The sequence below is a fragment of the Schistocerca americana genome, chromosome 1, assembly GCF_021461395.2.
Source record: "Schistocerca americana isolate TAMUIC-IGC-003095 chromosome 1, iqSchAmer2.1, whole genome shotgun sequence".
NCBI classification, from domain to species: Eukaryota; Metazoa; Arthropoda; class Insecta; order Orthoptera; family Acrididae; genus Schistocerca; species Schistocerca americana.
In genome coordinates, this window is record NC_060119.1 from 550,401,607 (window position 1) to 550,473,695 (window position 72,089).

At 43.1% G+C, this 72,089-nt stretch overlaps 1 protein-coding gene across 2 annotated transcripts; it reads right to left on the reverse strand.

Annotated features, from left to right (window-relative positions):
- Nucleotides 1-533: 533 nt before the first annotated feature.
- LOC124606001 (U7 snRNA-associated Sm-like protein LSm10) lies at nucleotides 534-54,150 on the reverse strand. 2 transcript variants are annotated; one of them, XM_047137967.1, is made up of 3 exons: nucleotides 53,779-54,150; nucleotides 29,491-29,608; nucleotides 534-918 (listed from the first exon to the last, which is right to left on the reverse strand). In XM_047137967.1, exons 1-3 carry the CDS (start codon nucleotides 53,916-53,918, stop codon nucleotides 832-834), a joined length of 345 nt encoding a protein of 114 aa, XP_046993923.1. In that variant the 5' UTR covers nucleotides 53,919-54,150; the 3' UTR covers nucleotides 534-831. The 2 variants fall into 2 exon arrangements, with proteins under 2 accessions (XP_046993923.1, XP_046993929.1); XM_047137973.1 differs by lacking the exon at nucleotides 53,779-54,150 and adding an exon at nucleotides 53,327-53,465.
- Between the last annotated feature and the right edge of the window lie 17,939 nt (nucleotides 54,151-72,089).

Consider the following 72,089-nt stretch of genomic DNA (forward strand, 5'->3'; position numbering starts at 1 on the left):
ACCTCTGTGCTTTAATGATTTGGGTTGTGTATGTTCAGATAGCACAATTCACAGTGATACAGATTTAGGCACTTTGTGAGCACAGATTCTTAACTTCCAAGGTTTTTCAAAGCCGTGACAATTTAGTTTTACAAAAAGTCTATTAACGTAGTTTTGGGTATATCTTGAACTTACAGTTTTGTCCAGAATGTTGTGAAATTACTAGAAACTTCAAATAATCATCCCCTTCTATAAAACTATTTTCCAATGTGTCTGTGGATTCCACTAAGTATTGAATGGCAATTAGGAAGGAATTCAACAATGAATAATGTCAATGAAGGAGTTTGTATTCATATATTATTGGCATGGACAGAAAAAAAAAAAACATTATTTTACAAGAAATGAGTAATATTGTGGCTCTTCTTCATATTCCTTTTCACATATTTTTTTCAAAAATCACCAAAATCATTCATCTGAAATGTAAAATACTGAGAACATGGGCTTCCAAAAATATATGTTGTTATTTGGGAAAACAGGAATGAAATCACAATGTGTGCTGTACATTTTTTTTTAATTGTCATTCTTCCAAATCATTCAATACTCATATTCATCACAAATATATACAACACATAATGGTAACCAAGACAAAACAGATATTCATATATCAGTCTCTATATGCAAAGGCACAGTAAAATGAAGAACCAGTGAAAAAAATATCTGCACCAATATATTGTCGATTTCACACAATGCTTTCATTGTACTCCTATACATGCACATGAGGTGGTGAAATGTCAATCATATTAATGGAAAGTTTATAATTAACAGGATACACATATTTAAATGACTTATGTCTTATTTCTTCCGCTGAACTCTGCGATATGTATCATCTTTTTTACCAAGCTTTTCTATTTGCTTCTTAATAGCTGGGATGATATCCATCTGTAAACAAAAAACAATATTACATTTTTAACATAACAGCAAATATTCTTGTTACTTTATACAGTAATCAGCAGGGTCACAATTATTGAATTATATGAAATAAAACTGTCATAACTTCTGAACGGTTGGCACTAGGACGTTCAAACAGCACAGTTTTCTGCAGGGCGTGATGGGAATTAGTATGCGCATGATGGTTTGGTTTAGCAATGAAGCCCAGTTTCATTTGGATGGATTCATCAATAAAAAATTGGCGCATTTGGAAACTGAGAATCTGCATTTTGTGTTCGAGAAGTCTTTTCACTCTCAAACAGAATAATCGGTGTGATATTCCTTGACATCACAATGACTACCAAACAATACATGAAGGTTTTGGATGATAATGGAGATGAAATTATCTGAAGTGGATGTGGTTCATGCAAGACAAAGCTTGACCTCATCGAAGCAGGAGTGTGATGTCCGGGAGGAACACTTTGGGAACTGCTTTCTGGTTCTGGGGTACCCAGAGGCCACTGATATGGGCCTTTATTGGCTGCCATTTTCTCCAGATCTGAACACATGCGACTCCTTCTCCGGGGGCGTTATTAAAGACAAGGTGAACAGCAATAACCCCCAAAACCATTGCTGAGCTGTCAACAGCCATTCAAGAGGTCATCATGGCATCAATGTTCTGACACTTCAAAGGATCATGCAGAATTTTACCATCCATCTGCACCTCATCATCACATCAAACATGTCATAACCAAAATCCAAATATCTATATTGATATTTAAATGTTGAATTAAGTGTGTGCACACCATAGTTTGTAAGTAATTTATGTTTGTTTTTTTCATGTGGTTCAATAATTGTCACCTTGTAAAAGGTGTGACAGAGATGAAATAATAATGTTGATTTTGGGACACTCAATAGCATGGTTATAAGCAAGTGAATGTAAGAATTCAATAAAACAAACAAAATCACTACTCGCAAGAAATTTTACAGTGATGATTTTCTATGGACATGATAGCATCTTTTTAGAGAACAATTGGCTGTATCAATACTTAAACATTTAGGAAAGCAAGGAAGTCTGCCCTCAGAGCAAGATCTGTGGGTACAACCACTCCCAGGCCCCATCAATGGCAACACTGCCTGTTCTAATGATATCACAAGTTGGCATCACTCCAAAATGTTCAGACCTTTTAGTTAGCCTTGCAGAAAGGGGGGAGGGGGACAGCACCTGCTCCAGCCTCTATTCACAAACTCAATGTTCCAGCAAAAGGCATTTTCATACTTAGATCCTGAATGGTTTTTCTGTTTGTTTCCCATGTATTAACAGCCACTAAAAAGAAGGATTAGCGACTTTACTTCTGGTACTGGCAGGACCTTCGGAGCAACTCTCAACAAGAGAGAACACCATATTATTAAGATAGGTGGCTTGCCAGGCTCACTACCGGTTGCATAACTTAGGTAACAGGTGGCCTAAGCATACTTCAACTTTGCTATCATATCGCCACTCCCATTCCCTCCCAGCTTGTTGGTTGTCATGCCCACAAAGAAAGCGGCACAGTAAATGCAGCTTAGCTTGTAGATTACATGACTGCTTCCACAGGTATCCCTGCCATTGTAGGATAAGAGATAGCTGTTGACAGGACTGGAGTAGGAAGTGGAGGTGGTGCTGATAGGGTGGGAGGATGTATGGGACAGTTCTTGCATCTAGGTCTATTTCAGAGACATGAGGCAAGAAGCTGGGAGCAGGGATGGACAAGAATATTGTATAGGTTCGTGGGTGATGGAATACCATTGCGGGAGATGTGGGAAGGACAGTGGGTATGATATTGCTCATTTCACAGTACGATGAGAGGTAGTGAAAACGCTTGTGGAGATTGTGATTTAATTGCTCTGGTCCTGGGTGGTACTGAGTCAAGAGGGGAGTGTTCCTTCGTGGCCTGATGTGGGAGGTTGGTATGTGAAGGCCTCAGTGGTTGATTGACTGATTGATTAACTGAGAGGGGTTATGGGACTAAACAGCAAGGTCATCAGTCCTGCGATTCTGAAGCGAGTCACAGAAGTAAGAGTGTCTGCAAAAAGTGGAAGGATCCAGTCATGGGAGTCAAATTATAAAATACTGATCATTAAACACACACAGTAAAGGCATAAAAGGTGAGAGCAATTCCAAAAACTGGAAAAAGGTGGGGTCACAGACCGAGAAGACTGTAAAATAAGTCCCAACCACTACCAATCTGCCCCTGCTCCAAGATTAAAGTAGAACCTTATATCTGGCAATAAAAACCACTTTCAAGGATGAAACTGAGGACCAGTTCAACCATCCGTGGATCGTCTGCTAATATTAAATTTAAGGAATCGGGAAGACTATACTTAACACGAAAGGCTGAAAGAAGGGGACATTTCACCAATCTGTGAGATATCGTCAATCTGGCTCCACTACCACACTGTGGGGGTGGGTCATTACATAGGAGGAAACAATGAGTGAGTGAGTTGGGTATGACCAACACATAAACGGCATAAAACAGTGGATTCCTTCTGAGAGGAACAGAAGGAAGAGTGCCAAACTGCAGTAGACTCCTTGATTGAGTGGAAATTATTACTGTGAGCTGTAGCACTCCAGATGGCATTCCACTTTTGGGCAAAGAGAGATTTGATGTAGATCTGCATATCTGCAGCTGGAATCATGAAAAGAAATGGAGGGGGGGGGGGGTCTGCTTCTCTAGCCAAACTGTCAGCCAGTTCATTACCTGGGATGCCCTCATGACTTGGGACCCAGAGAAAGATGACTGAACAGGTGGAACGCTCAAGGGCAGAGAGGTAGTCATGGACAGCAGAGACCAAAGGGTGGCGAGAGTAGCATCAGTCGATAGCTTGCAGCCTGCTCATGGAGTCTGAACAAATTAAAACACTTTAGAGGGATGCCTGAGAAAGAAAAAGGAGGGCCCTATGAATGGCTAGAAGCTCTTCTGTGAAGACACTACATGATCATGGCAATAAATGGTGTTCGAAGCCAGTAGGAAACATAAAAGCGTATCCCACCTGCTCGATTGTCTTAGAACCATTAGTGTAAAAGATGGTGGCACCCTGGAACTCGGCAAGGATGGCACAAACAGTATTGTAAGGTGCTTAGAAATGTTGTTAGGAACACAAAGAGCATGTGGTAATGCATGTAGAATAGCTAATTCACAGAATAAAATTAAAACCATATGGTCATTTGAAAAGGAAGTGTCTGGTCGGCATCACAAGGTCGATGACAAAAGTCAGTTCGTAGTAAAAATATTTTTGTTACTGGTAAATAAGATATATGTACAGCATTTAACAATCTTTTTCTGAGCAATGCTGGTGAATTAAATAAAAATTTAGTTTCTACAAGGAATCATATAACTTTCTTGGCAAATGCCTTTCCGAAATTGATGTCTGAAATATTCCTCTGTGATATAGACAAGGGGGAGATTGAGTCAATAATTAAATCACTGAAGACTAAGGACTCTCATGGTTATGATGGAGTGCCTAGCAGAATGTTAAAGTATTCTGCTGCACATGTTAGCCCTGTATTTAGCCATATTTGTAATTTTTCCTTTAGGAATTGTCAGTTTCCTGAACGATTGAAGTACTCAGTAGTAAAGCCGCTTTATAAAAGGGAGAAAGGGATAATGTAGACAATTTTAGACCAATTTCTACGCCATCAATATTTGCTATAGTTATTGAAGAGGCTGTGTTTGAAAGGATAATTGGTCATTTTATATCATACAATTTGGTATCAAATGTACAGTTTGGCTTTAGTAGTCATTTAACAACTGAAAATGCTATATTCTCTTTTCTCTGTGAGACATTGGATGGATTAAACAAAAGGTTTCAAATGCTAGGTGTATTTTTTGATTTAACTAAGGTGTTTGATTGTGTTGGTCACAAAATATTGCTCCAGAAGTTGGACTATTACGGAATATGAGGAGTAACTCACAATTGGTTCACCTCTTACTTTAGCAACAGACAGCAAAAGGCCATCATTCACAATGTTGAAAATGGCTGTGACGTGGGGTCTGAGTGGGGTACGGTCAAGTGGGGGGGTGCCCCAAGGATCAATGTTCGGGCCACTCTGGTTCCTTATTTATACAGGGTGTCTCACCTAACTCTGCCACCTCAAATATCTCTGGAACAACAATAGATATTCGAAAACAGTTTTCACCAGCATGAACGTACAGCAGGGGATTAGGAAACCAAATACTATGCAAAACTTTAAAACTTAAACAAATATAGTTTTCAACAGAAACTTGCGTATTTTTTAACGGACAACCCCTATTATTTCATATGCAATCTATAGCATGAAAAATCACAAAAATAATGGTGTTGGTTGCATCACAATATGTCAATTATATCCTGAGAAATTGCGAAACGAAGTTGACACTTAAAATAAATGAAGTGCACACACAATGGGAAGGTATGCACAATCCACAAAAATGAACAAGTTATGTTTTTCAAATTGTAAATGTATGTTTATTCTAGCGAAATGACAACTAGAGCGACAATTAGAAATAACACACTTGAATTCACTTTGCTAAATACATTTACTAGTGCCCTGTCACCCACAGAAACTGTATTATTGTGCATTACATCCAGCATAGAAAATACAGCCACATCTTGACCAATAAAACTGTGTTACATCAACATATGTTTGAAGTGCCCTCCTTTTGCATCGATACACATTTGCAGACGGGTAACGAGAGAGAGTTGCACAGACTGTAGCATTTCTAGAGATATTGCCGCACACACTGCAGTAATACAATGTTGCATATCCTCTACTGTCACTGGGGGTTCTTGAAACAGCGTCTCTCACTGCGCCCCAGAGAATGGCGTCAAGCTGGAGGACCGTGCTGGCCATTGCACAGTTGCTCCCCACCCCATCCATCTATTTGGAAATGTCGCATCTAGAACGTCTCTGGAACTTTTGTATTGTGTGCGGGACACCCATCATGTTGGAAACACATTGATAGAAGAGTTTCCAGTCCTAGATGCGCCATGAGGAGTGCTAGTGTGTGTTGAAGAAATGACGCATATCACTGTCCATTCAATGTTCCACAGTAAAAATAGGGACCTACAATAAAGTTAGCAATCGCACCACACCAAACATCGACACTCCACTGTCACTGATCAGCAACTTGGCGAATCCAGTGGGGATTTTGCATGGACCAGTAGTGCATGTTCTGCAGATTCACAGTGATCTGTAAATGAAGCCTCGTCCGTAAACAACAAATTGCTTACGAACACTGGATTACCATGCAACTGCTGAAGTGCAAAACGACAGAATGCAATGCGGGATTCAAAGTCATTCCCATACAGTTCTTAGCGCAGTGAGATATGGAACGGATGAAACCAATGCCGATGCAATATTCTGCACACACTACTGTGGCTTATTCCTACACCTAGTGCAATTTCTCGTACACCCACCTGAGGACTGTGTACTACAGCAGCCAGAACAACAATTTCATTTCCACTGCTGGCATTGTATGTTGACATTTTGTGGGAGCCCAGCTTCCTGTTTCCGTGAGTGTCTTGCAGATGTTGCCAATATTTCAACATGACGGACACCGCCAATCTGGGTAGCATACAGCATACAGTGTCACAGCTGCAGTTGCATTTCTGTGACATTCACCATAAATTTAAATAATATCTAGTTTTTCTTCATTACTGAAGGCCGGCATATCAATTAGATGATGGCAAATGTAACAAGCCACAAGAAAACAGGTTTTAATATGGCAACGTTTGTGAATTACATTACAGTATGAGAGCAGTTCAGCAGACCCGATTAGGAGACACTTGTACTCTGAAGGTAGAGCATGCCGTGGAGATATCAGTATTTTTACGGTAGGATATAGGCGCCAGTGCAGGCAACCCCTGCTCTGAGCACAGTACTACATGCAATGCATGTGACGCCGTTGCTACCCTTTAAAAAGCCACATATTTCAGAACTTATGAGTTTTAGAAACATGAAACCAAGTGTGTTTGTACTAATTGTACCTCTAGTTGTCATTTCACAACAATAAACATTATGAACAGGACATCCACCATTTGACAAATTATAAGAGGTGGACCAGTTCAAGTAAGGTACAGCTCAAGAAGGGGCTAAACTATCCCACTTTAGGAATGCCATCAATGAAATATGGCCAATGATGTATTGTCATACAATACCACACCATACATTACCACTCCAATGACGTAGTACGTCAATCACATCACGACTACTGGCAGCGTGAGGTGCAGACTTGAGTCTCAGGACGTGCGCTAGCTGTGCACTTTATTTATTTCAAGCATCAACTTCACTTTGCAATTTCTTAGGATTTAACTGATGTATTGCGCTGCAACCAACACCATTATTTTTGTGATTTTTCATGCTATTGATTGCATATGAAATAATAGGCAGTGTCCATTTAAAAATACACAAGTCTGTGTTGAAAATAGTATTTGCTTATGTTTTAAAATTTCGCGTAGTATTTGGTTTCCTAGCCCCCTGCCGTATGTTCATGTTGGTGAAAACCATTTTTGAATATCTATTGTTGTTTCAAAGATATTTGAGGTGGCAGAGTTAGACACCCTGTATAAATGATATGCCCTCTAGTATTATGGGTAACTATAAAATATTTCTGTTTGCTGATGACTCTAGCTTGGTAGTAAAGGATGTTATGTGCAACATTAGCTTGGTTTCAAATAGTGCAGTTCATGACCTAAGTTCATGGCTTGTAGAAAATAAACTAACGCTAAATCACAGTAAGGCTCAGTTTTTACAGTTTCTAACACACAATTCAACAAAACCAGGCGTTTTAATTTCACAGAATGGGCATACGATCAGTGAAACTGAACAGTTCAAATTTCTAGGTGTTCAGATAGATAAACTGTCATGGAAACCCCACATTCAGGATCTTCAGGATTTGGATCGGACTTCCCTAACTCCTGTGCAGAAAGGTGTGCAGTATACTGCTGCATCAAGTTTCAATAAGCTACCACTCAAAATCAAAAATCTTAGCAGTAATCCACGTGCTTTCAAATCAAAACTGAAGAGTTTCCTCATGGGTCACTCCTATTCCATCGAGGAGTTCCTCGAAAAATTAAGCTGATTCTTGTTGCATTGTTGATTGCATTTACTTAAACTTATGGGCTGACTTTTTTCAGGTTCACAAACATTTTATTTTTATGTGTTATTACTTTTATGTTGTAATTTCATGTACTGACACATTCCATGACCTTGGAGACTTGCTTCTCAATTTGGTTCTACGGAACTTGAAGTGTAAATAAATAAAAATAAAGACACCGAAAAACCATAGGAGCGACACAGACCTTAGGACCCTGCAATAGATTGGTCCTAATCTATGATCTAGGCACCATCCAATTGGGAGAGGGGGGTATGGGAGAAAAGACACGGGGTGCAGTCCAGTGAGTGGAGATGGAGATCCCGACAGAGGGAAGTGAGACGCATGCCAACCGACAATCCCATGCGTAGGCAGGTGTTAGGAGTGAGACATCCCTCATTGGCGAAGAGAACAGGGTACATAGGATGCTCAGGGTGTTAGCAATTGGTGATTGCGTAAGAAACAAAGAGTTGGCTCTGTCGGATGTATAGAGGGGGAATCCCCACTTCTGTGAGGAGACTATCAACAGGACTAGTGCAGAAGGCACCAATAGCCAGATGCACCACACAATGTTGGACAGGGTCAAGGAGTTTCAAAGTTGCAGGACAAGATGATAAAGATGGAGACGAGTGGAACGGTCTGCACCCCAAGATGTGTGGGCCAGGAGGCAGATAGCATTAAGCTTCTGCACACATGTAGTCTTTAGGTGGCGAATGTGGGGCAGCCATGTCAGCTTGTTATCAAAAATAAGGCCCAAGAAATGGGACTGTGCTACAACATCGAAGAGCTGGTTGCCTAAATAAAGTTCTGGATCGGGGTGTACTGTGGGTCGACGACAAAAATGCATAACCCGCATTTTGGAGGGAGAAAACTGGAAGCCATGGGCGACGGCGCATGCAGAGGCCCGCTGGATGACACCTTGGAGCTGGCATTCGGCAGATGCTATAGAGTGGCAGCTGCACCAGATGCAAAAATCATCAACATACAATGCCAGGGTAACCAGAGGCCCAACAGAGGTCACAAGCCCAGTGACGGCAATGAGGAAGAGTGTGACACTTACCACAGAACCCTGTGGGATACCATTCTTCTGAATTTTAAGGGTGCTGAGTGAAGTGCCAAGTCGAACCCGGAAGAGCTGGTGAGATAAAAACTTGTGGATAAAAATCAGAAGGGGGCCACAGAAGCCCCAGTCATGGAGGGTAACTAAAATTTGATTGTGTCAAGCCATGTCATATGCCTTATGTAGGTCAAAGAAGACCGCGAAAAGGTGCCGGTGTTGAGTAAAAGCCTGTCGGAAGGCCGATTCCAACCAGAGTAAATGGTCATTTGGGGATCGCCCTGCCTGGAAGCCATGCTGATATGGGGACAAAAGGCCTCAAGATTCGAGTACCCAACATAATCTGAAGCTGACTATCCTTTTGAGCAAATTACAAAGTACATTCATCAGGCTAATAGGGCGGTAGCTGTCTAGAGACATTGGCTTTTTCCTGAGCTTAAGGATGGGGTAACTATACTGTCTCACGATTGTGATGGAAAAGCATCTGTGACCCAAATATGGTTGGAGACCCTGAGGAGCTGTTGCCTCTGGTGAACGTCCAAGTGTTGGATGGAATCCAGGCCTGAGGCTGTGTCTTGTGGAGAGCTAAGAGACTGCACCAATTCCCATTCAAAGAGGGGTGCATTATAGGGCTCAACGTGGTGCAGGATGAAACGGAGGGAGGTCTGTTCAACTCTGCCGGAGAAAGGTAGTAGGGTAGGAAGAGGATGACTATGCCGTCGCAAAGTGTGTCTTGAGGTGTTATACAAGGACCAATGGATCAGGGCACAGAGCACCTTGGAGGTTCACACCCTGGACAGTTGACTGTCATTGGCGGCTCAGAAGGCTACGGAGCTTGGACCAAACCTGCAATGAAGAGGCATACGTCCCCAGAGAGGAAACATAGCACTCCCAGCATTCATTTTTACTCCGCTTAATAAGGTAATGAGCCTTAGCACGGAGACGCTTAAAAGAGAGGAGGTTGGACTGTGAAGGGCGTTGCTTAAATTGCTGCAACGCCTGTCAGTGGTCCTGGACAGCGACTGCGACATCCTTGGTCCACCACAGTACTCGGCGACGATGAGGGGGACCTGTAGATAGGGGAACAGCAGTGCCAGCAGCATTCAGCTTAGTGGGAAAGATGCCTTGCACGACTACATCAATGGAATTCGAGAGGGAGGTGTCAAAGTTCACAGAAGATGTACTTAAAGGCCAACTGGCCCTGCAGAATGCCCAACGTGAGGGCCCATCTGTCTGGTGGCAGCAGGGGAATGACAGAATCACCAGAAAGTGGTCACCGTCACAAAGATCATCATAGGATGACCAATGTAGGGAAGCCACAAGGAGAGGGGAAGATATCGTGAGATTGATAGCAGAGAAGGTGCCATGAGCAGCACTGAAGTGGGTAGGGGAACCACTATTGAGGTGACACAAATCGAGGTCCGTGATAAGTTGGTCAATTAGGATACCCCTACCCGTTGAAGTGACACTCCCCCATTGTGGATGGTGGGCACGGAAGTCCCCAAGGAGGAGAAACGGGGGTGGGAGTTGCTGGATTAAGGTAGACAGTGCAACGTAAGGAAGTGGCCTACCTGGAGGGAGGTACACATTGCAAATTGTGACTGCCAGAGTCATTTGCACTCAAACCACTATTGCTCCCACGTTGGTATGTAGGGGGATCCAGTCACTACTGACATTGGAGCGAACCAGAGTGCAGACCCCACCAGATGCTACCCTGGAGCCAGCATGATTCTGACAGAATGCCCGATAACCACGAAATGTTGGAGAGTGGAGAGTCTTGAAGAACAAGACAGAACACAGAATAGTAGGAGACAAGATGTTGCATTTCTGGCAGGTGACGATAGTATCCACTGCAATTCTCCACTGGATGATCGTGTGGCAAGAGTCCAAGATAGGCATAAAGAAACTGAGGAGATCGGGTCACTCTGTCAGTAGTCATCACTGACAAGTGTGTGGTGCCATCCAAAAATAAGATGTCAGACTCACGTAGCGAGGGGGAGATGGCACCTCCAGGGGCACTGGGGGCACCTTGGCTTGGGATTTAAGTTCCTTCTTCTTCTCTTTCTGAGGTGGAGGAGGGCAGGGCATGGGGGGAGTACAGGCTTCTACAAGATCTGGAACTGAAAAAGAGAGGGTGACCTTGGGGCGCACAGATGGTGCGCCTCGTGGCCGAGTGGTGGTAAGAGTCTTTTGGCATGAGAGAGACTGCGGAGAGGGGTCCCAGGAGTGAGCCCAGTCACCGACAGATTTCAAACAAGGGGGGCACTTCTTCAACCAGGGAGGGTGAGTGGCTCCATGGCGGGAGGTCATGGGAACTGCAGAGAAGGGGAAGGGGAGAGAGGGATAGGACCGGGGTAAGGCTGAGGAGGAGGAGGAAATGAAGTAACAGAGGTGCAAGTTGATAGTGACACTGGATGGAGTCTCTCATGCTTTTAGCGAGCGTCAGCATAAGACAGGTGATCCAGGGACTTGTAGTCTTGGATCTTCTTTTCTCTATATTTGCAGAAAGTCTGCTATTCTCTACAGATGCAGGGGCCATGGGTTGTTAGGCTGCGTGGTTGGGACTTCTTAGTATGAAGTGGATGGAAGGATTGATGAGGTTGAAAGGACCAAACTGCGAGGTCATCGATCTCTTAAGCCTGTTTGTGTCAAGCCAGGAATATGCTCCAGAGAGGAAGGACAAGAGACAAATCCAAATAGACTTGATTGTTCTGAGAGTCAAGAAAACCATGAGATCGAAGCTAGTAGAAGTGAGAGAGATGTAAAAGGGTGAAGGTGAGAGACTTGCCTTGCCCAGAAAGCAGGGTGGAGGCCCATGGGGCGTGTTATGCAACCGGGGAGACTCCCTCTGCATCTGACAGGTGCTTCCACACCCTCCATTACCACAAGGAAACTATCCACATAACAACAATGACAAGTCTGTCAATAAATGACAGATCTAAAAGAATACGAAGAATTAAAAAGGAGGGAAGGGCAGGAGCCAGGTTGGACAACCAAGCAAGGGCCACCATGTGCCCCTTGGGTCGGACGAGACAAAGAAGCAACCCTGCAATCGCTCAAGTGGCTGATGAGGGTAATTAGCTCTACACCAGAGTGAGGAGTAAAAACCATTTTCACAGGTATGTCCGGTAGCACCAAGGTAGTGTGTCAGCAAGTGTATGTTTTGCCATAAGGTGGTCAAATTAGGCCAGTCCAGTAGCATATGGGCCGTCGTGAGATGGGCACCACACCAAGAGTAGGGTGGATCCTCCCGTCATACAATATGGCTATGGGTCAGCCAAATGTGATCTATGAAGCCAACAGAAAGCAGTAGATTCCCTGTGAAAAGCATGACAGGAAGACTGCAACATGGCCATGGTCTCCTTTGTAATCTGGAGAAACCAGGGCACACCAATCTCCATTCCAAGCCTCCAACAGTTGTTGGTGTAGAGTCTATCGAAGGGGCCAGTTCCAATATCGCCTTTCGCAAAGTCGGTGTCATGGTAGCCATCTTGGTCAGTCAGGACGTTTATTCCTTGGAATCCCAATGTGATCAGGTGTCCATACAAAGGTGACAGAATGCACAGTGCAGTGGTCATATTGGAGATCCTGGAGAGTCACGACAATTGGGTGTGTTCATCAGCCTGAAGACTACTCGAGGAGTCACTGCTGACTAAGAATGACTCGTCACTGCAAAAATGAAGGTGGCTGAGGGCTTGAGCAATAGCCACCAATTCTGTAATGAATACACTGCAGCAGGGACCATTGTTCACTGCATGTTGTGGTTGTGGTTGTGTGTGTGTGTGTGTGTGTGTGTGTGTGTGTGTGTGTGTGTGTGTGTGTGTGTGTAGGCAAAACCAGTTAATCCACCAACTGTAGAGCTGTCAGTATATACCATGTCTGAGCCTGGAAATGGGTCAAGGGCATCAGGAACAGACTGGGAAAAGTCACAGGGTCTACTGAGAGTTTTGGTTCAAAGGAGAGATGAGAAGAGCCAACGATGTGGTACACACCATCGGGGCGCAGGCGATTTGCTGCTGACAAGGAGCAGCAGTGAGGAAGAAATGGCAAACGAAACAAGAAACATGATTCGTTCTGCAAGAAATATGTATGCAGGATCTCGGCTGATACTTAGCGGAATAATAAACAGAAGGTCGGTGAGTGAATAATATATCGCCAAAATAAACTGTGCTCTTAAAGAACAATGTGATCGTCTTGGGGCAATTTTTGTAGACCCAAACAAATTCCTATGTGAAAACTCACTAGCGAAGGATGTCTTGCATTTAAATAGACTGGGGTCTGTAACATTCAGCAGAATGTTTGCAGATGTCTGCAAAATCATTAGAAGCAAGGGAAACTAATGTGGCCTGAAGGGGGTGAAAAATCATACACTCTAGCTGGAGAAGAAAAATATAAGCACCATACAAAAAAAGACGATACTAAAGAATTTGCCCCAGAATACAGCTCACAACATGTAAACCAACAAAAGAAAAATTGCATAAAAGTACTTCATCAAAACATTCAATACTTTGGTAACAAAAAATTAGAAGCACAAGTACTCCTGAGTGAAGTAAGACCAGACATATTATGCATAAGTGAACATGGACTAACTGAAAGTAAAATACATAATGTTGCAATAAAGGGCTACAAACTAGCTATTTACTTCTGCAGATCTAAATATAAGGGTGGTGGCGTTTGTATATATATTAAAACAGGTACTCTATCAAAGAATGTAAACAGTGAAGCTGCTACATTGCCCACAGCTAGAGAAAAAGACTTTGAAGTTACTGGTATAGTGACAGAGGATTTTAGAGTGTTTTGTGCATACAGGTCACCATGTGGCAATATTAGCATCTTTCTGAAAAAAATTGCTGGCTTATTGAGAATGAATATGAAGAAAAATCTTATTATATGTGGAGACTTCAACATTGACATGGGAAAAGACACAAAAATAAGACAGGATTTTGAAGAATTGTTAATACAGCATAACATGAAAGTAACAATAACTGTACCAAAGTGAGACAGTTATTGACAACATAATTACTAATATGTGTAACTATGAGTCACATGTAGTTCATACAGAAATATCTGATCATCATGGACAACTAATGAGCTTTTGCAGAAGTAATGACACAGTATCAGAATCAAAACAAACAACCAAATAAATTAGGATCATCAGTGAACAAAATATCAACATCTTTAGAACAATGTTAAGTAAGGAAACCTGGAATGAAACCCTACAGGCCCAGAGTGTAAATGAAAAATATGATGCATTTATTTCAACAATTAAGTACCATTTTAATGTAGCATTTCCCAAAGTAAAGAGACAAGAAAGGCAGCAAGATCAAACACAGTGGATTACCAGTGAAATACTAGAACAGCGAAGGCAGCTTCAGGATATGAGACGGATGGGCGAAGCTGAAAACTATAAAATGTTAAAAAGAAGTATAGAAAAACAATAAGAGAAGCCAAAGCAAGAGCAATTGAGACCACCATAACGAACTCAAAAAACAAGGCAAAGGCAGCTTGGAATGCAATCAATGCTGAAAGAAAGGAAAAAGATGGGTCAAACAAAGAAGAAGGTATTAGGTCAATTAAAATAGACAACACAGTGGTCACAGATGGTATGGAAATAGCAAACATACTGAATAATAACTATATCAGTGTAGTAAAAAACTTAAAATTTGAAAGAAATAGTCAAAAGCAGAAGGGTATTAAGGTACCAAAAAGATCATGCAGTACTATGTTCTTAAGACCAGTCACAGAAGATGAATTGCGGAAAACTATACAGAAACTGAAGTCCAAGAAATCAGCTGGAGATGATGAAATATCAAATCATGTAATAAAGCTGGTAAGTGAGGAGATAATAACACCACTGCTGAACATAGCAAACTGTTCTTTCAGAGATGCAATTTTTCCAGAAGAACTGAAGATAACGAAGGTAGTGCCACTGTACAAGAAAGGGTACAAGGATGATCCCAACAACTACAGACCACTTTCACTGATATCAGGTTTCTCAAAAATCCTAGAAATGCTTATGTATACCAGATTAGTTAACTATTTGGACAAACATAAGATTCTCATACCCTCACAAAATGGTTTCAGAAAGGGTAAATCTACAGAATCAGCAATTGCCAGTCTAACAGAATACATTTTACAGTCCTTAGATGAGAAAAAGGTTGTCTCTGCAATGTTTCTGGATCTTTCAAAGGCATTTGACACCATTGACCATGAAATGCTGATACAAAAATTAAGCAACTATGGCATTCAAGGGCAACCAGGTGAATGGATACAATCATACTTGTGCAACCCCAAGCAGTATGTATCATTAGGAAACTCATACCAATCAGAAAACAAACCCATCAAATATGGAGTGCCGCAGAGTTCGGTAATTGTGTTTGTTAATGATATATGTGTTGAGGAGGAAGAAAAGAAAATATTGTATGCTAATGACATGACAATATTAAATAGTGACCAAAATATGGAACAGCTTGAGAGAAGAGCATACATATCTGCAAATGTCACAGCTCAATGGCTGTTGGAAAATGAACTGGTTATAAGTCTAAAAAAGACTATGTACACAGTGTTTAAAAACAAGGAAAGGCTGTAGACATGGATTTAGAGGTTGATGGAACAAGGCTGGAAGAAGTAGAATCTGCTGGATTCTTAGGTATTCTTGTGGATAATGAACTGAAATGGAAAAAACATTAATAATGTCTGTAAGAAACTGAGCTCTGTCATATTCTTAATGATGCAGCTATCACAGTATTCAGACAAGAACCTTCTGTGTACAGTGTATCATGGACTTTTCAAACCATACTTACAGTATGGAATGACTGTGTGGGGAAACTCAAACAAACAAGAGACAAAACGAGTGTTCACATTACAAAAAAAAAGCAATTAGGACCATTTTAAGAAGAAAGACCTCTGAAACGTGCAGAAACTGTTTCAAGAATTTAGGTATCTTAACTTTTTCATCGTTGTATATATACAAAACAATAATGTACATCACAAAAGCTAGTGAGGACTGAATTACAAATGCTAGTGTACACACCCACAATACAAGAAGGAAGAATGAAGTACGGAGCATACCCCACCGATTGGCAATGCTAGAAAAAGGACCCCAGTACTCTGGTATCAGACTAAGAAGTCTGCCTAAAAACCTACAAGATGTGTGCTTCACAATGACTTTCCAAAGAAATTTAAAGACTATCTCACTGAAAGAGTTTTACAGTGTTGCAGAATACTTATGCCATTAAATTTGTATATATTGTTATTCATTATCAATTATGTAAAAATGTAAGCTAAAGGTGTAGAAAAATAAGTGATAATGAATGGTAATACTTTGACATGTCCTATATTACACGTACATTTACTGTACACAATGTAATCTTACAGGATCAAATAAAATTCAATTCAAATTCAATTCAATTCAGTGGGGAAAGATTGAATTCATAGAAGAGACTCTACATGCAAATTGCAATCGTGCCTCCAGACCTTGGCCACCATTGTGGGAGGCAGATCTCCCTACAAGGAAAAAGGACATAGTAGTTTGGATGCTCAGGGGAGCAATGAATGTGCACTGCATAGATGAGCAGCAGTTGTTTCTGTAGGGGAATGGATGCTATGCTGTTTACAGCACTGGTCAAAAAGTCAGAGCCCACAATGGCATATCGGGCTTAGCATCTGAAATGCTGAAGACAAGTCTGAACCATACACCCAGCTAAATCAAGACCCAAGGGGATCACAGCTTTGTGGTGCTACAAAAATGTTGAGTGGTCCCCCCCCCCCCTCCCTCCCTCCCAAGCTGGGACAGCAAAGAGCATTAAGGTGTGACTAGCTTGTTTGCTTAGGATGGCGAAGATGGGGAAGCCACATCAATGGGGCATCAAAGACCAATCCCAAAAAACAGACTCCACCACATTGAGCATTTGATCATTGGAGTTCTGGTTGGGGATGCACAGCAACAGATATGCATGGCATATCTTCACCTTTCATATGGCACCCTGTAGTCAGCGTTCAAAACACTCACAGTTGAGGAGCAACAGTAGATGCAAAAGTTGTCACAGCATACAGGAAGTGTGACACAGCAGTAGACCCCACAGCTGCAGCTAGTTCATTGATAGAAAAAATGGCACACTCAATACAAAGCCATCTGCGTTCCCATTCTCTTGTATATGGGGAGTACTGTGGGAAGCATCAACTTGCACCTTTAAGGTACAGAGAGGTAAGAAGTTCCAGAGAAAAATCGGAAGTTGGCGTGGAGCTTGGTACAGGCTTTTGTTGAAGTTTCGAGAACATACCTTCACCGAAGAGTCAAGCAGTATATTGCTCCCTCCTACGTATATCTCGCGAAGATACCATGAGGATAAAATCAGAGAGATTAGAGCCCACACAGAAGCATACCGACAATTCTTCTTTCCACGAACAATACGAGACTGGAATAGAAGGGAGAACTGATAGAGGTACTCAAGGTACCCTCCGCCACACACCGTCAAGGTGGCTTGCGGAGTATGGATGTAGATGTAGATGTAGATGTAGACCCCATTCATGGAGGCAACAAATATGTGACAATGCCATGTGGTGTCATAAGTCCTACGCAAGTTGAAGAAGACAGAGATAAGATGTTGACATCGAAAAAAAGCTGACTGAACAGCAGACTAAATTGTCAGCAGTTGAACGGCCTTGGTGAAAAACACCCCGAGAACCAAGAAACCAACACAGCTGTTGGCTTACTGTTCATTCAAGCAACATGCAGAGAACATTTATGAAGCCAAGTGGGCCATAACTGCCCATCTCAAGGGGATGTTTACCTGGTTTCAGTACTGGGACAACCACACATTCTCGTCACTGAGACAGGAACTCATCCTCTTTCCAGATACAATTGAAAATGGCAAGGATGTGACATTCCCAATCCACTTATGTGTGTTTGAGTGTTTGGCTGGGGATGCAGTCTGGTCATGGACCCTTGTCAGGGCAAAGGGCTAGGACACTAAGGAATTCCCACTCACTGCACGGAGCATTACAAGGTTCCAGGTGATGCACAGTAAATGGTAAAGGAAGTCTCTCTTTCTGATGTGAGAGGGCACAAAATGCAGGCTGATAATTCTCAGTTGCAGAGGCTTAAGTGTAACGAAAAGCAAAATGTTCAGCAACAATGTCTGGATCAGTATAGACATCACTCTTCACACAGATATCAGGTATACATGCGGGTTACTGGTGTCCACAGAGGTGTTACATCTTTGCTCAAACCTGCTGAAGAGGAGTACGTGGACCAATGGTAGCAGCATATCACTCCCAGCATTCTTGTTTCTCTCATTTTATGAGGTAACAGACCTGGGCATGGAACCATTTAAAGGCATGAGGTACTTCATCAACAGATGTTGCTTATGGTGTTGAAGAGCCTGCCTGTGATATCTAATACCCAAAGCGATTTCAGGGGTCCACCAAGGTACTGACTGGAGGATCCCAAGGACGAGAAGATCACTGAATCAGCTGCCAACAGAATGTCTGCAGTTGTGCTCTGGCAAACCGTATCGATACCTCAATGCCGCAAGATGCAAAGGCCAATGGCAGTGGTGAAAGCATCCCAATCAGCTTTGGAAAGAGCCCATGCAGGTCGATGCCCAGCTAAGCAATGCCAAATGAGAGTCAAAATGATCAGAAAATGATCACTGTTACACATGGACTCTCCAATGGATGGACAGAAGAGCTGGACTGTAAATGGAAATATCAATGGGCAAATTAGGCCAATATGCTACATTGAAGTGTGAGGGAACCATCAGTATTCAAGTGTCAGAGGTCAAGCTCTGCAAGCAAGTTTTTGACAGCTTTACCATAGCCAGAAGTCATAGTTCCACCCCACAAAACATTGCAGGCATTGAAGTTACCCAGTGTTAGGGAGGGTGAAGGGAGCTGAGAAAACACTACAGACAAAGTGTTCTGGGACATTTCATTGTTGGGTGGGAGATACACATTACACACAGCACACTTCAGAGCTGTCTTCACACAAACAGTCACAGCCTGCAAAGTCATATTGAGTGGCACATGTTTGGTGTGGACAGAGTCCAGAACATACGTGCAAACATCACCCGATGCTCTTTCACAGTCAGTGATTTTTCAAATAGCCCCAATAGCTGTGGAGGGCAGGGGTCTACAAGTTTCCTGGAGGGCGATGCAAAGCAGGAGAAATGCACAAAAGACGTTATAGCTCAGCCAAATGGCAGAAAAAACTGCTAACTTCCTCAGGAGGATCATCCTATCAATATCTTGTGGGACACAAAGGGACTAAGGAGGCAGGTCATACTTCGAGGCCACCTTCTGCCACTGGTTGTGAAGATACACCATCAATATACATTTGTTCTGAATCATGGTGAGTGGGGGGGGGGGGGGGGTCATCCGGGCCATAGGGGCCACCAGAAACATTGTCTCAGGTACAGAAGCAGAACATGCAGTTTCTTTCAGAGCAGGGACCACTATAAACTCCCTCTTTTTGGAAAACTACTTCTTGTTCTTGGATGGTTTAGATTTCTGTGAGGGCTTGTCTGCTCCAGATTCTGGGACAGAGGAGGAATGTGAAGTTCTACAACCTGCAACCAGTGGCTCCTTCAACCACTGGCTGGCATCTGGTTGAAGGTCAGCTGAGTCCTGGGACGGCAGTGTCACATGGGACCCCTTCCTGGTAAGGGGTGCTGGAGTGTGTTGATGGGGGTTTGGGACTGATATCCCCCAGTGGACAGGGAGGTGATGTTCCCAAAAGGGGCAAAGGATGTAAAAGGCGTAAAAGGAAATTTACTTTGAAAGTAACACTTCTTAAACATCATTTGCTACATTTTCTCGTGTTGTTGTTGTTGTGGTCTTCAGTCCTGAGACTGGTTTGATGCAGTTCTCCATGCTACACTATCCTGTGCAAGCTGCTTCATCTCCCAGTACCTACTGCAACCTACATCCTTCTGAATCTGCTTGGTGTATTCATCTCTTGGTCTCCCTCTACAATTTTTACCCTCCACGCTGCCCTCCAATACTAAATTGGTGATCCCTTGATGCCTCAGAACATGTTCTACCAACCGATCCCTTCTTCTAATCAAGTTGTGCCACAAACTTCTCTTCTCCCCAATCCTATTCAACACCTCCTCATTAGTTATGTGATCTACCCATCTAATCTTCAGCATTCTTCTGTAGCACCACATTTCGAAAGCTTCTATTCTCTTCTTGTCGAAACTATTTATCGTCCATGTTCACTTCCATACATGGCTACACTCCATACAAATACTTTCAGAAACGACTTCCTGACACTTAAATCTATACTCAATGTTAACAAATTTCTCTTCTTCAGAAACACTTTCCTTGCCATTGCCAGTCTACATTTTATATCCTCTCTACTTCGACCATCATCAGTTATTTTGCTCCCCAAATAGCAAAACTCCTTTACTACTTTAAGTGACTCATTTCCTAATCTAATTCCCTCAGCATCACCCGATTTAATTCGACTACATTCCATTATCCTTGTTTTGCTTTTGTTGATGTTCATCTTATATCCTCCTTTCAAGACACTGTCCACTCCGTTCAACTGCTCTTCCAAGTCCTTTGCTGTCTCTGACAGAATTACAATGTCATCGGCGAACCTCAAAGTTTTTATTTCTTCTCCATGGATTTTAATACCTACTCCGAATCTTTCTTTTGCTTCCTTTACTGCTTGTTCAATATACAGATTGAATAACATCGGGGAGAGGCTACAACCCTGTCTCACTTCCTTCCCAACCACTGCTTCACTTTCACGCCCCTCAACTCTTATAACTGCCATTTGGTTTCTATATAAATTGTAAATAGCCTTTCGCTCCCTATATTTTACCCCTGCCACCTTCAGAATTTGAAAGAGAGTATTCCAGTCAACATTGTCAAAAGCTTTCTCTAAGTCTACAAATGCTAGAAACGTAGGTTTGCCTTACCTTAATCTAGCTTCTAAGATAAGTCGGTCAGTATTGCCTCACGTGTTCCAACATTTCTACGGAATCCAAACTGATCTTCCCCAAGGTCGGCTTCTACCAGTTTTTCCATTCGTCTGTAAAGAATTCGCATTAGTATTTTGCAGCTGTGACTTATTAAACTGATAGTTCGGTAATTTTCACATCTGTCAACACCTGCTTTCTTTTGGATTGGAATTATTATATTCTTCTTGAAGTCTGCGGGAATTTCGGCTGTCTCATACATCTTGCTCACCAGATGGTAGAGTTTTGTCAGGACTGGCTCTCCCAAGGGTGTCAGTAGTTCTAATGGAATGTTGCCTACTCCCGGGGCCTTGTTTCAACTTAGATCTTTCAGTGCTCTGTCAAACTCTTCACGCAGTGTCATATCTCCCATTTCATCTTCATCTACATTCTCTTCCATTTCCATAATATTGTCCTCAAGTACATTGCCCTTGTATAGACCCTCTATATACTCCTTCCACCTTTCTGCTTTCCCTTCTTTGATTAGAACTGGGTTTCCATCTGAGCTCTTGATATTCATACAAGTGGTTCTCTTTTCTCCAAAGGTCTCTTTAATTTTCCTGTAGGCAGTATCTATCTTACCCCTAGTGAGATAAGACTCTACATCCTTACATTTGTCCTCTAGCCATCCCTGCTTAGCCATTTTGCACTTCCTGTCGATCTCATTTTTGAGACGTTTGTATTCCTTTTTGCCTACTTCATTTACTGCATTTTTATATTTTCTCCTTTCATCAATTAAATTCAATATTTCTTCTGTTACCCAAGGATTTCTACTAGCCCTCATCTTTTTACCTACTCGATCCTCTGCTGCCTTCACTACTTCATCCCTCAAAGCTACCCATTCTTCTTCTACTGTATTTCTTTCCCCCATTCCTGCAATTTGTTCCCTTACCCTCTCCCTGAAATTCTCTACAACCTCTGGTTCTTTCAGTTTATCCAGGTCCCATCTCCTTAAATTCCCACCTTTTTGTAGTTTCTTCAGTTTCAATCTACAGTTCATAACCAATAGATTGTGGTCAGAGTCCACATCTGTCCCTGGAAATGTCTTACAATTTAAAACCTGGTTCCTAAATCTCTGTCTTACCATTATATAATCTATCTGAAATCTGCCAGTATCTCCAGGCTTCTTCCATGTATACAACCTTCTTTTATGATTCTTGAACCAAGTGTTAGCAATGATTAAGTTGTGCTCAGTGCAAAATTCTACCAGGCGGTTTCCTCTTTCATTTCTTACCCCCAATCCATATTCACCTACTACGTTTCCTTCTCTCCCTTTTCCTACTACCGAATTCCAGTCAACCATGACTATTAAATAATCATCTCCCTTCACTATCTGAATAATTTATTTTATTTCATCATACATTTCTTCAATTTCTTCGTCATCTGCAGAGCTAGTTGGCATATAAACTTGTACTACTGTGGTAGGCGTGGGCTTCGTGTCTATCTTGGCCACAATAATGCGCTCACTATGCTGTTTGTAGTAGCTTACCCGCATTCCTATTTTTTTATTCATTATTGAACCTACTCCTGCATTACCACTATTTGACTTTTTATTTATAACCCTGTATTCACCTGACCAGAAGTCTTGTTCCTCCTGCCACCGAACTTCACTAATCTTGCTGGCCTGAGGTCAAACCCCCACCTGCAACAGAAGCTCCAGCCTCGCTCTTCCGAACAATATTTTCTCGTGACCTGTTAGAAATGTCAACAGTTGTGATGGCACACTTATCAAAAGTTGTTTGTTGATACGAAATATTGTACAGTCTTCATCCTAAAGCCTTTGATACATTTTGCTGTCAGCAGATACTTGTGTTTGCATTGTAAATCGTGCATTTTATTTCCAAGTAAACTTTTATTTTGGCAATATTCTCTTGTTTTTGTTTTACTGCTGCAATATTATTCTGCAGTAGTGGGCTACAGTAAAATTCATTGTTAAGAGTATCAGTTCTTACCAGTCAAAATTACAAAAGTTAAACTGATAACAAAAACAATGAAAAAATCACAGAATTCTAAAAAAAAAAAAAAAATCCTGGTTTTTTTTCACTGAAAAATTTCTGAATTTTTCCTTGCTTTCCCAGTTTTTCCACGGTATATACGCCCTGGAGTATTTCTCGCTTTGTGTCTGAGTCCTATGTTCCTCCCACAGTGTGGTCATGGAAAGGAACATTGCAGCATCTTTCCTCTCTGCACTTTAATATGTCTTTGTTTTAGAAGAGACTGCTGGGGCCAGTGGAAGAAAGTTTATTTTACTTCATGTGCAAATCTTCCACTATGGTACCACCCACTCAGAATGGGGGCTCTCTCCACAGGTGCCACCCAGCCACAGCAACCGTTACCTGGCCAGTAAATCATTTCCCAGAGTCCGTATGTCCCAGCCATGATGGGCATATACTCCCTCGCTTGCACATGGAGTTCCCAGCTCAGGCACCAACCGTGCGATCCCTGCATGGTCCGGGGGCTATCACCATGAAGGTACTTGATGACCTAGCTCCCCCTCCCCCTCCCCCTCCCTTACAACAGAATGGCTATTGTTCTGGGGTTTGGCCACAGTGCCATTGCAAAAAAGGAAGGTGCAGAGAGAGAAAGACACAAAGGTGGAATATATGTAGTGCTAGGCAACCTTCCCCTGCATGATCTGCACTTCTGTAAAATTTAGAAAAGAAGTATCGAGTCAAACCCAACAAGAGAACCATATAATTAATAACAAGAAAGTGTAGAAAGCCAGAAGGTAATAAAACAAGTATCCAAAATAAAAACCAGATCCTAGCCCAATCGACATCAAGAATACCATCCAATGGTAAGGTAGAGAGGAAAAAATAGTAGTAGAAAGATAGACCTACAGCACAGAAAGGAATGTAGTGCTGCACAGGCTGGGGCCCTGTGGTATCCAGGTTCGTGTTCAGAAGAGAGATGAGCTCCTTGGAGGGGGTAGGGGGTGGGGAGGAGGTGTTTAGAATGGGTGCTAGCTGTCAAAGTGGAGGTACTGCTTGTGGTTGGTAGGTTTGATATGGATGGAGGTACGGAGGTGGATGTCAACATCAGAGAAAGTGACTTGTTGATTTGAGGAGCAACAGGTGAAGCAAATGGGAGTGAAAGTGTTGGGGTTCTAGAGGAATGTAAATAGGGTATCCTCTCCCTCAGTCCAGATTACAAAGATGACTGCTTCACACATTGCACCGTCCAGCTCCTTCCTGACTTTCACCTAGCCCTATCCCCTTCCACACTCCCACCCCAGCACTACACAGCCTCCTATTCCACTAACACACCCACCAATCTCCCCCCCCCCCCCCCCCCCAAACCACCTGACTGCACCTAGCAGCCCTACACTGTCCTTGCCATGCCCCTACAAGCTCCCACAAGCAGCACTACACTTCCCCCACACCGCTATCCCTCCCCTTCACTGTCCCACCCTCCTCCTTACCACTCCACCCACAGACTGCTTCTCTCATCAGGCCCTGTTGCTATATACAGTCTGGCCTTAATGGCCAGAGACGGTGGTCGTGTGTATGCAAGTTGTGACTGTGTGAATGCGTGTTTGTTTTCTCCTTTATATGAAGATCTTTTGGCCAAAAGCACAAATGTATAGCAGTCTTTTCGTTGTGTCTGTCTGCATCGCAAAGTCTTCCCTATATAGTAAGTAGCAATCTATCCTTTTCATAATATTGTGTACTTAATGAATTAGACAAGGAAGCTGTCAGTATATACATGACAACCTTTTACATAAATTAGAATCTTATGGTGTCACAGGAAATTCTGTGAATCTGTTTAAGTTGTATCTCACTAACAAGAAACAACATGTATCAACAGGGAAGTCTTGTAAAAACCTGGAAACTAATTACTGGTGGTGTACCACAAGGTTCCCATGTAGGTCTATTACTTCTTGCATATCTTATTGACCTTTCATCAGTAACATTACCTCATGCAAAGTTTGTGATTTTTGAAGATGAAGTAAACATAGCAATAAATAGAAAATTAAGTACAGTTCCAGAAAGTGCCATTAATTAAACTTTCAAGGACATTAATAAACTATTTACAGCCAATTCATTGATGTTAAACTCTGAAAATTCACTCTCTCATTGTGCAGTTCAGAATAGGCAGGAGACTTCCACCCGGCATACGTAAAATATGAGGACATGCAGATTTAAGACAGACATTGCCAAAGTTAAATTCTTAGGATTGCAACTTAGTAAGTTTCATACATCATTGTATTTTAGAGTAGAACAAGCTTAAGTATTTTAAATCCAAAATCATGTAATATGAAATGTTTGTGATATTAAATAAAAATCATCCGCAGAAGTCTGTTCAAAGAATACTAATTAGTGCTCTATAATGTATTTATTCTTTAATAAAATTTCCCATAATTAACATATCTTTCTTCAAAATCAACAGTTCAGTTCATGGAATTAATACTGCGAAGAACAATTTAGTATCTCTTACTTTGGTGCAGAAAGTTAGCCGTTTTTCTGACACTTTTTCAGTAATTTGATAGCAACCATAAAACGTTTGGTTACTAATAATGTTCAGTTTATAACGTGCATACAGGATTTATTAATTGCTAAGTTGGTTAGCTCCAATTACGAATTTCTTAGTAAACCCAATTGGTGTGCATATGTTTTTAACACTATCACATAATATGAATGCTATTTTGTAATTCGATTAACGCTCACCTTCAGTACTGCAATGTTAACTGTGTAAATAAGACTTGTAAACAGCTTCCTTTTGATAATTCTTGACTGGAGTAGCATAGTGGGACAAATGAAAATGGTCCAGACAGGTGGATACGATCGGACATGAATTTGTGGCAGTGTTGATGGAGGAGGGAAAGACCTACAGTTATTTCCAACAGGATGGAGCAATGGCTCATACAGCTGACCAAATGTGGAGCACATTTACACAGTCTCTACACCGGACAAAGCTGTTAGCTGATGTCAGATGATCGCAGCCCTGGCTGGCCACCCAGATCACCTGATCTATCAGTGTGCAAATACTTTGTGTGGAGAGCCCTCAAGTCTAAGGTATGTTGCAAAAACCCTCTTAGTCTTCAAGAACTGCAGCAGAACATTTCGAATAAGGCTGCAGCAATTTCAGCAGTCTAGCTCTGATCCGCCTTCAGCAACTTGCTGACCAGGGCCAACAAGAGCCAAGAGATGATTGGTGGTCACTTTCAACATTTTCTATAGTCACATTAGTACTGTATTTCCTTTGCTGTGTTTCTTTGAACCTTGAACTCTATCCTCTAGGCCACTTCTCCTCCATCTGCTCTCTTTGTCTATCACCACCACCCACTCTCTTTGTCCACCATCTCCTGCCCCACTCTCTGGCAATCTGCCCCTCTCCTCCCCTCCTCTTTCTCTGCCCATCTTCTCCTCTTCCCTCTCTCTGTCTAATTCCACCTTCCCCCCTGTCCGTTCATCTCCTCCTCCCCCATCTCTCTGCCTATCTCTTCCTCCCCCAGTCTCTGTCCATCTTGCCCTCTTTCTTGTCTCTGTCGATATCCTCCATTCCCCTCTCCCTGTCCACTTTCCCCTCCCCTACATCTGCCCATCTCCTCCTCATGCTCATTGTCCTATCTGTGTGCTTGTCTCGTACTTCTCCCTCGCTGCCTGCTCATCTCCTCATCCTCCCTTCTCTCTCCACGTTATTACACTCATCCCAATAGGAGGCTGGTGGTTCTTACTCCTAAAGTATCACTGTCTGGGTTGTAACTAATGTGTGTACCAAAGCTGACTGAAATCATTCCAGGAGAGTAGAATGAGCTTCTTACCAGTGGCTTTGCTTGCGTGCACACACATCAAATATATTTTACACATATGTAACATATTTCACGTGTATTTGTTCATGCTTTTCACCTGTATGTCTAACAAATATCATCTTGCAGTTTCATTTTCATGCAGCTTAATGTTTCGGACATCATATCTCCTGAACTATGTGCTGTACAATGATATAATTTTGCACATACATCCAGTAGCATATGTGCCTACTGTCTGTGAAATGTGTTGCGAACAGAGTTACTCATAAAAAAGTAATAAATTAAAACCATCATTCTTCATGTGACTGATTTACTGCTGAATAGCCAAAGTGTAGTAACTGACAGGCTTTTTTCCCTTTCATCATTTTGTGGGGGTTGTCAGTGAGAAATAGTTTCATAAAGATTTGAAAAGTGTAAAGTTGGTTTCAAGTCACTAAGTGCTCTCATTCTCAAATACTGGATAACTAAAGTATGGGTATTCTCACGTCGTGGGCTACATTGCATTTTCACACCCGAACTCACCCCCCCCCCACCCCACCCCCCACCCCCCCTTTGATGGTGGTTCTTACCCCCACAGTGATTCTTTTCAGAGAGTAAATGATATGTGTAGCAAGTTTGGTTGAAATCGACGTACATCCATACATACATTCTTATAATTTGTTTGGATGTTTATGAATGTTCTTGCAGAATGTAAATACATTGAATTAAAGGAAACCATTCACTGAAAAGCAGAAGCACTGAGTTGTTGATAGGCACGCACAAAAGAAAGAAAACTTACTAGCTTTCTGAGTTACCATTTGACAACTGAGTAACACACACGCACGCACGCACACGCACACACGCACACACACACACACACACACACACACACACACACACACACACACACACACACACACACACACACACACCTATTCCCCTGCATGGTGCCAGCTGAACTAACAGTGATGATGCTATTTTTTGGTAGATGGACTGCTTGTGTTGGAAGTAGTCTTGGGTGGAGTGGGTAGAGGGAGACAGGGAAAGAGACCAGGAACAGGTGTCTAATGGCCTTGAGGAAGGCAGTTGGTTTGTCAGGCAGGAATGTGGGAGGGAAGGGTGGCAGGTATGTGGGCTAGCATGATAGTAGTGGCCAGTGGGAAGCAGCACACACTGAAGGCGATGTGGGGACGTGAATTGGGAAGGGGTGACAAGAAAGAGGAAGCAGAAACTGTTTGGTGCAGGGTGCAGGTACAGTGGATTACCTGAGATTGAGGCCAGAATGATTACAGCAGCAGAGGTGTGTTGTAAAGAGAAATCCCATCTGCTTATTTCAGAAAAGCTGGTGGTGGAGGGAAGGATACACATGGCTCAAGTGGTGAAGCAGCCATTGAACTCTGGCATGTTGTGCTCATCTGCATGTCATCACATTGGGTGGACAACTTTGTTCTTGACAACAGTTTGGCGGTGGACATTTATCCTGGTGGACAGATGGTTGAGAGGCATACCAACATAAAAAGCTGTGCAGTGTTTGCAGCAGAGTTGATATATGACACAGCTGCTTTCACAGATGGATAGGATAAGACTGTGACAGGACTGGACTAAGGGGTGCTGCATGTGTGGATATAGCAGGTCTTGCACCTGGCACAGCGATATTCCTGTGACAAGGGGTTGGGATTGGAAATGGCATAGGGATGGACTAGGATGTTGTGTTCGTTGGATGAACGACAGAATGCCACTTCAGGAGCATGGGAAGGATCTTGTATGATGTCGCTCATTTAAGAGGATGATGAGTGATAATCAGAGCCCTAGGCAAAGGATATGGTTCAATGGTTCACGTGCAGGGTGATATTGGGTGATTAAAGGAGTGCTGCTTTGTAGCTGATTCCTGGGGGGTGGTGGTAAGATTGGGATGTATGAGGCTATGGCATGGGAAACATGTTTGTGGACTGGATTTGGAGGGCACTGTCAGTCTATGATGGCCTTCAGCGTACTGAGCAAGAGAGTTCTCGTCACTGCAGATATGCCATACATGGGTGGCTAGGCTGTGTAGGAGGGATTTTTTCCTTCACAACTTGAGCCATCTGGATCCTTCCCTCCACCACCACCTTATCTGAACTAAATAGATGTGAGTTATCATTACAACAAATTCTCTGCTTCCATAATCACCCTGGCTAACCTGAGGTAACCTGATGTCCCCCCAAACCTCCACCCAAAAGTTTCCCCTTCTTCAATCCTATTACCTGCTCTCAATTCATATCCGCAAGTCACCTTTAGCATGTGCTGCATCCCACTAGCCATTACCATTGTGCCAGTCCGCATACCCACCACCCTTCCCTCCCACATTCTTAGCCAGTAAACTGCCACCTCCCACCAAAATGCTAGCCACCCACCACCAGTCCCTTTCCCTGCCTCACCCACCGCAATCTCTCCATCTGCCAAAAAACAGCAAACAGCATTGGTAGAATTAGTTCAGCTGGCACCATGTAGGGGCACAAGTGCAGGTATGCACGAGTGTGTGTGTGTGTGTGTGTGTGTGTGTGTGTGTGTGTGACTTTAGCTCATCGAAGGATAACTTCTGAAAAACTCCAAAACGTAACAAGTTTTATTTCCTTTGTGTGTGCCTGTCGATAATTGTGATTATATACAGGCCTAGGTTCCATAAAATACAATTAGCATGAACACCAGAAAAACTAAATAATATATTAGTTATCTCACCTCTTCTGGTATATGGAAGTATCGTATCTGCCTATTCATTAGGAAAAATGACTCAAACAAATAATGTTGTCCTCTTGGATTTGTAAATATAGCATCAGACATTGTAACATTCATATACCTGGAATCAAAACCAAATTATAAAAATGTTTTAGTCCAATGTCCAAATAAATAATCATTCTTATAGCAAGATTTGCTCCTAAATTCAATAGGTATTTGTCCACTTACGTGGTGGTGATTACACCTTATGTGCATTCAACGGTAATTTGAGAAGCTACTTACAGTTTTTAATATTAAGCAAGAGTGGGTGAAGCAATTAAAAGTAAAAGAAAATTACAACTACGATACTAACATCAATTGTACTTCAATAAGTATGCATTAGCAGGAATGTATGCTCACACATAGTGCTTATGATAAAAGTCGTGTCTCAGCTGGGAGAAATGGGAGTTCATTCAACAACATAACAAACACCAGATTGGTCTCTCAACCATTTAACATCAAAATTTAATCCACAGATACACCAAGAGTTATTGAAAAAAAGAACAAGGGATCTCTCTTTCATGAAATGAAACATAATCCATTAAAATTTGGTTTGTTGGTTTAAAATAGGGGGAAGGGACCAAACAGCCACGTCTTCAGTCCCTTGTTCCGAATAAAACAATGCCACAAGGGTGAGAATAAAACAAGCAAGACTAACAACACAAAATGAAGAGAAAGAAAAAACCACAAGAAAAACAGAAGGGCAACAAACACTTAAATTGCAAAGAGGGGAGAAGAAAACCACAGAAACACAAGAAACAGGTAGAAGAGATTAAAATTACAAAACAGATTACCATGGCTGATAACCATGAGAATAAAAAGGAAAATCCAGCCACTCTGCAACACATTAAAACCTCCACCATAAAAGCGCTAGGGTGAAGGAGACAGGGGCAAATCACATGTGCTAAAACCCACCCTCATGAAAAAAACGTAAAACTAGGAGTTGTCAGATAAAATAAGTGGCAACAAGTCTGGTAACCGAAGATTTTGTCGCAGGGCAGTCAAAGTGGGACAGTGCGCCTGAATGTGGGCCATTGTCAACTGGGCGCTGCATCAACGCTGAGGCAGGTCTTCACGGCGCACGAGGTAGCTGTGGGACACCCAAGCATGGCCAATGTGGAATCGGCAGAGAACAACAGAGTCCCTGCGAGAGACCTGCATGGAGGACTGCCACACATTTATAGTCTCCTTAATGGCACGCAGTTTTTTGTGCGTACTGAGACTGTGCCATTCCGTCTCCCAAAGCCGAAAAAACTTGTGACGTAAAAACAAACACAGGTCAGTTATTGGAATGGTGATCTCCATAAACTGTTTCCGTGTAACCTGTTTGGCCAGCCTGTCAGCAAGTTCATTTCCTGGGATTCCGATGTGTCCTGGGGTCCACACAAACACCACTGAATGACTGGACCATTCCAGGGCACAGATGGACTCCTGGACGGTCGCTACCAAAGGATGATGAAGGTAGCACTGGTCGGTAGCTTGTACGCTGCTCAAGGAGTCAATACACAGAAGAACAGATGTTCTCAAGAGCACGAGATACAGCCACCAGCTCTGCAGTGAAAACACTGCAGCCATTGGGCAAGGAATGCTGTTCAATATGTCCTCCATGGACATACGCAAAGCCGACGTGACCATCAGCCATTGAGCCATCAGTGTAAATCACTTCATGCCCTCGGTACATGTCAAGAATTGAGATGAAGTGACAGCGGAGAGCCGCGGGGTTAACCGAGTCCTTTGGGCCTTGTGAAAGGTCCAGGCAAAGCCACAGCCTAAGTGTACACCATGGAGGTGTATGCAACTGGACCTCGAGTATAGGTAGTAAAGGCAAAGACTCCAGTTCAGACAGAAGGGACTGGATGCGAACTGCAATTCTAAGCCCTGACCTGGGCCGCCTATGTGGGAGATGAACTGCCTTGGGTGGGAAAAGGAGATGGTAATTCGGATGCGCAGGAGAACTACGAACATGTGCAACATAGCTGACGAGCAGTTGTGCACGCCTGACCTGCAATGGAGGAACTCCAGCCTCCACAAGGACGCTGGTCACCGGACTCGTCCTAAAAGCTCCAATCGCTAGTCGAACACCACAGTAGTGCACTGGATCAAGTAAACACAATGCTGACGGCGCCGCCGAACCATAAACCAGACTCCCATGGTCAAGGCGGGATTGAACAAGGGCTCTGTGCATATGCAGCAGTGTAGAGCAATCTGCACCCCAGCTGGTGTTGTTCAGGCCGTGGAGGGCATTGAGGTGCTGCCAGCACTTCCCCTTAAGCTGACAAAATACGTCTCCATTACAGTGAGGGGATCATCAGTAAGGTAAGGTTCTGGTTCTGGATGAAAGGTACGACGCCAACAGAAGTGCATAAAACACAACTTTGCAACCCAAAACTGGAAACTCTGGGCTAGATCCCATGACTGTGCCTTGTGGATGGCTCCCTGTAGGCACCACTCAGCAACACCAGTACTGGTGGAGCAGTACAAAATGCAGAAGTCGTCTGCATACAGAGAGGGTAAGATGGATGGCCCTACAGCTGCAGCTAGACCATTAATGGCCACTAAAAATAGAGAGACACTCAATACAGAGCCCTGTGGGACCCCATTCTCCTGGATATGGGGGGGAACTATGGGAGGCACCAACTTGGACACGGAATGTATGAAGCGACAGGAAATTCTCGATAAAAATCGGGAGCGGGCCTCGTGTACGCCACTCATATTATGTGCCACGGATATGATGTCGCCAGGTTGTGCCATACGCTTTTCGTAAATCGAAAAAGACGGTAACAGGATGTTGGCATCTGGAAAAGGCTGTTCAGACAGCAGACTCGAGGGACACGAGATTATCAGTGGTAGACCAACACAGGTGGAAGCCGCCCTGCAAGGAGCCAGTAGGCCACGTGCCTCCAGGACCCAACCGAACTGCCGACACACCATACGTTACAGCAGTTTCCAAAGAGTGATGGCGAGGCTGATGGGCCAATAGCTATTCTCATCAAGTGGGTTTTTGCGCAGAGGTGCTAACATAGTGCACAGCAAAGTGGTCTGCAATCACGTTTGTGTTGGTAGATAACACGCCATTTATGTTAACACCAGGAACAACTGTTGGGGTCTGGTACCCAAAAACTTGTTTGATCTTTGCACAGACTTGGGAAGGTGGTGTCATTAAAATTTGGTGACACCCAAGACAGACAACATAACCTCCTCACAGTGTTGAGAGTGCCCTCAAAATAGGAAAGCCTTGGCTTTGTGAACAATGTCCTATGTGACACCAGGTTCACCTTATCACACACTATGCTATGTAGGGGAAGTTAACAATGGAAAATTGTGGATGGAATATCAAGAATGGAAGGGATAGATTGCTACTCACCACATAAAGGAAGCACTGAGTCCCAGACAGTCACAATGAAAAAAGACTGCTAAAATATTTAAGCTTTTGGACAAAGTTATTCTTTCAAAGTAGGAAAGACACACATTCACTACTCTCAGACACACGGCCACTGTCTTCGGGTGCTGAGGCCAGATTGTGACTGCACTGCTGTGAGCAACAATATTTTGGGGTGGGCGATGGGGAAAGGAGGCAGCTTGAGATGAGGAATGAGAGATGGCAGGATAGGGGTCAGGGGTGCTAGTCCTGCTTGTGGGAGCATGTAGGAACGTGGTTAGAACAGGATAGCGCAGCCAGGCACAGTGTCAGGAGGCTGTGATAGGTGGTGGAGAAGAGGAGGAGAGTAGAGAAGGGGAAATTATTTAGGTGCATAGAAGCCTTGTGTAGAACTGGAGTGGGAGCAGGGAAGGGGCTGAGTAGACAAAGGACTGGGACTAGCATGGGTTGAGGCCATGGGGTTTGCGGGAACAATCCAGATGGCACAGGCTGTGAAGCAATCATTATAGTTAAGTACTTCATGTTGGACACCACGTTCAACAATTACGTAGTCCAGGTATCAATTGACCACAGTTTGATGGTGTTAGTTGCCATGCCCACAGAATTTGTAGCTTAGTCGCTAGATCATTTGGCTGCTTTCAGAGATGGCCTTCCTTTGATGGGGCTGGAAATGCCTGTTTGATGATGATTGTTTTGTGGGGTGCTCAACTGCGATCATCAGTACCTGTACATAGTTCCAATTTTTACACAGTCCAAGTTTTACATAGTCCAATATAGCCACTGGGACCAATGATGATGCTAACACAAACACCCAGTCCTCGTACAGAGAAAATCCACAACTCTGCCAGGACTCGAACCCGGGACCCCGTGTCTAGAGGTAGCAATGCTTGCCACTAGACCACGAGCTGTGGTCGTTGGAGAGGCCTGTGACAGGACTGGAGTATGTGGTGGTAGGTGGATGTATGCGACACGTCTTGCATCTAGGTTGATTGCAGGAATGAGCCATAAGGCAAGTGGTTGTGGTCAGGGGTGAAGTACGGATGAACAAGGGTATTATGTAAGTTCGGTGGACAGTAGAATACTATTGTGGAAGGAGTTTGGAGGATACTCCTCACACCACAGAAGAGCTAGAAGAAAGGCACAGGGAAATATGACTGGCTGACTACTTAACGAAAAACATAGGTAAGCCAGTCACCCTGTTAACACATTTAGGATATCTCCATAAAATTTTCGGAGACAAGTCTGACAGATTACAAAACCTTAGAACTAACCACATTCATTTCAATGCCACTTAAAATAGAGGCCAGATCTGCCACTGGCTTCTGGTCTGAAAATAAAACACAGTCTAGGAAAACGTGGCTCACAGTGATCTGCATGCCACAAGCACCACACATTGGAAGATCATTGCCCCCCATGTGAGAAGCATCAGAGGACTGTGGCCTACATGAAGACAAATGAGGAGGACCACATCCCATTTTCATGGCTGGAAGGATGCATGCCATGGCTGCATAGTGGGCTTCACTACACTCAGCTTCTTATCTGTCACTTCCATCCACTTGTCTTCCCATCAACACATGAGTCTGAACCTCAGCAGCAAGGAGACACCATGCACGGGGATGGCACGCTGAAAATAACTGTGGAACACAACACATCTCCTTGGCTGCAACATGTGCCCTTCCATTCGCTGCAATACCCATGTGACCTGGTATCCAGCAGAAAAACACCTCCTTCCCCAGCTATTATAGCTGGAGAGGGTGTTCTGGATATCCTGGACTGCTTTCTCTGCTGGGTATAAGTGTTGTAGAGAGTGAAGGGCACTCAGAACCAGAGCAGATAAGGAATTTAGCACTTGATGCACATCTCATCTACTCCAGTGCCCACAAGATCAGATATAATTCTGTGTCAAAGACAGTGAAATCTCAAGGCAGTCAGGCTTCAAGGACATGATCAGGGAAAACAACTGAGTAACCAATGGAGTCCTCCCATTTTGATCCATCCGTAAAGACAGTTACAATGTCATAAAGTACTGTGTTAAAAACATATGTAGGAATACAATCTTTCCTACACTGCACTAAATCTAAAAGTACTTTGGGCCTCTGCAGTAACCATGGTAGCAGGCAGTTAAAACCCTGGATTTGTGGTTGTATGTGCTCCATGCCAAGTGACTAGCACATGCCACATGCAGATTCCATACAGCCTTGTTACTTGACAATGATTGGAGAAAAGGCATTCCAGAGGCAGACGAGCAACAGCGTATTATGCAGATCATGTCACAGCTGTGAGGAACTTACACACCTGACACAGCACGAGGAGCTGCCGCTGGATGGTGAGTGGCGGTTCCCCATCCTCAGCACAGAGACTGGATACTGGCTGGTCTTGTAAGCACACATGGCCAGCCTAATCCCCTCCCCCCCCCCCCCCCCCCCCCCCCCCCCCCCCCCGCCCACAGTGGATGGTATCGATAATATTCAAGTAGGAAGGCCTCGCAGACCTGTACACAGTGCACTCACAGTCCAGCCGTGAACATACAAAAGCCCTACAAAACTGGAGCAGCCACACCTTGCCTACTCCCCCAAGATCTGTGGCTATGGCACCTTAAGATATTCAGTGACTACTGGGTTGTGGCTTTCAGGTCTCTCAGGTGCGTAAACCATGACAGTTTTGAATATAAAATTAGGACGAGAAATCTCACTGTAGAACAGTATCCCTCATATGCAAGTCAGGTAAATTAAAAATAGGGCGAGAATGATTAAAATAATTGAAAAACACACACACACACACACACACACACACACACACACACACTTATCTGCAGAAAACTGAAAACCCATCACTGTAGCCCACACCTCTAACCTCTGCACTGGAGTTGCAAATGATGAGTTGCTGTTGCAACACTGGAGGAGGAACAGACAACAGCAAAATCATCCACAAATGAGGTACACTGTCCGGGACTCCATACAGTAGACGTGATGCGGTTTATGGCTATGGCAAAGAGGGTAACACTTGAAACATTGCTATGAGGGACACCATTCTCATACTCAAAATGATCTGACAGTGTGTCACTAACTCTGGACCTAAAAAGTTGCCAAGACAGGAAAGACCATATGAAGGAGGGGAGGTGGCCACAAAAACCCCATTTATGCAGTTGTGGAAGAATACTGTGTCACCATGTAGTATTTTAAACTTTACTGATATGAAAGAATATGCCTACACTGTGATTTTTATGTAGGAAAGTGCTGAAAAGCTGCCTCCAGTAGGGTCAGGTTGTCAGCAGTGGACCGAAATCTACTGAATCAACACTGAGTGCTGCTGAGGAGTAGCCTGGTCAGACAACAGTTAACCATTCACTTCGAGGACTTTCCTACAAAGCTCATTAAGGCAATACTCCAGTAACTACTGGGCATGTGCGGCCCTTTCCTGGTTTGAGGTGAGGTATCAAAATTGCCTCTCTCCACGAGTTGAGGAAATGACCTATGTGCCATATCAAATTAAATGATTTGAGGAGGATTTCCTTTGACACTGCTGACCAGGTGAAGTATCATGAGCCTCAGACAGTGCAAATTCCAGCTCCCACATGGAGAAAGTGTAGTTGTAAGATGGTGTTTGGAGACAACCCTGTTTCAGCACTGCTGCTATTGGTAAAGAAGTTTACCAGGAATCCTCCTGATGGCTTCCCGTTCTTTTGTAGAACAAGTGGAATGGTTGATAGAGTCCAGGAATGCTTGCCATGAACTTTTTGTGCTCGCCTAAATTATGCATTGAGCTTTGGCTCTCGCGACCTGAAATGCTTTTGGTTCTCTGCTGTTGGGCGGTATTTAAACAGTTGAAGAGCCACACACCTGACCTGTATTGCTGAGTGGCACTCATCAGTCCACTAATGAACAGGTTGCCTCCTAAGATGACCCAAGGACTTCGGGATGGATACGTCAGCAGCATGATGGATCACTCATGTAATATGGTCCATCCATTCCTGGACACTGTCGCAGTGTTCAAAAAGAGCCACCTTGGTGAAAAGTGTCTAGTTATGTGGGGTGAGAAATGGTCACTGGAATGAAGGTTGTCAATGCCTTACCATTAAACAGAGTCTGCAATGCCTAGAGGGCTTAAAGAGAAGTCAATGGCTGAGAATAACCCAGTAGGAGCACAGAAATGAGTGGGAGTACCTGTGTTGAGGATGCACAGCTCATGAAATTAGACCTCGAGGGCATGTAGAGGTCAAGCCCCCCCAAGACATGATGGGCATTGAAGTCTCCAAGTACGAGAAATGGTGAGGGGATTTGTTCCATACAATCTGTAAGAGCCTCAGAGCCTGCTGCATCTTGCTGAAGTAGATACAGTGAGCAAACACTGATCCTCTGACACACATCAATTTCAGTGGCAACTGCTTGCAGGTCAGTTGCCAGGAAGAGAGCAGGTGTGGTGTGCATTATTGACAAAGACAGCAACTCCTCCCTTGGCTCTGTCCCTAGTCAGGTCATGCTTCTAGTGAAGGGTATAGCCCCATGGCATTCTCGGGATGAGGTTGCATGGATGCCATTGCAATTGATACAGCAGGGAGAAGGAGGTGGCCAATCACCCTCGTGAGCATCTGTACCACAAGTATTGCATTGAAACAATGGGGTCATACACACCCACGTCAAAAGAATGGAACATGTAAACAGAGAGGAATTAAAAAATGACTAAACATCAATCCCAATTGACATACGAGAGGACAGTTAAAAACAGGGACATGGAGAAAGGACTAGTAAATACACCACATGGAAATGGAGGTCCAAAACTAAAAATTTAATGGCCTTTGCCATATTACTTTGACGGATAAAAAGTAAAACATGGTTGATAGCCCACCCATCATTTGCTCAATTGGCCGATAACTCAGATGGAAAACCGTAGCAGGAACGTAAATGGTTAAAAAATGGACATTCCGCCAGGAAGTGGTGGGCAGTTAAAACTGGGCCACTATGGGTACACTGTGGTTGGGGAGCACCACTTATCAAATGATGATGGCTAACAAGGCAGTGCCCAATACACGACCTAGTTAAAATGACCTCCTCCCGATGGAAGGACCAAGAGGAGGTCGTCCAAGCCGCTGGCAGAGGCTTGCTAAATCTGAGCTTATTCCCATGAAGGGAGGACCAATGGCTATGCCAAAGGGACACCACCTCCTGACAGACGGGAGCACAGAGATCACTGGAGGGAGTATAAGAACTATTGGGCTGAGGTACAAAGACTGCAGCCTTGGCAGCAGCATCAGCAGCCTCATTTCCTGACATACTGACATGACCAGAAAACCACATAAATTGCACACTGGCTCCACCAAGAGTGAGCAAGTGACACTTTTCCTGGACCTGTTGCACTAAGGGATGGGCGGTGTACAGCACACATAGACTTTGAAGGGCGCTGAGAGAGTCTGAGCAGATGACTCAATTGAAAAGTCAGTGTCGCCGGATGTACTCCGTGGCCTGGTACAGGGCGAAGAGCTCAGCTGTAAATACTGAGCAGTGTGCCAGAAGCCGATATCTAAAGACATAGGAGCAAATGGCAAAGGCACACCCTACACCACAGTCAGTCCAAGAGCCATCAGTGTACACAAAGGTACCATCATGAAACCCCATGCAAAGGTTGTGAAACTGAGGGCGATAGAGCGAGGATGGTGTAGTGCCCTTAGGATGTGAATGAAGGCCAAGGTTAACAAGGGCTGCTTCATGAAGCCAAGGTGGTGAAGGGTTCACACTCACTGGGAAAGTTGCAGGTAGTGTGAAGTTAAGCTGCCGAAGCAAGTGCCGAAAACGAACTCCAGGAGGTAACAGAGAAGAGGGATGCGCCCCATACTGGTAATCAACAGAACCATCGAAGATGGAGATATAGGATGGGTGGCCACACATGGCAGGCAAAACAGCATGTATACCTACTGAGGAGGAAGTCACAGCAGGAGGACAGTGGTAGTTCAGCAGCTTCAGCAAACAGACTCGCACCTTTGCTAATGTAAAAGGAACCAGTGGCCACACGGGTGCCATGATGGTGGATATTGTTGAGATTTCGTAATAGGGATGGATGTGCAGATGCATAAACAAAGCAGCCATAGTCGAGTTTCGAACAGACAAGGAACCGGTACAAATGGAGGAGGGTGATTTGATCGGCACCCCAGGAAATACCACTGAGGACACACAGGACATTGAGGGACAGCGTACAGCGAGCTGCCAGGTAAGACATGGGAGGACCAAGACAGTTTCCTATCGAGCACGAGCCCCAGGAATTTTGTAGTTTCAATGAACGGAACGGCAATGGGTCCAAGATGTGAAGATGGTGGGAGAAATCATTTGCACTGCCAGATATTCATACAGACAGTTTTGTCAGTGTAAAACGAAAGCCATTGTCAATGATCCAGGAGTAAAGACAATAAAGACGTAGCTGAAGATGCCACTCAGTGAGACAGGTCCATGCAGAGCTGCAATAGACGGCAAAATTGTCAACAAAAAGGGAGCCAGAGATGCCCAATGGGAGAGAGGCCACTGCAGGGTTAATGGCGATAGCAAAGAGGACGACACTCAGGATGGATCCTGGGGCACACCGTTTTCCTGGATAAAGGTATTCAGCAAGGCAGAACCCACATGCACCTTGAAAACTCAGTCTCTTAAAAATTACTGAAGGGTACAGGGCAGGCAGCCACAGAAGCCCCATGTGTAAACAGTATGGAGGATACTAGTTCTCCAGCAGGTGTCGTAGGCTTTCTCCAAATCAAAAAACATGGCCACAATCTGGGATTTCTGTAGAAGACCATTCATGACATGGTGGACAAAATACCGAGATGGACAACTGCAGAACGCCGCGCTCGAAAACCACACTGTGCAGTCGTTAGTGAATTGCGAGACTCTAGCCACTATACCAGACGAGTATGACTCATACGTTACATCACCTTGCAAACACAGCTGGTGAGAGAGATGAAGCGGTACTAGAAGGAAGGTTTTTGTCCTTACTAGGCTTAGGTATGAGTATGATGGTGACTTCACGCCAATATCCAGGAAATGTTCCCTCTGCCCAGATGCAGTTATTTGTGTTAAGCAGAAAGTGCTTGCCCACAAGAGAAAGGTGCTGCAACATCTGAATGTGGACAGTGTCTGGCCCTGGGGCAGAGGATTAGGATGAACTGAGAGTACGATCTAGCTGCCTCATAGTGAAGGCGGCATTGTACCACTCATGATTCTGAGAAGAGAAGGGTATCACCCGAGCCGCCTCCGCTCGTTTCTGATGGAGGAAGGTGGGGTGACAGTTGGAAGAGCTCAAAATTCCTGCAAAATGGTGGCCCAAGCTGTTCGAGGCAGCAATAGGGTCCCGATAACATCATCTGCTCCTGTCAGGCCAGAAATTGGTGATGTATCTTGGTCCCAGGAAGCCATCAGAAGCTGGCCCACATGACAGAGGAAGGGGTGGAACTGTTAAAAGAACTGGTGAATGAAATAAAGCTAGCTTTTTTGCCATCTTGAAGAACGCGAAGCCACTCTGCACGCATCTGTTTATAATGAATGCAGCTTGCCATCGGACAATGACGATTAAAAATGCGGGGAGCACATCTCCATATGCGAATTGCATCGTGGCATGCCACAGTCCACCAAGGGACTGGGAAACGGCATGGTAAAGAGAAAGTGTGAGGAATGGAAGGTTCTGTAGCAGTAAGGATCAAGTCTACATCTAAATCTTCATCTGCATCTATGTGCTTAGTCTGCTAGCCACAATAAAGTGCCTGGCAGACGGTTCAATGAACCACCTTCAAGCTATCTCTCTACTGTTCCACACTCGAATGGTACACGGGAAAAATGAGCACTAAAATTTTTCTGTGCGAGCCCTGATTTCTCTTATTTTACCGTGACAATCATTTCTCCATATGTAGATGGCTGCCAACAGAATGTTTTCACAATCAGAGGAGAAAACTGGTGAGTGAAATTTCATGAGAAGATCCTGTCGCAACAAAAAAACACCTTTGTTTTAATGATTGCCACTCCAATTCACATATACACTTGTCTTTATTCATGGTCAATTGCCACTTTTCGCACCATACAGGTATCTTATCTGAATCATTTTGCAATTCATTTTGGTCATCTGATGACTTCACAAGATGTTAAATGACAGCACCATCTGCAAACAATCTAAGACAGCTACTCAGATTGTCTCCTATGTCATTAATATAGATCAGGAACAATGGAGGGCCTATAACACTACATTGGGGAATGCCAGATAATACTTCTGTTTCACTCAAGAGGACTTTCCATCTATTACTACAAACTGTGACCTTTCTGACAGGAAATCACGAATCCAGTCACACAACTGAGGCGATAGTCCATAGGCTCGCAGTTTGGTTAGAAGACTCTTGTGAGGAACAGTGTCGAAAGCCTTCTGGAAATCTAAAAATATGGAATCAATTTTACATCCCCTGTCGATAGCACTTATTACTTCATGAGTATAAAGAGCTACTTTTGTTTCAGAAGAACGATATTTTCTGAATCCGTGCTGTGTGTCAATAAATGTCTTTTTTTTGTTTTTATTTTATTTTATTTTATTTGAGGTACTTCATAATGTTCGAATACAGTATATGTTCCAAAACCCTACTGCAACTCGACGTTAGTGATGTGGGCCAGTAATTCAGTGGATTACTCCTACTTCCCTTTTTGGGTATTGGTGTGACTTGAGTGATTTTCCAGTCTTTAGGTACGGATCTAACTGTGAGCGAGCGGATGTATATAATTGCTAAATATGGAGCTATTGTATCAGCACACTCTGAAAGGAACCTGAATGGTATACAATCTGGACCGGAGGCCTTGGCTTTATTAAGTAATTTAAGCTGTTTTGCTACACCGAGGATATCTACTTCTATGTTTCTCATCTTGGCAGACGTTCTTGACTGGAATTCAGGACTATTTACTTTGTCTTCTTTGGTGAAGGTGGTTTGGAAAACCGTGTTTAATAACTCTCCTTTAGTGGCACTGACATCAGTGACTTCGCCATTGTTATTGTGCAGTGAAGGTATTGATTGCGTCTTGCCACTGGTGTGCTTTATGTAAGTCCAGAATCTCTTTGGGTTTTCTGCCAGATTCAGAGACAGAATTTTGTTGTGGAAATTATTAAAAGCATCATTGGGGAATGCACTATATTTTGAACTTCTGGAAAACTTTGCCATCTTGGAACTTTTGCGTTCTTTTAAATTTGGCATGCTTTTTTCGTTGCTTCTGCAACAGTGATCTCACCCGTTTTGTGTACCATGGGGGATCAGTACAATAACTTATTAATTTATAAGGTATATATCTCTCAAATGCTGTTGACACTATCACTTTGAAATCATTCCACAGCTTTCCTACGCTTACATGATCAGATCGGAAGAAGTGAAGACTGTCTTTTAGAAAGGTATTAAGAGCATTTTTATCAGCGTTTTTAAAGAGATATACTTTGCGTTTCTTTTTGATGGTTTTAGGTGTTACGGTATTCAACCTATCAGCAACTGCTTTGTGGTCATTAATCCCTGTGTCTGTCATGATACTCACTATTTGCCCAGGTTTATTTGCTGCTAAAAGGTCAAATATGCTCTCACAGCCATTTACGCTTCGAGTGGGCTCATGAACTAACTGTTCCAAATAATTTTCTGAGAAAGCATTCAGTACAATTTCAGATGATGTTTTATGCCTGCCACCGGCTTTAAATGTTAAATTTTTCCAGTATATCGAGGGTAGATTGCAGTCACCTCTGAGTATAATTGTATGAGTGGGGTACCTATTTGAAATGAGACTCAAGTTTTCTTTGAACTGTTCAGCAACTATATCTTCCGAGTCTGGGGGTCAGTAAAACGATCCAATTAATAGTTTAGTGTCCGATTGTCAAGTATAACCTCTACCCATACTATTTCAAACAAACTATCTACTTCAATTCCACTACAATGCAAACTACTTCTGACAGCAATAAATACTCCACCACCAACTGTATTTAATCTATCCTTTCTGAACACTGTTAGATAGTTCGAAAAAAATTTGGTTGAGGTTATTTTCGGCTTTAGCCAGCTTTCTCTCTACCTATAACTATTTGAGTTTCAGTACTTTCTATTAGGGCTTGGAGCTCTGGTTCTTTCACAACACAGCTACAACAGTTTACATCTACAATATTGATCGTTTCTACAACTACCTTACTGTTTTGACTGCCCCTTTTAGACGGATGCCCTTTCTGTGGTTTCCTGAGACCACCTAACCTAAAAAACTGCCCAGTCCCTTCCACACAGCCCCCGCTACCATGTAGCCACTTCCTGTGTGTAGTGGACTCCTGACCTATTAAGCGGAACCTGGAAACAAACCACCCAATGGCACAAGTCAAGGAATCTGCAACCTATATGGTCACAGAACCGCCTGAGCCTCTGATTCAGAGCCTCCACTCGGCTCTGCACCAAAGGACCACAGTCAGTTGTATCGATGGTGCTGAAGATGGTGAGCTCCGCCTTAATCTCCCAAGCGAGACTAGCATTCTTTAGCATTTTCGCTAGCCACGAAATGCACACTGGCTTCTTTTCCCTCCTTGGCAGCCATATTCCTAAGGGTCCCCATTACTTACCTAACAGAGCTCCCAGCTACCAGCAAATACACCCTCTGTGAATGCCCAGACCTTGCGAGTCGAGAAGCTTCCTCTTGAACACTGTGGACAGCTGCATCCAGCTTAGTGATATCATCAGCCACAGATAACGGCTGAAACCTGTTCATCAACCAGGGAGGCCCTACAATTGGCTCCTCAGAAAGTCTTTTGCTGCGTGCCAGACTTTAGAATGATCTCCCACTTGACCACGGGTGAATGGTCAACCTCAGTGCAGGCAGTACTCGAGGCGAATATAGCAGTGAACCGATCGGGGGACACATGGGACATGCTCGACATCCCTCACATCCCCACGCTCGTAAAAATATATAACAAATGAACGGTGTACTCACCTTATTAGGAACATGAGGTGCTCTGTCTCTGACAGACTATCCAACACCATCTGTGAGATTATTCCACCTGGTCATCACAACTGGGGAAATCTAGTTCTCTGAAGGTCGCCAGGGAGGAATAAAGCTGCTAGTCAGCCTTAGAAAGCTGCCATTTGGGTGTGCACACAGGTGGGGTAGGAGTCAGCAAACGGATAGCACATGAGAACTGGTCACTCAAGTAAGTGTCAGAAAGAACAGACCACTCAAGACAATGGGCAAGCTGGGCAGTGCAGAACAATAGGTCCAAATGGAAATAGGTGTACAAGGAATTGGAAAGGAAAATGGGTGCTCCAGTGTTAAGGCAGAAGAGGTTAAGTTGGTTAAGAATGTCATCTAAGAGGGCACATCTCTGACAGGTTCTGGGAGATCCCCAAAGGGAATAATGTACATTAAAGTCACCGAGTAGCAGAAATGGGGGAGGTAGCCGCCCAATAAACTGAAGAAAGTCTGCCCTGGAGACAGTGAATGACGGAGGGATATAAATGGTACAGAGAGAAAAAGTCGGGGAGTGTGGGTGGGTGGGGGGCGGGGGGGGAGGTGGAAGGGGGACGAGGGGGGGAAAGGCCAACTGCAACAGCTTGAAGATGGGTAGTCAGGGAGATGGGTTGACTACGTAAGTCATCCTGTATCAGCAGCATGATGCCCCCATGAGATGGAATGCTGACCTCAGGGGGAAGGTCAAAAACTGGGAAGAAATGTGAAAGTTCAAAGCGGTCATAAGGACGCAATTTCGTTTCCTGAAGGCAGAGTATCAGGCGACACTGCGATGCTAAAAGTAGCTGTAAACCCTCTTTGTGAGACCAAAGGCCATGAACATTCCACTGGAGGAGAGCCATGATGAGGAAGAGATGAAGGCCTGACAGCCTGCAAAGAGTCGCTGCCACAGGGCACAAAGCATGAGGATCGTGCTCCATGGGGTCCACAGAAACATCGGTTTGCTTGTGCTGTCGGTCTGTGGAGTCCAATGCAGAAAAATGGTTGGTGGTGCACCCCCCTGACATGGAGGCTGGCTGGGCTAACGTATCACATGGTAACACCATCGAAGAGGATCTTTGAGTTGGTAAAGGAGAAGACCATTTGCCTTTGGTGGACTTCCTCGAGCCTTTTTGGTTAGCAGAGGAAGACTCGGGTATTGTTTGGCTGGAGGGACATAGGAAGTCTTTACGGGACTACTCCTTCTGCCCTACCACTTGTGTAGCTGGTGGCTTTGCCCTTCGAGGCAAGAGTTTGATGGCTTGTTGCACAGCTGGACGGGAGGTTGGCGATGCTGCCTTCACACTGGGCAATTTCACAACCTCAGAGCTGAATTTGAGGTTGCATGTCTGCACGGCCATGTCCTTCACGGAGTGAAGGGTAACAGAACTATAGGTGCTAGAAGGGAGAACACAGGGTCTGTAACTAGCCAATAACTTATGAGCAACTGGGTAAGGCACTTTTTCCTTTACTCAGATTCTTGAACAGCCCACTCATGAAGATACATGCGACAATCCTGAGAGGAGGCAGCATGGCCACTGTTGCAGTTGACACAGGAGGGAGAAGGAGGCAGGCAATCACCCCCATGCGCATACCTACCACAGGTTACACATTTGGCTGGGTGGCAGCAAGCCATTCTATGGTGGTTGAAACGATCACACTGGTAGTAGCGCATTGGGTTTGGAATGTACAGTCAGACTGTGATAATTTCATAGCCTGCTTTGATCTTGGATGGAAGCACCGCTCTATCAAAGTGAGAAAAAGCGTGCGGGTGGGCACTAAGGAGGAATCTACCTTTTTTATCACCCGATGGATGGCAATGACACCCTGATCAGAGAGGTATGACTGGATTTCAGCCCCAGTCAGAGCATCGAGTAGCCTATTGTAAATAACACCATGGGAAGAATTCAGAGTTTGGTGGGCCTCAGTATGAACCGGGCAGCCGCGGAGAAGCGACATGGCAAGAAGTAGTCTCCAAAAGCAAAGAACCATTCTGTAAATGAGAGCAAGATTTCATAGGGCTGGCAATTGCATCAACACCTTCCTGAATAACAAACCAATCTACTGTTGTGAAGGACCGACCGTCTTCAGTACGTTAGACAACGAGGAACTGTGATGCAGCTGGAAGGGTCTTTGAATCATTAACCTCATTACATTTACATTTTGTAGATGTTGACTGTGAAGACGACTGGCTCATTGCGAGAAAATCCCCCATGATTGCCAGCGTCTCCAATGGCGTGCTCCTTCCAACTGGGGGCCCCCTTCACAAGGGGACGCACTCACCTTAGGTGATTGTTCACACCTCAGGTCACATCTCCCAATCACCTGACAGGAGGACCAATCAACAATTTGGAAAGGTTGCAGGAAAGGTTGCAGCTCAGGCAGTTACCCCTCTCTGGGACTGGCCTGTACCAGGGGGTATGTGCGAACTCTACCTGTCGACCCAGGGCTGAGAATTACGCATTACCTAGTCACCTGTTACATGTCAGATGCATGGGCTGACCTTCAGGAGCACACAGGGAGGAAGAAGAAAAAGAGGAATCTCGAATTCCGAAGCAGAGGAACAAGAGGTGAAGGGAAACAAAGAAAGGAAAAGGGAATGAAAAACAGTGGTGAGACTGTTCTTATGTCATCAACAGACAATGCGGAACATTCCCAATAACATCCCAGACATGTTCCCCAGGGGAGGGAGGGAAGGATAGACATGCACCCAGAAGAGAAAAGATGCTGCAATGGCTGGGGCCCCATGGTAGTCAAGCACGAACCTGCCAAAGAGTGGGGCACTCCCTGGGGGGCCATTCGAGCGTGGTTGTAATGTGGACACAGGTAGCAGCACATTGGCTTTGGAATGTACAGTCGACCCTTGATGACTTCATAGCCTGCTTTGATCTCTGATGGAAGCACTATCCTATCACTTGTGAGGAAAAAAATGTGTTTAGGTACTAAGGTTGCATCAATCTTATTATTACCTGATGGACTGCAGTGACACCCTGAACACAGAGGTAAGTTTTGACTCCACCCTTGCTCAGACCATTGAGCTACATAGTATAAATAACATCATGAGAAAAATTCAGCGATCAATGAGCCTCAACACAAAGGGCATAGCTTTAAAGGAGCAAAGTTACAAGCAGTTGTTGGGTTTAAGAATCACTATTAGTCTCCTAAAGCAGAGCACCGTAAATGAGAGCACGATTACAAAGGGCCAGCAATTTCATCAACACCTCTCTGAATTATAAATGGATTAACCATAGTAAAGGACTAACCTCCTCCATCATGTGATACCACGAGGAGCAGAGGTGCAGCTGGGAGAGTCTTTGAATCTTTAGTCTTATTCTTTTTACACTTAGTAGACGTAGGCTGAGATGACGATTGGTTCATTACGAGAAAATCCCCGACGATTGCTAGTGTTCTGATGGCACGATCATTCCAACTGGGAGCCCCCATCAGAGGTGGGCTCACCTGCCTTAGGTGATTGCTCACACCTGAGGACACACCTCCCAAACTCCTGACAGAGGGATCAGTTGGCAATTTGTGAAGATAACAGCTCATACAATCACCCCTCCCTGGGCCTCACCTGTGCCAGAGGGTATGTGCGAACCCTATCCGTTGACACAGATCTGGGAATTACGCATTACCCAGTCACCTGTTACACAGCAGAATGGGCCAGCCTTAATGAGCAGAGAGGGAGCAAGAAGAAACAAAGAGCAACCTCAAACACTGAAATGGAAGAAGTATAGGAGATGGAGAACGAAGAAAGAAAAATTCCTACTTTGATAATGTACATAAGTTCTGTCTAGACTTAGGGCTTTCTGATCACATCAAGTGAGATAAGATGGATCACACCATGTATAAAAATATCCAGTGAGAGGAAAAGGAAGCTACACAATCAGCTGAAGTACAACAAAGATCCTGATTTTGTAAAATATGTTAGGACTATTTTTAAGAAAGTTGTGAAAGCTTCAAAACAAATGGCAACAAATTAATTCTAGGGCAGAAAAATAAGGGCAGTATGGTCTGTGTTTAAGTCTGAATCAGGTTTCCGAAATCACAAACAAGACATTTCACAAATCAAACTTAAGGAAAAATCGGTTGTAAATCCAGTTCAAATATCTGAGTGCTTCAATGAATAATTCATAAATGTAGCCAAATCTGATTTAGACATAGCAAATTATGACCAGAAAGTAAAGAGTTTTGGGTCAAAAGGCAATACCAGTGAATGTCTCAAAAAATTCAACACAGTTTCAGCAAAATTTGTTCAAAACGTCATACTCTCCTTAAAAGACAAAAACTCTGCTGGGTGGAATGGGATACCCATCAAAGTAATTAACAAAGTTTACAACATAATAGCTCATCCTCTCTCTCTCTCTCTCTCTCTTTCTCTCATAATAAACATATCCTTTGAGAAAGGTTATTTCCTGATCTATTGAAATATGCAGAAGTAAAATCATCATTTGAAAATAGTTCAAAAGATGATATAGGAAATAATCGTCCCATTTCTATACTCCCTGTCATATCAAAACCATTTGAAAACATTGCTGCCTTTCAGATACAAAGCTTCATCACACCGAATGATATCATTTCACATAACCAATTTGGCTTCCAACACGACAAAAACACAGTATATGTGATAAATGAGTTTATTAAAAGAATTACTTCATCACTAGACAGGAAAGATAAGGTCACAGGAATATTCTGTGATTTTTACAAAAGCATTTGACTCTGTAAACCATGCCTTCATGCTTTTCAAACTCAACAGGTACAGAATAAGGGATATTGCTTTGAAATGGTTTGAATCATATCTCTTGAAGAGGAAACAAAGGGTTGTAATCACATCAAATGGAGCAGATTAATTCTCAGAGTGGAAAACTGTGTCACAAGGTGTTCCTCAAGGCGCCATCATTGGACCCATTTTGTCCCTGTTCTATGTAAATGACTTGCCTCTCAATATAAATACTCATTGCTGATTCTGCCCTAATTGAAAATGATAATTCTGACAATATACCACAGTGTCATGAATACATTAAGTAACTTGGAAACATGGTTCAGTTTAAATGGCTTAAGGGTAAACGTTTCAAAAACCCACATGAGGAGTTTTAAAACCAAACAGTCAAAAATTGAAGAAATCTGTATCACTCATAACAATCAAGAAATGGAAGAAACTGACTCAGTCAGGTTCCTGGGAACTTTGAGTTGGAATTCTCATATACAATATCTAGCTAATGAATGAACAACCTTGCATTTGCAGAGGAAATTTTACACTGTGCCACCAGGAAAATAGCATACTATAGCTACTTTCAATCTATTATTCAATATGGCATAATTTTTTGGGGAAACTCTGGAAATGTTACAAAAATTTTAAAGTTGCAAAAAAGAATGATTCGCAACATGTGCTCTGCACAGCCGAGGGCGTCATCTCGACCATTATTTAAAGACCTAAAAATATCAACTGCCTCCTCTTTATACATCTTTGAGGTGGTTCTTTTGCTATGCAGCAGAGCTGACCCATTAAAATAGAAAAAAATTTAAAAAAATGTTGAACACTCATACAACACAAGGCATAAAGAAAACTTCATGCTCACCTCGCATCACTTAAAATTGTGTGACATAATGCATATGAAGATAAATATTTCAAAAAGCATGTAACATGATTTTCTAATTGAACGATGCTGCTACTCTGTGGAGGATTTCATGAAGGACAAAGTGATACTTTGAGCTGGATCCCTAAAATGGAATAAAAATTTTGATAGTTATAGTACATGTAAATACTGTAAGTTTGACAAATTTTAAGTAAGTAAATTCTTGACAAAGTATTATTGTAAGTGTGACAACATTTCAAATAAGCTAATTGTAACCTTGACATGTCTCCTGTACATCAGACATTTGTTCTGAAACTGTGTATGTTGTGAGATGAAAAAAAAAAAAAAAAACGAAACACATTTCACATTGTCAAAATGTAGGGAAAGCTATCATTCAGTTCATCAAGTGGAAATATTCCCTTAATCCATACTGCATCTCACTGTAGTCATCCAAAAAGGATGTATTCCTGTATCCAACAGCTAACAGTTAGAGTGGAGATATCTCAGCCTAACACATCCTTTGTGAATAATAGTAACTCTAATATTTTCCATAAACACTGATAACAATATTGTTTCTGTTAAATACCGACTGTCCACTGTAACACACAAGATTACATCAGTCGTAAATTGTTTAAGCCACTCAAATATTTGAGAAGCTACTTTGTATAACAGTATCTCTGTTATTAGTTAATAGTACAGTGTGGCAGTGGATACCTATCAGAAATCGAGGACAGCAAAATAAACACATTCCTATTATTTGTAAAATATTGTTTGTACACCATGTGAAGCACATTTTGCACAAGACATGTTTACACCAATTACGGTGATGTTTTGTGTTCTGTCATCTCACTGAGTAATATCAAATTACATCTCTCAAAAATGTTATAGGGTCCTGCAAACAGACATAATTAACTCAGTTTATATTTATGTGCATCCATTCTTTTAAAACAGAGTAAAATGTCTTGGTTTCCAGTCACATGGGACTGTTTGATACGTGAGAAATTCTCAATAAATATGAGCTAAGAAAATACCTAGTTTCAGATTACGTTCTGTGTAAAGTCAAATAGGAGCTAAGTGAATTAAGCCAAGGTCTGGTACCTACCTCAATTATTAGTTTAAATTATTGTCCAGTACCACAGATGCTTATTTTACTACCAATTGTTTGACATTTCACTTCAAATTAACTACAATATCATTTCCTTGTATAAATATACTGTACATACACAGTGAGACCACAATCTGATTTAAATTTGAAAAAAAAAAAAGGGAAAAGAACCAAAGTTGTTGGTGCAGTAGTTGAGCAACTGGTCTCGTGTTCAGAATGACTGTAGTTAAAACACCTGTTGAAACACGCACATTTAAAATTTCCTTTGTTTCCGTAAATCACTCAAGGCAACACCAATACAATGCCTTTGGGAAGGACACTGCTTAATGTCATGTCAAATCTGAGTTTCTACATATACATCTAAACTCCACTGACAACTGCATGATTGAAGGTACCTCCCATGTACCAGGCTGGCTGATCCCTCTCCCAGACCCATTCACATATGGAGAATGGGAAGACTGACTGCCTCCTTGTCTCTGTGCATGCTGTAATTAATCTAATCTTGTCTCCAAAGTCCCTACAGGATTAACATGTACAGGATGGTTAAGTACATTCCTAATTTAAAGCTGATTCTTGAAACTTTGTAAGTAGGCTCTCAAGGGCTAGTTTGTGTCTATCTTTCTGGAACTTCAGGTTTTTCAACATCTCTATGATGATCTACTGCAGGTCAAATAAGCCTGTGACTGTTCACACCACCCTTCTTTGTATACATCCGGGATCCAGGTTCATTGGTCCCATCTGTTATATGTCCCACACATTTGAGCAATACTGTCTGACAGGTTGCACAAGATTTTGTAAGCCAACTTAGACTCATTGCTTTTTCAAAATATCCTACTAGCAAACTGATATCTGTCATGCACATCAAAGCTTTTGCTTTGCTAATCCAACTTCAGTTCATGCATCATCCATCAGCATCTAGACCAACTTTAGTGCCAGTGACAGCTTTCACACACAAGAATTTCTTTGGGTTGTGTAAAATTCTTTTCTAAGCTTTGTGAGACATTTACTATGCAAAAGTCACTGTTTCTTGTGCTCATCCTCTAATAATCTTATCACAAACAGGATATTGAACACTGACTGCTCTTTTTTCCTCCTTTTGTATGAAAGTTATCATGATTTAAGATAGACTGGTTTATTTGGAGAAGACATTTCAGTACCTGATGTCAGAAAACTTAACTTAATAACAGTGGTCACGTGAGTGTGAAGTGTGCTTGCGTGTGTGTATGTTTTCTTTTTTAAGGAAGACTTTGACAAAGCTAAATGTGTAATAGTCTTTTCACTGTGCCTCTCTGCAACTCAGCATGTCATCTTCATGGTAAGTAGCATTTATCTATTCATAATTCTGAAAAATACAATATGCTTTTGGTAAAGCCTGATGACTGAAGAAATTACGGAGGCAATGAATACATGAACACAAGGAATGAGTACATAAATTAGTAGTATTGGAAATACACTCTGAGCACACATGCCTGATCATGGAACAATGGCAATTTTGCCTTACATTAACTAAGGAAAAACATATGAAAGGTAAGCAGCATTTGTTTCAGAATTAAAACTGTGTAATAACTTGCCCTAGGAGATGATTGGATTGGATTGTTCGGGGGAAGAGACCAAACAACGAGGTCATCGGTCTCATCGGATTAGGGAAGGAAGTCGGTCGTGCCCTTTCAAAGGAACCATCCCGGCATTTGCCTGAAGCGATTTAGGGAAATCACAGAAAACCTAAATCAGGATGGCCGGATGCGGGATTGAACTGTTGTTCTAGGAGATGAATAAGACAACTAAAATACATTTAAAAAGGCAGTCATTGTATATCTACAACTAACATATAAGACAAGAACAAGCTATTTAGAAAACTCAAGAGCATAGGTCAGTAATAACAAAAAATCATGAGAGGACATTCATTCAGTTTTTTAGTTAGGCAGATAGGGAGCAGAAAAAAGTGTGTGTCAGGATGGTCAAGGACTTGACATCTCCAAGGGCATGTTGTGGTGCAGTAGGAAGTGTTGAGCAACTAAATGAACAGCGTATAGGTTCCCCCTCCCCACTGCTTTATTAAGGTAACTTGTTCCACACATGTACAACCATAAAGAGTATTGTGTTAGGTATAACCAAATGACAGTGCATTTGTTAAGATATTGGCCTCATATTTGGTAGGATGGAAGGTTATGCTCTGCCCAACCATTTTGATTTAAGTTTTCTGTAGTTTTCCTTGATCACTTAAAGCAAATGCTGGAACGATTTCAACATGAAGCCCTCTCCTTATTAAAATGTGTGTATACTCACATGTCAGTACGTAACAGGGCGTATATTTTTCCTTACATTAACCCAAAGACTCCTATAATGCTGCGAAATGATCCTTGGATGAGCAAACAACTGCCACCGCCACATGTGACTGGGGATCTTGAGACAATGGCCTGCGGAAAGCAGAGGACTATGTGTGGTAAAGCATGTAGAATTTAAACCACCTTCTGGGTTTATGATATGGATCAACTTAATCAGCCAATACTGTAACGTAATGATGTGGCGTTTGACATCATACATACACAAAGAGAAAAGGAACAAGATGCTGATTTTTTTGTTTTGCTTTTCTCTATATTATCTTTTGGAATTTTGGTTGAGGTGACAGTGCTTTTTAGCACAGCCCAAGGTCTAGGTTAGGTTGAAAAGTCAGTTTGGTCGTTAGCTAGCAAGGCGGTATCAAAGGCTTCAATTAAGCCAAAGCCAGTATTACATTTTACAGGACTAGATGTATGTCATATCAGTCAATTCAACCGACCTTCTGTTTGTGACTTTGCACGCACATGTGGAACAGAAAGGGGTCATCTATAGGGCAACATAAACAACACCGCACAATTGTCTCTGGATATCTAGAACATCATAACACGTACGAAAAACGTTGTGTGTGTGACTGCCTCATTTATGAACAAATAAAACTTACAAATCTACTTATCTCTAACACCACCACATGACTCCCATTTCCGAAGCCCTACACGTAGTTGGGTAGAAAATCAATTAGACCACGAACGATAATTCAGTACCGGAGTGAAACTTTCCCATGATCATTTCGAACGAATACGCATACATATTGACCCACGTCAAGTAAATGGTGATGGTTAGTAAAAATAACGAGGCGAAATGTATTTCTCACTCCGATACCACTTCTCCAACAGCCTCAATAACATAGTGCACAGATGATGTGCAGTGCACTAAAGTAAAAAAGACACTCACCCGTCGACCGTATTGACTTTTCCATACACACAACACTCATTTCTCAGATCTATGGTAACCCATTTGCCTTGCAAAGCAAATGCAAGACATGCTAAATCGTTGTACAAGAAATACCTCTCCCGTTTAAATGCTACTGCCATTGTGAAAGCATGTCGGGATTTACGTAAATAAGAGTACTATTATCTGGAGCAAAGTTTAGCTTCTTCGAAAAGTAGAAATCAGCTGATGTCTGCCGGCAAAGGGCACAGTTTGACAATTGACACAAGGAACAAATGACTATGAGCACCACAGATAAATATTAACTCCACTTGCTTTGGTCTAACCTCCTAGATATTTACAAAAAATAACACTCGAACTTCAGTCGAATTAATGCCATGTGAACTTTTTAATCACTTAGTAAACTTTACGGAAGGAAACAATAATTACAACTTATCCACATTGTAAACGCCTCCCTTTTATTTTACTACAGCCTCCTTTGTATTAGTCGACCACAATATTATTGCACCTGGGAGTAAAGGCACTTCGGTCGGCGTATCATGTGTTTTTATCGCGATATTTAACGAGCACACGCTGAACGACTCCATAGTATATACAGAACTGTCTTGAAATCATTCAGCTCCAACACTAAAATCCGTCACGAGATGTACCACTGTTTCCAACCACAGTCAGAACGCTATACCTCACGCCATAGTATATACATAGTATATACAGAACTGTCTTGAAATCATTCAGCTCCAACACTAAAATCCGTCACGAGATGTACCACTGTTTCCAACCACAGTCAGAACGCTATACCTCACGCCATCCCCCACCATTCTTCTAGTCGCTACCAGCGGTTCTATGGGGCCCCACGTCACATTCCTCATAGCATTTTCACGTTAGACATAACATCACCATTACACAATGGCATCATTCATGTCCACAGACTATATTTTAACAATAATTTTTACACAATACTCTAATAAACGTTGCGACAGACATAGGCTACGTATTTTTTCATGAAGACAGTATATAAATATGTATGTGGCCATATCGACCACCAGTATCACGCCGGCCAACTTGTTGATCGCAGTAACTACGGACATGGTTTATCTGTAGCTTAAGAAGATGGTCTTTAATCACCAGTTCCCGCTCGTCTCTCGAACTGTGCGTATCTCGCGAATGTATCTTGTATGTGTTCCGTTTATGTTCACGGGAATAAAGTGTGGAATACTTCGCCGAGGTTTCTGTACATCATTCTTCTAGACTCAGGCCCCCTGTTATTCCCACAGTAATGACCACAGACCATAGTATATACGCAACGTACTTAACAGACAGGCAAACCGTCGCCAGGACAACTGATACCAGTAACCAACAAGGAATTTTCGGACATTACGTTGGGCTCAGCAGGGTTCTTCGTAGATAACATGGTACAACGAGCGATGCAGGACGAGTCAAATAAGAAGGTGTGAGCGAAAGTGACTTCTTCCACTCTCTCACATGCACACCCGAAATCCTCGTCCAGACGTGGCACAACCTGCCCCCTCAACCCTCAGCAAAGGAGATCAACCCACTTCCTGCTGAACACTGCCTGGTCCGAATGCGTGTAAGCCACCTCACCAGTCTGTATACAACGACATTTGTGCAGCCGCCCACCGAGCATTGCACTATCGCGTTGGGCTCTCAGGCGACGAATCCCTCCCCACCTCAGCCGGCCGAGTCATGCCAGAACATTCCCAGCCTTCCTACCGCACTGCATACGTGAAATTGGGTGCCATGTGCTGCTACCTCCGAATCTAATCAAATGGCAGCCTATGGGCACCTTCCCTGCAACACCTCAACAGTGCCACGTACACCACCTAAACCGCCTCCGTTCTTAGTGGATCAGTCTCATATCTAGTTCCTATTGCTGAATCAATATTCACTGAATACAACACGTTTGATGATGCACCGAAGTACTCAACTTTATTGTGCCATTTAGGCAAACACACCACCATGATCAGCAATATGAAACGCTCTCCACCTATGTTGAACAAGTTTGAGGCAGTTAAAATAGAGTTGCTCCTGTGACTGTGCAAGACCTCCACCAACAAGTGTTTCAAGCCATCCATTAAATGAATGACCACTTTCGCAGTCATGGCTTGTTTTACAGACCATGGTGGATCACCCACTATTGCCCAACATTTGACTGTAGACCAAATGGTCAAGCAAATTGCAACACGAAATGCAAGCTGGGATAATTTGCAACAAATGACATCCACTGGGCCTTAAATTACAGTTAGCAAACCACAGATATGCTTTGCAAAATTGCCATCCACATTATCCAGCAGCCACTGGCACTACATATTGCAGGCAGCCTTGTTGCACACCGAGTTTCCAGACAGCTTCTGAGTGACACAGACCCCTTCCAAGGTTACCAGGAGTGCTGAGCATGGAGCGAGAGCAGCCATCTTGTCCTCTCCAGGACGCCGCCACTGAACAGTACAGAGCTCACCCAAATCCTCTGACATGTCATGTGCAGAGCAGTGGCATCCACCTTGCCTTCCTACCCATCTGGACATGACTGACTGTTACCAGACCCTCCAAACAGTGCCTGATGTGGACAACAAATGATAGACTGTTCTGTGTTGCTAGTTTCACACCCACTTCAGCACCATGGCACGCAATTGTTCCCAGCCCTGCCAACACCCAAATGTGTCCTACAATCTTTACTTGGCGTCAGTGGCCATGGCATAAACAAAATTCGCCACGCGAGATACCTGGTGAACCAAACCAGTTTGTATCACCCACCCATTGGTATCAACTCCAGGCTCTAAGTGCAAGGTCATCACACCAAATGGCTCTTTTTGGTGGACTCGGGTCTGAAATCAGTACAATCCTGAATACCACCCTACCCCCTTATGCCCCTTACTCAGCACTTACACTACAAGCAGCAAATGCATTGATCATTGCCACTTACAGAATGGTCACCTAAGACACTGACCTCAGCAGCAGCTAACACTTCACGTGGAAATTTCTTCATGCTGATGTCAACCAACTGCTGACTGGGAGCAATTTCCTATGGCATTCCATCTCTGCTGAATTTACAAGATGAAGTACCACCCTGCAGATCAAGTAATTTCACCATCAAGGATACCATTGGATGATCACCGGCCTGAGCCCTACCATAACATGAGGACTCCTATCTTTCAATGGTACATAAGCTGCCACTGCTGTGATCCGTCATCAAGAATAAACTGACAACAACCAACCAATAATACATCAACACAAGGAAAGAATGCCTTGTGCTACAGGAAGAAAACTCATCCCTTCAAAGGCTGTTGTATGAGTGTCAAAATCAGCTAGTGGAAGCAGAATCACAACTTACAGCCCTTCAGTCCCCACAGACCACCATCTCAGAAACACCATCTCAGGAAACAAACCCAATGGATTTATGACACACAGTGAAGTATCTCTACACCAGAGTGCAGAAATTCTCCTCCAACCCTGGTCAAGACAACGAATATTGTCACCTCAACAAATCATTGATCTAAAAGCTGCTCCCCTTGGACACCACAGATGCTACCAGCGACAAGCACACACGCCGCTGCACCAAACGAGGACTAGATACCATTCTACACTGCATACATCTGCTTGATTCTTTGCAGGTGTTGTCTCTCACCAAAGTCAAACAAACATCTTCAACAAACACTATGAACAAACATATCACTGCCTGTGAAACAAGTGACAGTTCAGTAAATGTTTGTGCAAAAGTAACTATGAAAGTCACATCCACTCCAACTGTAGCCCCAAATCAACTCCCCACTATGACATTAATAATGGCATGGTGCACAGAATCATAACAACAGAATGACCACCCATCTACATCTACAATTATACTCCGCAATCCACCCAACGGTGTGTGGCGGAGGGCACTTTACGTGCCACTGTCATTATCTCCCTTCCCTGTTCCACTCGCGTATGGTTCGCAGGAAGAACGACTGCTGGAAAGCCTCCATGCCCGCTCGAATCTCTCTAATTTTACATTCGTGATCTCCTCGGGAGGTATAAGTAGGGGGAAGCAATATATTCGATACCTCATCCAGAAACCCACCCTCTCGAAACCTGGACAGCAAGCTACACCGCAATGCAGAACGCCTCTCTTGCAGAGTCTGCCACTTGAGTTTGATAAACATCTAAGTAATGCTATCACGCTTACCAAATAACCCTGTGACGAAACGCGCCGCTCTTCTTTGGATCTTCTCTGTCTCCTCTGTCAACACGACCTGGTACGGATCCCACACTGATGAGCAATACTCAAGTACAGGTCGAACTAGTGTTTTGTAAGCCACGTCCCTTGTTGACGGACTACATTTTCTAAGGACTCTCCCAATGAATCTCAACCTGGCACCCACCTTACCAAGAATTCATTTTATATGATCATTCCACTTCAAATCATTCCGTACGCATACTCCCAGATATTTTACAGAAGTAACTGCTACCAGTGTTTGTTCCGCTATCATATAATCATACAATAAAGGATCCTTCTTTCTATGTATTCGCAATACATTACATTTGCCTATGTTAAGGGTCAGTTGCAACTCCTTGCACCAAGTGCCTACCCGTTGCAGATCTTCCTGCATTTCGCTGCAATTTTCTAATGCTGCAACTTCTCTGTATACTACAGCATCATCCGCGAAAAGTCGCATGGAACTTCCGACACTATCTAATAGGTCATTTATATATATTGTGAAAAGCAATGGTCCCATAACACTCCCCTGTGGCACGCCAGAGGTTACTTTAACGTCTGCAGACGTCTCTCCATTGAGAACAACATGCTGTTTTCTGTTTGATAAAGTCTCTTCAATCCAGCCACACAGCTGGTCAGATATTCCGTAGGCTCTCACTTTGTTTATCAGGCGACAGTGCGGAACTGTATCGAAGCCTTCCGGAAGTCGAGGAAAATGGCATCTACCTGGGAGCCTGTATCTATGTAATATTTTCTGGGTCTCATGAACAAATAAAGCGAGTTGGGTCTCACACGATCGCTGTTTCCGGAATCCATGTTGATTCCTACAGACTAGAGTCTGGGTTTCCAGAAATGACATGATACGCAAGCAAAAAACATGTTCTAAAATTCTACAACAGATCGATGTCAGCGATATAGGCCTATAGTTTTGCGCATCTGCTCGACGACCCTTCTTGAAAACTGGAACTATCTGTGCTCTTTTCCAATCATTTGGAACCTTCCGTTCCTCAAGAGACTTGCGGTACACGGCTGTTAGAAGGGGAGCAAGTTCTTTCGCATACTCTGTGTAGAATCGAATTGGTGTCCCGTCAGGTCCAGTGGACTTTCCTCTGTTGAGTGATTTCAGTAGCTTTTCTATTCCTTGGACACTTATTTCGATGTCAGCCATTTTTTAGTTCCTGCAAGGACTTAGAGAAGGAACTGCAGTGCGGTCTTCCTCTGTGAAACAGCTTTGGAAAAAGGTATTAAGTATTTCAGCTTTACGCGTGTCATCCTCTGTTTCAATGCCATTATCATCCCAGAGTGTCTGGATATGCTGTTTCGATCCACTTACTGATTTAACGTAAGACCAAAACTTCCTAGGATTTTCTGTCAAGTCGGTACACAGAATTTTACTTTCGAATTCACTGAACGCTTCGGGCATAGCTCTCCTTACGTTAACTTTGACATCGTTTAGCTTCTGTTTGTCTGAGAGGTTTTGGCTGCGTTTAAATTTGCGGTGAAGCTCTCTTTCTTTCGCAGTAGTTTCCTAACTTTGTTGTTGAACCACGATGGATTTTTCCCGTCCCTCACAGTTTTACTCGGCATGTACCTGTCTAAAACGCATTTTACGATTGCATTGAACTTTTTTCATAAACACTCAACATTGTCAGTGTCGGAACAGATATTTTCGTTTTGATCTGTTAGGTAGTCTGAAATCTGCCTCCTATTACTCTTGCTAAACAGATAAACCTTCCTGCCTTTTTTTATAATCCCATTAACTTCCATATTCAGGGATGCTGCGCCGGCCGCGGTGGTCTAGCGGTTCTAGGCGCTCAGTCCGGAGCCGCGCGACCGCTACGGTCGCAGGTTCGAATCCTGCCTCGGGCATGGATGTGTGTGATGTCCTTAGGTTAGTTAGGTTTAAGTAGTTCTAAGTTCTAGGGGACTGATGACCACAGATGTTAAGTTCCATAGTGCTCAGAGCCATTTGAACCATCAGGGATGTTGCAACGGCCTTATGATCACTGATTCCCTGTTCTGCGCTTACAGAGTCGAAAAGTTCGGGTCTGTTTGTTATCAGTAGGTCCAAGATGTTATCTCCACGAGTCGGTTCTCTGTTTAATTGCTCGAGGTAATTTTCGGATAGTGCACTCAGTATAATGTCACTCGATGCTCTGTCCCTACCACCTGTCCTAAACATCTGAGTGTCCCAGTCTATATCTGGTAAATTGAAATCTCCACCTAAGACTATAATATGCTGAGGAAAGTTACGTCAAATGTATTCCAGATTTTCTCTCAGTTGTTCTGCCACTAATGCTGCTGAGTCGGGAGGTCGGTAAAAGGGGCCAATTATTAACCTGGCTCGGTTGTTGACTTACACCTCCACCCATAATAATTCACAGGAACTATCCACTCCTATTTCACTACAGGATAAACTACTACTAACAGCGACAAACATGCCACCACCAGCTGCATGCAATCTATCCTTTCTAAACACCGTCTGTGCCTTTGTAAAAATTTCTGCAGAATTTATCTCTGGCTTCAGCCAGCTTTCCGTACCTATACTGATTTCAGCTTCGGTGCTTTCTATCAGCGCTTGAAGTTCCTTACTTTGCCAACACAGCTTCGACAGTTTACAGTTACAATACCGACTGCTGCTTGGTCCCCGCATGTCCTGACTTTGCCCCGCACCCTTTGAAGCTGATGTTCTTTCTGTACTTGCCCAAGACCATCTAACCTAAAAAACAGCCCAGTCCACGCCACACAACCCCTGCTACCCGTGTAGCCGCCTGTTGGGTGTAGTGGACTCCTGACCTATCCAGCAGAACCTGAAACCCCACCACCTCTGATTCAGACCCTCCACTCGGCTCTGTACCAAAGGTCTGCAGTCAGTCCTGTCGACGATGCTGCAGATGGTGAGCTCTGCTTTCATCCCTCTAGCAAGACTGGCAGTCTTCACCAAATCAGATAGCCGCCGGAAGCCAGAGAGGATTTTCTCCGATCCATAGTGACACACATCATTGGTGCCGACATGAGCGACCACCTGCAGATGGGTGCACCCTGTACCCTTCATGGCATCCGGAAGGACCCTTTCCACATCTGGAATGACTCCCCCTGGTATGCACACGGAGTGCACATTGGTTTTCTTCCCCTCCCTTGCAGCCATATCCCTAAGGGGCCCCATTATGCACCTGACGTTGGAGCTCCCAACTATCAGTAAGCCCACCCTCTGCGATCGCCTGGATCTTGCAGACTGAGGGACAACCTCTGGAACAGGACAAGCTGCCATGTCCAGCCGAAGATCAGTATCAGCTGGAGACAGAGCCTGAAACCGATTCGTAAGACAAACTGGAGAAGCCTTCCGTTCAGCCCTCCGGAATGTTTTTCGCCCTCTGCCACACCTCGAGACGACCTCCCACTCTACCACAGGTGAGGGGTCAGCCTCAAAGTGGGCAGTATCCTGGGCAGCCACAGCCAAAGCCCGATCGGGGGATGTGTGGGATGAGCTGGCCGTCCCCAACAAACCCCCCTCTGGACCCCCACAGTGAACAGCCTCAATCTGTGTGACCGAAGCCAACACTGCCTGAAGCTGGGAGCGAAGGGATGCCAACTCAGCTCGCATCCGAACACAGCAGTCGCAGTCCCTATCCATACTAAATACTGTTGTGCAAAGAACGTCTGAACTAATCTACAGAGAGCACAAACAATTCGACACAAAATTTAAACGGTTATTAAAATACAAGACTGCCTAGTAAGTGCAGTAATGCTGCTACTTGCGCACTGCTAACACACTGCTTTGCGGCAGAAGGCTAACTTTACTGTCAGTAGTGTACAAAGACTAGTTGAAAGAAAGAAATCTCTCGCAAAGAGCATTGCCTTTCCCCTGTGAAATGGCAAATCGCCAAAGACATTGTAGATGAGTTGCTTAACTTCAGCATTATCTGCTTTCAGACAGCCCTTGGGCTCCACCTCTACATATGGCCCCAAAAAAAAGATGGTACTTTTCGAATGTGTTGAGACTACAGAATCCTCAATACTCGGATAATTCTCAATCATTACCTGGTATCTGACATCCATCATCAGGTGCTAAGATCTTCAGCATCAATGACTGCCGAAAGGCATATTTGCAAATACAAATGGCGACTAAAGATATTGCTAAAACTCCCATTATCACCCCTTCGTGTTATTTGAATACTTATTCATGCCATTCGGACTACAAAAGGTGGGCCAAACATGGCAGAATTCACCGACTCTGCCCTATGCAAATTCTTGTTCTGTTTTCCTTATGTGGACTACATGTTGATATACTCTGCTACACCTTCAAAGCATGAAGATACAGACAATAGGTTCCTCATACCCTAGATCAGCTGGGTGTAGTCGTCAACAACGAACTGTGACACTTGCATCAGCAGAGCCTAACATTCCTAGGATATTCTGTTTCATCAGCAGGGATCAGGGCAACAGAAAAAAGAAGGAACTTATACTATTCACTCCCAGCCTCTCTACCTACAAGGAGCTACACAGATTTCTAGAAATGATAACTTTCTATTGGCGTCACATTCTGCAGGCAGCTGAAATTCAGGCACCCTTCACCAAAGGTGTTTCCAGAGCCAACACCAAAGGTAACCGAACTGTTCTGTGGTCAGAAGAAATGTCACAGGATTTCGAGACAATCAAACAATGACTACAGAGGGCCGTGACCCTGGCTCATCCCCCACCAACAACTCGTCTGTCAGTCACTGTTGACGCTAGCAAAACTGCCATCGGCACTGTTCTACAGCAAAAAGTTAACGGTATACACCAGCCATCGCATTTCTTCTCACGCAAATTAAATAAATCATAAAAGTTGTGGTCTGCATATAACCTCGAACTGTTCACTCTCTAGAAGGCAGTAAACTGTTTCAGAGAGGATGTAGTGTAAGTATCTATAAAAATTGTAGCATGGAATCCTGAATAATTATTGAAATTACTTAGACGAATCCATGCTCAAAACCAGTTAATCATTATAGGCTATATATACATACAAAAAGTATTTCAACATTTTCAATACGTAAGGACCTACGTGTGGTTTAGTTACGTCTTAGTGCAGGCCAAGTATGTGTCCTATTGCACGTAACATACATAGTCTGAGTATATCGTTAAGTACTTTGAAAATGTCAGTTTCCTATATATCAGGAATGAAAGAAATAAAATCGCCGATATCCAGCGTCGCCTGTGGAAAGAACGGGATAATAATTACGATAATTTGAAATTGCCGCTTAATGGCCGCCAATTGTCGCCGTCCAGCGATGTTCAGCTTGCTGCCGGCGCTGCGTCTGAAATTCTTTTAAAAATGATGGAAGAAGCAAACGGCATATGTGATGCAGGTTACAGTTAAAATTAATAACAGCAATACTGTAGAAATATTAGAGCTCACTGCTCAAATAGTAAAACATGTACACACCTTATTACGTAGATGGCGCACAATGGCGTCCTTTCCGAACAAGAACAAGCAAAAGAGTGCCTGGCGCTTTTTGTTTCACGCCGATACCAAAAAGAACAAAGGTAATAATACTTATTTACAGACAATAATTTTTCTTTGTATTCGCATTATTCTTTGACTTTCAGTAGAGTTTCTTTTAGATACGACAAACATAATTGCTCAATATCGTGGGAAAATATTTAAGAAGTTATAGTTTGCCTAATCTGGGCCATGGGACATCATAAGGCCCCCTGGAATGCCATGGTCACATGTTGTAATGTTCAGGCATGGCATTCCACATTATGTTGGTTGGTTGGTTGGTTGTTTTGGGGAAGGAGACCAGACAGCGAGGTCATCGGTCTCATCGGATTAGGGAAGGACGGGGAAGGAAGTCAGCTGTGCCCTTTCAAAGGAACCATCCCGGCATTTGCCTGGAGCGATTTAGGGAAATCACGGAAAACCTAAATCAGGATGGCCGGACACGGGACTGAACCGTCGTCCTCCCGAATGCGAGTCCAGTGTCTAACCACTGCGCCACCTCGCTCGGTCCACATTATGTCACATGACGCACTTTCACTAGAGATTTCACTTCACATCACAATATTTAACATAATTCCAGTCATAGATTTCTATGATTGTCTGATACTTTGAGTTCACATCAATACACTTTACATCATTCAAAAAGATTACAAAATTTCGGCATCATTGGTACATAGATTTAAGCAATATATAAGTATGAGGATGGAGATATAAAGGAAGGAATGATCCAAAGTATAAGTAGGGAAGAAGTCGAACATGCAATGAAGAAAATGAAAATTGGGAAGGCCCTAGGCGCAGACCAAATCCCAATAGAAGCATGGAAAAGTCTGGGAGAACAGGGAACTGATGTTCTCTGGGATCTAATGCAGAAGATCTGGAAAGGAAAAAGAATGCTGCATGCGTGGAGGAGCAGTATACTGGTTCCCATATATAAGGGGAAAGGGGATATCAAAAACTGTGGCAATTATAGAGGGATTAAACTGATGTCCCACACAGTGAAGATCCGGGAAAGGATAATAGAGAAGAGGTTGCATCTAGAAACTGGAGTATGTGAAGAACAGTTTGGGTTTATGCCGGAAAGAGGAACAACCGACGCAATATTTGCACTAAGGCAACTGATGGCGAGGCACAGAGAAGTACAAGCCGAACTGCATATGGGCTTCATCGATCTTGAGAAGGCATATGACAGAGTGCCGAGGCAAGAGATATGGAGATGTCTGAGAAGTAAATGCCTGCTAGAAAAATATATCAGGGTGTTAGAAGACACGTATGAAGGTGCAATGACGCAAGTCAGGAGCAGTGCAGGTGCCACAAAGGCATTTCCGGTGAGAGTAGGGCTACATCAGGGATCTGCTCTCAGCCCATATCTCTTTGACCTTGTCATGGGTGTACTAGTCAAAGATGTGAAAAAAGAGGACCTTGGAGCATGATGTTTGCCGATGATGTTGTAATCTGTGAACCCACCCAGGAGGCACTTCCAGACAATCTTGAACAGTAGAGAAAAGCTCTAGAGGAAACGGGAATGAGAATTAGCAGGGTGAAAACAGAATAAATGTGTATAAAGGATGCCAAAGACCTATATATGAACCTCAAGGAGAATAACTGACACTCGTCAAGAAATTTAAATACCTAGACTCTTACATGCAAAGTGATGGAGGATTGGAATCTGAAATACATCACAGGATAAATAGTGGATGGATGAACTGGAGGAAACAGAGTGGAGTACTGTATGATAAGAAGCTGCAGAAAAAAAGGAAAGCTTTACAAGTCTGCGGTGAGGCCTGCAATACAGTATAGTGCAGAAACTTGACCAGTTACAAAAGCCCAAGAGAAGAAGATGGAAGTGGCAGAAATGAGAAGGTTAAGGTGGATGAGTGGGGTGACACTAAAGGATAGAAATGGTTCAAATGGCTCTGAGCACTATGGGACTTAACATCTGAGGTCATCAGTCCCCTTGAACTTAGAACTACTTAAACCTAACTAACCTAAGGACATCACACACATCCATGCCCGAGGCAGGATTCGAACCTGCGACCGTAGCAGTCACGCGGTTCCGGACTGAAGCGTCCTAACCGCACAGCCACCGCGGCCGGCACCAAAGGGTAGACTAAGGCTTGAGTACACCAGGGGAAAAGAAGATCCAAGAAAGTACGCTAAGATGGTATGGACATGTGCAGAGAAGAGGGAAGTACTACATGGGGAGAAGAATTGAAGACCTAGAAATCGAAGGACCAAGGAGAAGACCGAAACTGAGATGGAAGAACGAGGTAGCAGGGGACCTAAGGGAGAAAGGATGGCTCAGAGAAGAAGCACTGGATAGACATTTATGGAAGAGAAGGATCCAGCAAGACAACGCCGACCCCATATGATGTGGGAAAAGGCTGTTATTAACTGAAGCTGCGGACGTTTGCTTATTATCGCTCTCCATTCGGACGAGGGTCCCAAGGGAAACCGAAGAAAACCTGGGATGGAGTGAAATAGACCAGGGTTCTCCAAACTTTTTAGTCCGCGGGCCACATTGACTCCTCCACAAAGTCATAAGGGCCAAGATCTACCTAGTGGGATTAAAGCACCCTAGCACTCCGTGATCACCGTAATGTGAGGCTAAAGGAGAGATGAAATCGCAAAAATCTAAGGTTATGGGAATAGCTAGCACTGAAACGCACTACGATTTTTATTTAATTACATAATTTTGACTGGTGGACGTACCTGACCGAAATTCTGGCGTATTTTATTCTGGCGAATTTCACCGACAAAAAAGTGTGTCACTGCACATTCTTCACAAAAGCGTCCTGCAAAGTTAACGAAATCTCAAAATCATTGTTAGCAACACTATTACTGCAAGACGTAACAGAGGTAGAGTATGTCAACGTATTGTTATTTCAAGCGGTGCAACAATAAGTTTAGTTATGTAGTCTTGTAGCGAGTAGCAGAGCCAATGTCGCGGTGTATTGGTCACGATAGGCCTCGAAACTCCATTGTTGGCAGTATAGGTACCACTCAAATATTTGGCGGGCCGGATACCGGGGATGGGGATGTCCGGTCAGCTAACGCGGGCCGGTTTGCCGGCCCTCGCGGGCCGGTTTCGACCCGCGGGCCGTAGTTTGGAGACCCCTGAAATAGACTATCCTTCATCACTATCTGTTATCAATATTTCAGATATTCTCAGGTATTGCATTCTTGATTTGCAAAGTTTGCATTAGATCGATTAGATAATTTGACAGTTGTATGACGATGCCGTTGGTCGCCGGTGTCGCCATCTGGTAGGCGCAGTCGTCGGCCGTCGGATGTTCGTAGGACGTTGCAGGTACGGCGTTGCGTAGTCGATGATGCTTCGTCATGGATACGCCCGGCGGGAACGTACGTAGCGTCGGCGTGGAGGCAGGCACCGCCCCCCGCGATGTTTAACCGTACTACCGGTCCAGCAAGGCTGCACCGGCGTCGCCTCCTGTGTTGTCGTCTCCCCAAACCGCTCGGAATGCAGAGAAATGACAATGAAACAAGTTCGATTATGCTGTCTTATTTGTTTAACGCACAGATGGTAATTCGCTAAGGGAAAAATGCACAATTATTAGTCACTGCTATTGTATAGTTGAGGGCCATCTTATAATATAATAAAAAATATATAATAATAAAAAATAAAGTCTGTGACTTTATTGAATTTATGAGAGTATTTTTTCGGCACTCGTACAAGCACAAGCTGGGCTACGCCTATAAAAGGGTAAAGAATCATTTTATATTACGTACATCATAAGAGTAATAGCCCTCCTCTTATTGTGAGTTTATGCTTACCAGTTAATAATACTACGTCCGATCGCCGTATCCACTTACAAAATCTTGATCGTGCCCGTGTTGCGTCTATCGGATCTTCGTGAATTTTCCGAAGTACACAGGTAGGCTTCAGTTCTTCTTATTACAGTACTACTTGAAATAATAACCTGATACAATCTTTCAGTTGATAAAATAATACTATATTCTTCTGTCCGATGCGCATTGAAAATACATACTCCTCACGTATTCACATCGCCCAAAATGGCGGTCTGTAACTATGCGCTCTACTATCATTCACTGACAGAGAGCACGTCATTCCTTCTACTGAGGAACAGAAAAAAACATGTTATGTTTTTTAACATTTGAAAATCAAAAATACATTACGGTAGGCACAGGCTCTACGTTGGGCTAGCGCTTCACCTTTTCTCTTTGCCTTTAAAGAAAACGAAAACATGAAAGTAAGAAACGCAAAAGATTCGTCATAAGCTCTGTAACTGTTTATTACACCCCACGTGTGTAATTCCAGTAATCACATAGTCCTACAAGCATAGTTGCTTTCTTCACTTTTTTATGATATTCTTAATGTTTCGCGCTATATAAGCGTCCTAATGTCGTCACACGCTTTACACTTCACAGTCTCTTAGAACGATGGCTATTCATTGATTATAACCTGTTCTAAAAACCTCACTCCGAGCGCGGTACGTCACTCGCGACCAAGTGTCCGCTACGCGTTGAATGTTGATTGTTGTCGCGCATGAAACGCTGTCTATTCCAAATACATCGTTCGCACAGTTTACACGAGATGAAATTATTCAGTTTTTCCATACTCGTCGCACTGTGTGCAGTTAACAACATCTGTTTATTAAGGATACCCGCCAAAGTCTGTACAAAGTACGGTGATCGTCCACTTAATACTTTCTCATGCTACAGATTGCGAATTACACATTTCCACATAGTTCAAGACACGGTTTTTACTGTTTCTGTGATTACACAAATTTTCTCCACAGAACAAGTTAATCACAGATTCTGTCACTTACATTATCTGTCTTTTGTTTAGAAGCAGGCGTTACAGTTTGTGAATTACACAATTCATTGCTTACGTTCCTGCACTCCATGTCACGTTTGCCTGACCAATAGATCATCAGGACCTGTACTCAGACTCTGGTTCAAAAACGGTTCAAATGGCTCTGAGCACTATGGGACTTACCTTCTGGGGTCATCAGTCCACTAGAACTTAGAACTACTTAAACCTAACTAACCTAAGGACATCACATACATCCAGGCCCGAGGCAGGATTCGAACCTGCGGCCGTAGCGGTCGCGCGGTTCCAGACTGTAGCGCTTAGAACCGCTCGGCCACCCTGGCCGGCTCAGACTCTGGCCTGACTTTACATTAATAATGGCTTTACCATATTATGCTCAACAAATTGCCTATATTTTTATATTTTATCAGGACTGCCATACATGTTCCTATGTTTCACAGTGTCTAATAAGCGTTTCTCCAGCCGAAACTGAGTTTAGCCATTGATCCAAAAATCTAGCAAACTCATGCGGTAAAATGGCATGACATATCCTTGCACGATTGATTCTAAAATTGTTTCATCGAAATCTGCTTTGCTCATGACCCATGGTGTTTTCCTTTATGATGGGTTTTACTCTTGGTCATCTTTCTTCTTACTGTAGTAGTCGAAATATTACCAAATATATGAGTACTGCATGTTTAAGATAATTTAACTTACATCTCTATTAAATCTTTCACAAGCTGAACCTTCCAATGAAATAACAGTCCTAACTTTACCTTACAGTATGGAATTAAATCAAATGTTCTCATTAAAAATAGATATCCCTTTATCTTCATTATTCTACTTCAATTCCACGAACTAGTGTTGCCTCGTTACACAGTATTTCCCATGCATCTTTGAAAAGCAAGTAATATTGTCCTTTTGTCGAGTATACTAACATGGATGACACTTTCTATTTTCTAAATACAGAAAAATATATCATGGCAAACATTTCTATACTACTATATACACGAAAAATACATCAAAAACTGAAAGAAAATCTTATATCTACATTGTCATTCTGAATCATTTTATATATAGTTTGATGTCCTTGCAGCGGTACAGAATATGTGGTGTGGCAGGTTTCATGGGGCAACACCTCTATGTTGTATTTGTAAACCTTTATTACTTCAGGTTTCTCCGAGAAAACCTTTAAATATTTTGACAGCAAACGAGTAAACACATGTTGCTGATTACTGTTCAAATAATCCAATTCCTTAACCTCGTTGTAGGCCATTTCCTGTATTTCCATAGAGTTCTCTATTCTCTTTTCAGGGTAATAGAATTCCTTCCCTTTTAAAACACAGTTAAATTGTAAAATTTTTAAACTGTGGGATTTGATTTGAATACTCTGGAAATACTTGCCATGAACTTCTTTCGTTCTGACCATATCCAGTACAATTCTCCTCCTACCATACATTAAACTAATTTCTGCTCCTTAGGAAATCACAACACAGGATACAAGCTACTGATAAACCTTTTACTACCAGGAAAGTGCATTTGATTGCTCCTTACCTAAATTTCAAGTTAACCAGTACCTGGAATTTAACTATTTGTGCCTGTGCTCTAATAGCTCCAGACACCCGACAGTTTAGTACTGGGTAAGTCGGTATTTTATTTCTCTTACATGAAGGGCCTATTACAATAGTGGTACAAGTCCACTTTTCAAAAAAATGGAGTTATCCTCACGTACGTACTCACACAAGTCGTTTTTAATTTATTTGTATTGTGGAACAGTACCAGCTTCGTCCTGCTGTCAACAGAGACCACCTCAATGCTGACGCATTAGAGTCACCAAGCAGCAATTTATTTTAGTAGTGGTACAAGTCCGTGTGCTTTTGTGCATTGCAGTGTGTTGTTATTTCTTGCGAAGATGATGGATTCAGCAGCATTAACAAGTGACTGTGATACAACTGATGATCCAGATTTTCAAACGATTGAAGGTAAAGAGAGCTTGCTTACTTTTCTCTACGCATTATAGAGATTTTGTTCCAAAACAGGAATATGCGAGGATGAAGATCATGTTAACAATAAAAACGGAAAATGAGGGTGTCCATTTAATGTATTTCACATATACATATCTTTTCAATAATCTGGTGCTGTATAAATCATAGCTTGTGTTACTTTCTATCTAGATACCAGTACCGATGACGATGAAACTTCCAATGAATGCGGAAAAAATGACGAAACAGGAGACACTGTTATTGATGCCTGTGCGGAAGGCGCAGCCACAAATATGCAGACAAAAAGGAAGCGTACTCGCAGCAAGAAGGGTACAAGGAAAACGGACACATATGAAAAGCGTATTTCAAAGAAAAAAGGAACACTGGGGAGTTATACGTCATAGCAACCGGTAAAATAAATCCTCCACAAAACATTTCGCAATGTGAACTGCAGGTGTGCACGTAAATCTTTCAATAAAATTTCAGAGGATGAGGAAGACGTTATTTGACAATTTCTGGGCTATGGGTGATTTTAATCGCCAAAACAATTATCTGAATGGTTTATGCACGTATCATTCAGTTAACCGCCGACCGCCAAGAGATGACTCTGGTTCCCAGAAAAGCTGTATTTATGAATATCGATTACATGTGAACGCAAACTGTGCAATAGTATGCAAGAAGTTTTGCTTGAATACTTTTGACATGTCTAATGGACGACTCTCTAGACTTTTAACAAAAAGCAAAGAAGAAGGTACACCTCACCTTGATGGAAGGGGCAAACATCAGAACAAATTCTCTGTACCGGAAGGTCTGATCAATGATGTAAAGGAACACACCAAAAGCTTTCCAGTTTCCAAGAGCCATTATGCAAGGAAGGATAATCCCCACAAAAGGTTTTTAAATCCTGAGCTGTGTGTGGCCAAAATGTACGGTTTGTACAAAGATAAATGCATATCTCAGAATAAAGAAATTGTGGGGAGCACATCTATCGAAAAATCTTTAACAAAGACTTCAACCAGTCATTTCGACCACCAAGTAAAGACACTTGCTCTTTTTGTGACAAACTGAGCTATGAAATGTACGCTGCTACCAATGCAAAAGAAAAAAAAGAAAGCTTCAAACTGAAAAGGAGCTTCACCTTAGGAGGGCTGAAGCTGCAAGAACAGCAATGGGTTCAGACACAGCATGTAGTAGAGGCAGATTCCCAGGTGTTCATGTTTACCTTTGACCTGCAAAAAGCACTTGCATTTCTTAAACGGACAACATCGATATCGTACTACAAAAGAAACATGTAAGTGTATAATTTTGGGTGCCACAATTTAACTGACGGCAAAATCCATATGTATTTTTGAGTGAAACATCTGGATCAAGGGGTTCACAGGAAATTGGTACCTGTTTATTGAAACATATTGAAAAGTGTGTCACTTATCAAAAACAGGTAGTTGCGTACAGTGACACGTGTGGTGGACAAAACAGGAACATAAACATTGCCCTAACAATAATGAAAGTGACACATTAACAGGTTTATATACAATGTTCTATTTATTTTATTTCAATAGTGGTACAGCTCCATTACCTCCACTTTTCTGCCTATAATGCTGTTGAAATTAAATATTCAAACAAATAGAAAGAAAGGTTCATATCGAGCAACAAGGCATATACTTGAATATTTCTCGTATCTCAACTGCAGATTTTTCAGCGCTCATTTAACTTTAGGACTCTGTATCTCAGAATGAAGAAAACTGGACTTGTACCACTATTGAAATAAGCCCTTCACATAATGCCCTATACAGTTCCAAACTCAGAACACTTCAGTAGTGGGACACAGAGAGCGTCGCCCCACTCCAC

Coding starts and splice junctions, on each gene's coding strand:
- LOC124606001 (XM_047137967.1), bottom strand. CDS start 53,918: ATGGCAGTAGCATTTAAACGGGAGAGGTATTTCTTGTACAACGATTTA. Junction 29,609..53,778: donor AAAGTCAATACGGTCGACGG/GTGAGTGTCTTT, acceptor TTTTGATTCCAG/GTATATGAATGTTACAATGT. Junction 919..29,490: donor ACTTCCATATACCAGAAGAG/GTGAGATAACTA, acceptor TTTTGTTTACAG/ATGGATATCATCCCAGCTAT.